This window comes from Leiobunum rupestre, chromosome 5 (assembly GCF_980474605.1).
Source record: "Leiobunum rupestre chromosome 5, qqLeiRupe1.1.hap1, whole genome shotgun sequence".
Classification (NCBI taxonomy): Eukaryota; Metazoa; Arthropoda; class Arachnida; order Opiliones; family Sclerosomatidae; genus Leiobunum; species Leiobunum rupestre.
The window spans coordinates 26396477-26468565 of NC_143388.1; the positions used below are offsets into that span (position 1 = coordinate 26396477).

A 72089-nucleotide genomic window follows, 5' to 3' on the forward strand; every position below is an offset into this window, starting at 1 on the left:
TCACACTTTTGAGCTCTCTGGCGCTCTTTTCACTCATCGTAGGAAAATGGAAAAAAAACAGGCATACTTCTAAACTCAATCTCTACAACTCCTTAAAATATTTGCATAACCTTTGAAAAACCCTGTATACACTTCCATCTGATAAATATGTACATCAGTTTACGAAAAGGTGACGAAAATATAGTATAATTATTTTCAAACATTTATGAAATAAACTAAAATATACCTTATTTTTAAAATTTATTCCCAAAAATATCTTAATTCTAAAATATCGTTAATATCTTGTCCGTGGTTACAACTTAATCCCCAGCTCCTTAAATCTGCCTTTAAACGTCTTTGGTAAAAGCATTTTGGGTTTAAAACAGGCATACTTCTCAACTCACCCTCTACAACTCCTTAAAATATTTGCATAAACTCTTGAAACACCCTGCATAAATCAGGGCAAATCAGATGCAATCATAACAATAACTGGGTCCCAAAACTGAGAATAAATATTTAAGCGAATTAGTAACCATATATTTAACTATAAACGTCATATTTACTTAGATAAAAATATACTAAAATCATAAATATGGGAGGAGATAATCATACTGGCAAAATAAAATAATATTAAACCCTTAGTCATTCTAAATTGTCAGTATTCCTTTAAAAGGCTAAGGAGGAAATAAAATGGTCGTAGCGGAATATGATGTTTAAAAATAAGCAAAGGTGAATATAGTTGATCTTGACTACAACCATAAAAGCTTTATAGCTATAGCTTTTTTTTGGGTTACTTTAATTTATGCAAATTTATAGTTGGGGATCGAGCCTGGCTGAAAACCCAGCAGGTGTACCGAACACGCACTCGTAGCGTGGTTCCGTTCAATACGGATAGCTCCGTTCCTCTCGAGTCCTCACCTGACACCCCGTTTATATCGACTATTTCGGTAGAGTAAGCCGTTTAACACGCTATTACGTAACCTCGGACGCGAAGGGTAGACTTATAATAGCTATTTTATGAAGCCTACGTGTGACTGATTTGTCGAACGGCCTTGTATCCATTTGGTACGGCCATTAAATGAGCCATAAAGCATTGTTACAATTCCCCCTCCCTCCCACTCGTTACAATTCCTTCCTTACCTGACACCGCGGAATACCAAATGAGACTATCGCGTTGCCTTTTACTACCGGTAACTGGTAAGAATGTTTTTTTCCCGGTATAGACATAGTCAGGCTTATTTTATATTTAATATTTGTCGAGGGGGGTTCGCTCGCTATTATTTGGAATTGATTTTCGACGGGTATTTTTGAATATCCTTTTTGCTATTTATGTAGATTTTAGGAATATAAGATAAAACGTGTACGGTAATTGCGGGGAGGTTTTGCGGAATTTCTAGTGGTTTTTTGGTAGGTAGGAAAACGGTCTCGAATTCGTATTTCGTATCGTAAGTTAAATAATTAATGAGGCGGTTTTGCTGCTCTAATTAAAGTGTAGACTGAATTGTATTCTTTCTAAACAAGGAACTTTATACATTAGCTTCAGATAACAGTTATCTGAGCAGAGTTCATATTTACGATAGATCGGATATCAGATTATCCAAGTTTTTTATTCAAATGAGAGTTTAAACCCGAAACTAATCGGAATTATTATAGAGTTGTTAATTTTCCGGAAATTTTCCCCCAATCGGAAAATCAAAAATTTAAACATATATTACTTTTTAAAGGCCTATTTTTTCTTCCGCTCGTCCCCCTTTAAATTTGCTTTCCTTCCAAACAAATTTCAGGAAATATTTCAAAAAAACCCGGCTTGCCTTCTGTGTGGTGCGCCAAATGAAGACCTCCTCCACATTATCCGAGATTGTCCAGAATTAGATCGCGCCAGAGTGGAAGCCCATCGACGGTTAACGCTTAAATCTCTCCTCGCGTTTGATAATGAGCCCGATATCCGGCTGATTGATAATACAAAAACGCTTCTGAAGCTTTGGTGGACCGTCCGCGGTGGAAAAAGAAAGGCTATGACATAGTGTTTACCCCCCCCCCCCTGACCGTGTTATAAGTAATAGTTTACCATTTTGTATATATTTGTATATAGCACTTGTTCATTTAACCGAATTTTTTTTGGTTTTTGTTTTTTTTTAACACCTTTTTTATATTAACTCGAAACCTATTATATCAACGTTTCTTATTGTTGTTTCTGTAATACCATTTTGTACCTGCGAGCCTTTGCTCCTCCCTGATTTAAAAGGGATCTTATGGGTAAATAAAATTCATACATTCATTCATTCATGGTCAGTGGCGGCGCCAGGAATTTTCGCGACGGTAGGCAAACCAAATAAATGGGCCCCCGACCTGGGACCCCCCTTTTCTCAACGAAATACTTCAATAAAATAAAGTAGTGATGTACATGACGAACAAAAAAGTTCTAACAACAGTAAAACGAGTCCAAATATAACAGAACTGGTTTTATTTACTAGGAACCTAAAAAATTTCTAAATACATTATCGACATTTGTTTCTTTGCTATTTATTAATTTTATCTCTTGGGACAATTTTGAGACCCTTTATAGATCTATTTGGGGCCCTTATAGGGTGATTTTGGGGCCCCTCAAAATTTTAAGGTAGGCAGTGGCCTACCTGGCCTACCCCCTAGCGCCGCCACTGTTCATGGTGGTAGGCCAAGAGCAGAACACGTTGGTGTACGTGGGTGTATTTGGAAGGAAAGTAAATTTAAAGGGGGGACAGGCAGAAGAAAACCTAGGCCTTTAAGGGTTTTTATTCCAGACTAGTCTATAGATATAGAGGTTTTACTTTTGGGTTTGATAAAATGAGGCGAAATTTAAATTTGTGAACAATATTAGGATAATCATGGAATTGAAACCTTTTTTTTTTCTTTTTTTCGGCAAAATAAGAAAAATGTTCCGGAGAAAAGGTTTCGGTAATTTTGCAAAGAAAATTTTCCGACTAACAACTATAGAATTAATCGTTTATTGATTTTGCTTATTTTGATTTTCTTTCCACAAGATTGTATATATACCTAACTGAATCTGATGAGATTAATTATGCATATCAGTTAAAATCGGTTATTTTAGATAATTAATCAGGTGCAAATTGAAATCATAATGCTGGTGAGGGTAATATAAAAATTTAACCTGATTGTGATTACATTCATACATCTGAACATTACTAATTGAAGCACTGGATTCAACATAAATTAGATTTAAAGAGAGTATACTGTGTTTGTGCTGGCATTAAACAATTTCGATAGGAGGTTTCCCACAAGTTGTTAAACAGAATCTTCTTTGGGCCCACCTACAGACTTTTCACATTAGAAAACAATCATCAACGCTCCTAGTGGCAAAATTTGGAATTATTTGGTATCCACCATCGAAAGACAATATTTTAACAGGTCTAGCGAGTAAATCTTGAAAAGAGTTCCACAGATTGGTGGCGATGAATTCTGACACCATTACCTTTCAAGTTTCGTCAAAAACTGCTTTCAGGGAGAGTCTATATAAGACATGATTAATGACACTCAACTCTTTATTCTACGATACACACTCTATTCTCCGCCGTGTTCAAAGATACGCCGACAAATCCTGGAAGGAGCGATGCCCCGCGGTGAGCTCTTGTTTTCTCCCGTAAGATTGGACGACGACGGTATTAATCTGGCCCCGGGATTAGGGAATAAAGAAGGGAATCAAAAATCGATATCCGTAGAGAACACGCTTTCTCATTCGCCCGCGGGGGTTACAAACTCTTCATATTTTTTGATCGGATTTGATCGAACCCCGCTCCCCGTTTCTGATTGTAATAATTGATTCGTTTAGTCTTCTCTTTTCATACGCGGCGGTTTCTCTCCGCTCGCGGGGATGGCTAATTGCTTTTTTGCTAATTAAAAGATGGCGCCCCCCCCCCCCCCGCCTTCCAAACGAGATGAAATAGATTAATTAGTATTAAGCGCCACCCTCTCTCGCCCTTTTGGTATGTTTTGAGGAATGACTTGGATTATAATTTCAGCCATGTTGAGCGAGAGGTTTCAGGTTATATTTGGAAGGGTTTCACTTTTAGATAGTTTATTAAGTTTAAATTTACCAGATAATAGGTGATATTTTGGAATGTTTTTAATTGCTCCTAGGATTCACTTTTTGGGCTGTTTTGGAGATAGTTTATTAAGTTTAAATTTACCAGATAATAGGTGATATTTTGGAATGTTTTGATTGCTCTTAGGATTCACTTTTTGGGTTGTTTTGGAGATAGTTTATTAAGCCTAAATTTACCAGATTATAGGTGATATTTTGGAATGTTTTGATTGCTCCTAGGATTCACTTTTTGGGTTGTTTTGGAGATAGTTTATTAAGCCTAAATTTACCAGATTATAGGTGATATTTTGGAATGTTTTGATTGCTCTTAGGATTCACTTTTTGGGTTGTTTTGGAGATAGTTTATTAAGCCTAAATTTACCAGATTATAGGTGATATTTTGGAATGTTTTGATTGCTCTTAGGATTCACTTTTTGGGTTGTTTTGGAGATAGTTTATTAAGTTTAAATTTACCAGATAATAGGTGATATTTTGGAATGTTTTGATTGCTCCTAGGATTCACTTTTTGGGTTGTTTTGGAGATAGTTTATTAAGTTTAAATTTACCAGATAATAGGTGATATTTTGGAATGTTTTGATTGCTCTTAGGATTCACTTTTTGGGTTGTTTTGGAGATAGTTTATTAAGCCTAAATTTACCAGATTATAGGTGATATTTTGGAATGTTTTGATTGCTCCTAGGATTCACTTTTTGGGTTGTTTTTGAGATAGTTTATTAAGCCTAAATTTACCAGATTATAGGTGATATTTTGGAATGTTTTGATTGCTCCTAGGATTCACTTTTTGGGTTGTTTTGGAGATAGTTTATTAAGCCTAAATTTACCATATTATAGGTGATATTTTGGAATGTTTTGATTGCTCATAGGATTCGCTTTTTGGGTTGTTTTGGAGATAGTTTATTAAGCCTAAATTTACCAGATTATAGGTGATATTTTGGAATGTTTTGATTGCTCATAGGATTCGCTTTTTGGGTTGTTTTGGAGATAGTTTATTAAGCCTAAATTTACCAGATTATAGGTGATATTTTGGAATGTTTTGATTGCTCCTAGGATTCACTTTTTGGGTTGTTTTGGAGATAGTTTATTAAGCCTAAATTTACCAGATTATAGGTGATATTTTGGAATGTTTTGATTGCTCTTAGGATTCACTTTTTGGGTTGTTTTGGAGATAGTTTATTAAGCCTAAATTTACCAGATTATACGTGATATTTTGGAATGTTTTGATTGCTCTTAGGATTCACTTTTTGGGTTGTTTTGGAGATAGTTCATTAAGCCTAAATTTACCAGATTATAGGTGTTATTTTGGAATGTTTTTAATTGCTCCTAGGATTCACTTTTTAGGTGGTCTCGGAAATAATTTATTAAGTCTAAATTTACCAGACAATAGACTTTATTTTGGAATGGTTTGGGTTGCTTATTGGCTTCAATTTGGGTTTTCTTGGAGAGGGTTGTTGTAAAAGGATTTATTAACTCTAAAACTACCAGACCATTATGTTTTCTGTTATAAGTAACATAATAGTTTTAAATAAAACACATTTTATTCTTTTAAGACCAATTTTTTTATGGAAAGTTGTCCAATGAACATACATATATAAATAACAACTATAAAATTTTGGTATCTGGGTCAGATTACCTTTAAACGAAATCGTTCAGTGTCATACTTATGCAATTATGTTACTTATGTTGAGCGCTTACGTTCTTTCTTTGATAAAAATGCAGATCTGTATAATAGATTATTCTTTAGATTTAGAAATACATTTTTGTAATTATAAGTTAGCAACTGTAAACCAATAGACCACAATTATGTTTAATACAAAATGAAAACGTTCCTTCAATGTGGTTCAAGTACCACATTCTGTCACTTGTAATTAACAGTCGCTGGGCCTAAGGGGGTGTCTTGGATATTAGCCTTGCTGAATATAATAATAAGCTTCGTTGTGATTTCAGCTTAGAACTTTGTCGTTAAAGGTGTTAAATATATTTTCCATATATAATTATTGAAATATAATTTTTTGTATATAGTGATATCTAAATTGAACAATTTACCCTAAAATTGAATTAATCTTAAAATTCATATCATTTTTCTAATTTTCTCTTTTACAATTTTTACAAATTTAATTTAACAAAAATAACTTAAGCCCTGTATTTCTCTCAAAAGTTTATTAACATTTTTGAAAATAATTGAGTCTTAAAATGTTACAAATAGCCTATATACCTAACCAATATTTTCCAACATTTTTATATACTGATTTCCGGATAAACGAATTAGCCTTTCAATTCACATAGAGCCACGTTGAACTTCTCACGTTGGCCACTACGTGGCTCTATGTCAATTGAAAAGGTTTATTAATAAATAAACAAAGAAATCTTAAATAAAGAAATGAAGAAATCTAGAATTAAATTAAAAATAAATCTAGAATTAAATTAAAAATAAATCTAGAATTAAAGTAAAAAGAAATTTCGAATTAAAAATTTAAATGAAAGAAATAAATAAATCTAGAATAAAAAATCTAGAATAAAGATATAAATAAATCAAGAATCAAGATATAAATAAATCAAGAATCAAGATATAAATCAGGAATAAAGATATAAATCAGGAATAAAGATATAAATAAATCAAGAATAAAGATATAAATCTGAAATAAAGAATTAAAGAAATAACAAAATAAAGAATAAAGATATAAATCTGAAATAAAGAATAAAGATATAAATCTGAAATAAAGAATAAAGATATAAATCTGAAATAAAGAATAAAGATATAAATCTGAAAAAAAGAATAAAGATATAAATCTGAAATAAAGAATAAAGATATAAATCTGAAATAAAGAATTAAAGAAATAACAAAATAAAGAATAAAGATATAAATCTGAAATAAAGAATAAAGATATAAATCTGAAATAAAGAATAAAGATATAAATCTGAAATAAAGAATAAAGATATAAATCTGAAATAAAGAATAAAGATATAAATCTGGAATAAAGAATAAAGATATAAATCTGAAATAAAGAATAAAGATATAAATCTGAAATAAAGAATAAAGATATAAATCTGAAATAAAGATATAAATCTGAAATAAAGATATAAATCTGAAATAAAGAATAAAGATATAAATCTGAAATAAAGATATAAATCTGAAATAAAGATATAAATCTGAAATAAAGATATAAATCTGAAATAAAGATATAAATCTGAAATAAAGAATTAAAGAAATAACAAAATAAAGAATTAAAGAAATAACAAAACAAAGAATTAAAGAAATAACAAAATAAATAATTAAAGAAATCACAAAATAAAGAATTAAAGAAATCTAGAATAAAGAATTAAAGAAATCTGAAATAAAGAATTAAAGAAATGTGGAATAATGAAATAAAGAAATCTAGAATAAAGTTATAAATATATCTGAAATAAATATATAAATATATCTGAAATAAATATATAAATATATCTGAAATAAAGATATAAATATATCTGAAATAAATATATAAATATATCTGAAATAAAGATATAAATATATCTGAAATAAAGATATAAATGTATCTGAAATAAAGATATAAATATATCTGAAATAAAGATATAAATATATCTGAAATAAAGATATAAATATATCTGAAATAAAGATATAAATATATCTGAAATAAAGATATAAATATATCTGAAATAATGAAATAAAGAAATCTAGAATAAAGATATAAATATAGCTGAAATAAAGATATAAATAAATCAAGAATCAAGATATAAATCAAGAATAAAGATATAAATAAATCAAGAATAAAGATATAAATAAATCAAGAATAAAGATATAAATCTGAAATAAAGAATAAAGATATAAATCTGAAATAAAGAATTAAAGAAATAACAAAATAAAGAATAAAGATATAAATCTGAAATAAAGAATAAAGATATAAATCTGAAATAAAGAATAAAGATATAAATCTGAAATAAAGAATAAAGATATAAATCTGAAATAAAGAATAAAGATATAAATCTGAAATAAAGAATTAAAGAAATAACAAAATAAAGAATAAAGATATAAATCTGAAATAAAGAATAAAGATATAAATCTGAAATAAAGAATAAAGATATAAATCTGAAATAAAGAATAAAGATATAAATCTGAAATAAAGAATAAAGATATAAATCTGAAATAAAGATATAAATCTGAAATAAAGATATAAATCTGAAATAAAGATATAAATCTGAAATAAAGATATAAATCTGAAATAAAGATATAAATCTGAAATAAAGATATAAATCTGAAATAAAGATATAAATCTGAAATAAAGATATAAATCTGAAATAAAGATATAAATCTGAAATAAAGATATAAATCTGAAATAAAGATATAAATCTGAAATAAAGATATAAATCTGAAATAAAGAATTAAAGAAATAACAAAATAAAGAATTAAAGAAATAACAAAACAAAGAATTAAAGAAATAACAAAATAAATAATTAAAGAAATCACAAAATAAAGAATTAAAGAAATCTAGAATAAAGAATTAAAGAAATCTGAAATAAAGAATTAAAGAAATGTGGAATAATGAAATAAAGAAATCTAGAATAAAGTTATAAATATATCTGAAATAAATATATAAATATATCTGAAATAAATATATAAATATATCTGAAATAAAGATATAAATATATCTGAAATAAATATATAAATATATCTGAAATAAAGATATAAATATATCTGAAATAAAGATATAAATGTATCTGAAATAAAGATATAAATATATCTGAAATAAAGATATAAATATATCTGAAATAAAGATATAAATATATCTGAAATAAAGATATAAATATATCTGAAATAAAGATATAAATATATCTGAAATAAAGATATAAATATATCTGAAATAATGAAATAAAGAAATCTAGAATAAAGATATAAATATAGCTGAAATAAAGATATAAATAAATCAAGAATCAAGATATAAATCAAGAATAAAGATATAAATAAATCAAGAATAAAGATATAAATCTGAAATAAAGAATAAAGATATAAATCTGAAATAAAGAATTAAAGAAATAACAAAATAAAGAATAAAGATATAAATCTGAAATAAAGAATAAAGATATAAATCTGAAATAAAGAATAAAGATATAAATCTGAAATAAAGAATAAAGATATAAATCTGAAATAAAGAATAAAGATATAAATCTGAAATAAAGAATTAAAGAAATAACAAAATAAAGAATAAAGATATAAATCTGAAATAAAGAATAAAGATATAAATCTGAAATAAAGAATAAAGATATAAATCTGAAATAAAGAATAAAGATATAAATCTGAAATAAAGAATAAAGATATAAATCTGAAATAAAGATATAAATCTGAAATAAAGATATAAATCTGAAATAAAGATATAAATCTGAAATAAAGATATAAATCTGAAATAAAGATATAAATCTGAAATAAAGATATAAATCTGAAATAAAGATATAAATCTGAAATAAAGATATAAATCTGAAATAAAGATATAAATCTGAAATAAAGATATAAATCTGAAATAAAGATATAAATCTGAAATAAAGATATAAATCTGAAATAAAGATATAAATCTGAAATAAAGAATTAAAGAAATAACAAAATAAAGAATTAAAGAAATAACAAAACAAAGAATTAAAGAAATAACAAAATAAATAATTAAAGAAATCACAAAATAAAGAATTAAAGAAATCTGAAATAAAGAATTAAAGAAATGTGGAATAATGAAATAAAGAAATCTAGAATAAAGTTATAAATATATCTGAAATAAATATATAAATATATCTGAAATAAATATATAAATATATCTGAAATAAAGATATAAATATATCTGAAATAAAGATATAAATGTATCTGAAATAAAGATATAAATATATCTGAAATAAAGATATAAATATATCTGAAATAAAGATATAAATATATCTGAAATAAAGATATAAATATATCTGAAATAATGAAATAAAGAAATCTAGAATAAAGATATAAATATAGCTGAAATAAAGATATAAATATATCTGAAATAAACATATAAATAAATCAAGAATAAAGAAATCTAGAATAGGGAAAAAGAAATCTAGAATAGGGAAAAAAGAAATCTAAAATAGAGAAAAAGGAATCAAGAACAGAAAAAAAAGAAATATAAAAAAAGGAATCAAGAATAGATAAAAAATGAATCCAGAATAGGGAAAAAAGAAATCCAGAATAGAAAAAAAAGAAATCCAGAATAGAGAAAAAAAAAGAAATCCAGAATAGAAAAAAAAGAAATCCAGAATAGATAAAAAAAAAAGAAATCCAGAATAGAAAAAAAAGAAATCCAGAATAGATAAAAATAAATCAAGAATAGAGAATTAAACAAAAACGTAATAGAAAAATGAATTAATAATAATCGAACTCTTAAATTTTGGGCAATTTTTAAAACATTTGAACACTGACGAAAAGTCCAAAGCAGCGTCGACCATTCAATAATAGATGAGAGCTTCGTCCTTTCGCTAGTCCTTGAGAACGCCTCTCAATCAACAACGCAATCGTCGATGTACGCCATTTTCATCTGTACAACAGCTCCAACAAATCATTTGCATTTGTTCCTCGTGACGAGATATAATAGGTTGTTCGTACTTAACCATTTATGCCTTGTTTAAAAACTATAAATAATCCACCGCGGCTCTTCGCGGAGTGTGTCTATGAGTGTGTGTTTATGTCAAATTTAGTTATCCGTGTTTTATTCCGTCACACGATGAATATTTGAAGCTTTATTCATACCCTCCGTTAAATAACTAAAATTTAGCGATAGCCCGTCGCCAGATCATTTTTCCAACATTCGAATTTAGTTCCCATTTACCGCGAGCCTCGCAGCCGCCGCTAATCATTAATGTATAGCGACTTTCATATAGTCAAGTCATTTTTCCAATCAAAATTAATACTTAAAAAGGACCGACATATTTCATTTACGATAACTTTGTAGTTCACCGGCCAGCGGTACTTAAAGTCAAAACAATCGTGCAGATTTGCCTAGGAATCTCCGTTTATGTCTAAAAATACAGGGTGTTATCGACAGTGCCGCGTCAAATATGTAAAACTAAAATCCAAAGTAATTTCTAGAGGTTAACGGTAATAGTGAGTGTAGGGAGCTGTCGGCTCGCGTGGCACGAAGGGCTTGCCACCACCCTCCTACGCATCATAACCCGGCCACCTGAATTAATGGCTTTAAAAGTCGCTTAACGTCTTAGGCCTAAGGTGGTGCCTTGGGTATTAGTTTAGCTTATTATTATTTTATCTCCAAATTCTTAATTTGTTATGTTTTTTTAATTTGATTTAATAATTTTTGGAGCGTTTTCTAATCATAATTTAAATTTATATGTTTGTATTGTCTTGGTAACCACTACGTATAGGCTTTGCCTCAGTGGTTGCCAGCTAAGTTGTTTTTTGTAAAATAAATATTATTATTATTATTATTATCATCATTATTATTATTAAATTATATCTATTAAAAATATATCTTACGATAAAAGTACCATCTAACTATTAAAGCAAGTCTCCGCTCGACGTGAAGTAGCTCTTTTTTCCACAGATGTCGCTAGCGTCGAAATCAAAACCAGATAGTTAAGCTACAATTTGACCCAAAAGGCGGGACATAAAAGTACCCCTCGTGTTGATTGGATCTTTGGTAAATTGGTCAATAACTTAAATTATAGTTACTCTAAACAATTATTTTACATGGGATATATAATTTAGGTTAAAGTCCACTAAATTTTGATTTTAGCTTTTTTTTGCCATTAATAGATGGATAGATTCGTGGCCATCTCTAATAACAGGGACCTTTTCATAATACAGGTGGCAATGATAGAGCCGACAGTTGCTTTAACGATGTAAAATGTAATAATTACACTGTATATGTGCTTATCAGGATTCCCACCGAAATTTAAAACAAAAAAGGGAAAATAGGTACTTTTTGCAATAAAAATTGGATAAAATAGGGACCAAATGTATTTGGGCGCACACATTTTTTTCTTCCCAAACAATTTCTTTTTTTGAAAAATGAAAAAGGGCTGAGAAGGTACATTTTTCTAAAGAATAAAATCAGCGATTTTTCATCGGATTTCTGGATTTCTTGCCGGATTTCGAGATTTCGTGTCGGATTTCACAATTTTGCAATTTCTCGATTTATCGTCGGTTTTACGGATTTCCAGGCCTCGACGCGGAAGGAGTGGTTCCGAGTTTTCATTCGATTCCACAAGCTCCTTTTACTGCGAGGCCACTCAGCCACTCCACATGATCTGACTGACTAACTATTTTCCAAAATTTGAAAACTACAATCATAATAACCAGAACAGTTGGAAGCAGTTACAAAAACACCCTGTACCCTTTATCATTTTTGTGAAACTTAGTTTTGTAATAGTTGATAGCAATTTGCATGTAAATAGAAACGCTTATGGGCGTATGATTTATTTATTTTTTTATAATCGCATGGATGAGACACATTTTAATTAACGGCATCGTCGTTAGATTGAAACTATTCGAGGCCCCTGGGAGACAGTTTCTCCGCGAAATCCCGATAATCGTTTTTTGGCGTTTCGCGCACTCCCTTCCTTGAAATAATTATGAAGTTGTCGGAAATTTCTGAAAACAGTATCACACTCTCTGAGTGATAAACAATTGTTAAAATGGATATTGGAATTTACTGGCCGAAAAATATACCTCCCCTACGCGTTCAAATTACTATTTATTTTCGAAGTTTGGATATTTGTAGTTGAGAGGTTCAAACGCGAGTGTTTCTTGACTTTTATAGCGCTTTGTTGACGTTTCGTCAAGATAACTTGACGGTATTGTCCAAGCATTCCCAAGTACCGGTTTAAATTGCAACATTACTCTACTTAATATATCTGTTGTGTTCTAAAAGGCCGCTATAGTATTCTAAAAATAATGACAGTTTCCAGGAATATGGATAATTGACAATTTTTTACGTGTGGCTACGAAATTATTTATTTCAATTATTCTCTTTTATTTCAACAATGCCATTTTTTGGTCGTAGTGCTGTAGAAAATGATTAAAATTTTGCCAAGTTTCGTCGACCATAAACCATGTTGCACCATATAAATTTCGAAATTATCGACATGCACGATAATTGTCGTACGGCTTAAAATAATGGTTGGCTTGAAATTATCGATACGTACGATAATTATCGAACGCTTCAATAATTGGCTCGAAATTATTTACCTGCTCAATCATTAACTTACGGCTCAATGGTAGACTCGAAATTATCGACATGATTGATAATTATCGTACAGCTCAATAATTGACTCGAAATTACATGCACGATAATTATCGTACGGTTCAATAATTGGCTCGAAAATATAGAAATGCATGACAAATATCAAACGGCTCAATAATTGGCTCGAAAATATCGACATGCACAATAATTATCATACGGCACAATGATTGACTAGAAATTATTGATATGCACGATAATTATCGTACGGTTCAATATTTGGCTATAAATTATTCACATGCATGATAATTATCGAACAGCTCAATAATTGGCTCGAAATTATCGAAATGCACGATAATTATTATTAATGCTGATTAAAATTTGGCGATTCTGCTGTTATGTTTAGTCGCTTGAAAGTTCAATAACAACAAGTTGTAACATACTAACAGTCACTATATCGAAACTGGTCCAAACGTAGTGGAGGGCCCGAGACCAAGCTAGAGCGAGGTCAGAGTGGCCTCCAATAATGTGTAAGTTTAGTGCTAAACACGTTGACATAAGTATCATCCCACAGTACCATCGGATAGCGTGAAGTCTTGGTAATTGATTTCCAACAAAAGCTTTACATACCAAAAGTACTAATTCGTGAGTTCAACAGGAGATGTAAAATTATTCAAGCTTTAAAAGCTGTAAATTCAATGGCAAAGTCACTGTTTAAAAAACATTATTTGGTTTACTATTTTACTTAACTGAATATTTATAAAAAATGTGCATAATAAATGAAAAATATATAACTTACGAAAATATTTTTTTTCAGTCGTCTATTGTGTAAATTCGAGTAGAGATATAATTTTAATTGCAGAGTACGCAAGAATGTCTTAACGATTAAGAATTAGAATGCAACATTATTTTAGGGATGTTTTTAGTATAAAGGAATTTAAATATGTTTGTCGGTTACAGACGCTGACAAGCCTATCAAGCCAGCTCTAGACTTTTAATGTGAGAGTTGGTCTTTGTTGGAAGCGGATTGCGTGTATTGTTCAATCACTGTAATTAATCTGGTGGTGTGAAACAACCATTTTGGTTGCATATCGAGATATCGTCTTGGATATTCACGAAAACATTCAGGGTTCACATTAATCTCGTCATTAGAGAGTGGATAATTGAAATCAGTATTTGTAAGAACCTTTCTAATATGATATTCAAGGATTGAAAGAAATACAACTGCATTTAATTTTGTAGGATAACGATAAACTAACTGTAAAATGTTGTGTAATTTTACCGTAAAACCAACATTTGATAGACCGTTAAATATTTATAATAATAATAATAATAATATTAATAATAATATAATAATAATAATCAGCTAAGCTAATACCCAAGGCACCACCTTAGGCCTAAGTCATCAAGCGACTTTTGAAGCCATTAATTCAGGTGGCCGGGTTACAATTTAGTCATTCAGTCATTTTAAATGTGTCCTTGTCATATTTTTTAAAATATAGCTATGAATTTTAATGACCAATTGCGCATTTAATTTTACGGTCAAATTGGACAGTAAAAATTACTGTAATTTCTTAGAGTGTAATAGAAGTGTGTATCAGCACTGGTCGTCCGGAATTTCTAGCGTTACCAGATAAAGTCCTTTTCGAAATGCGCAAGAAGGCCATTTTGGGGGTAGACAAAAGCCCCATTGGCGCTAATGAGAATGTGACCAGACAACGCCATTAAGAGAGAACGACGTCGAAGACATTCTCAACCGGAAACAACGCGCGGGCCAAAGCGCGCCAGTCTTGGAAGAAAAGAGCCAGTATACACTGCGGGCGAATCCCGAGCGAATTGGCCGTCCGTCTTCCGCCAACGCCGGCTCTGCCGCGAAAGCCTCTAGCCGGGGCAGAGCGACCACTCGATGGCGGAGAGGCGTGGCCCGGATCGTAGGGACGCCGGGGCGCGTGCGCCGACATAAATCAAGCGACGTTACGCGCCCATTCGGACTAGCCCCTACCGACCGGCGCTCCTGGCCAGGCGGCTTCCGCGACTAGCTCTTCGCCGTGAAATCGGGCTTGCCCTCTCCGCGGATGAACGCGTTTTTCGCCTAAAAAAACCGGAGTAAACTTACTATAGTATAAAGTTTAGAAGTGGGGCCTTTCGGTAGCAGTTGTAGCGAGGTCCGCGAACAGCGAAGGTTATCCCGGCTTCAATATGACGCCTCTTTAACGCGGACATTATACATTCGATCGGAAGTTCTCCCAGTTAAATACTTCGTCGGTTGGAACGGGCGTAACGGGTGTATAGCAGAGTGTTTAGCGGTTGTCTCGGCGGGCTCGACTCAAGCTGGTCCGCGTGTGTGTCATGAACCCTAAGCCATCCATGACGCCGCTCGCCTCCCCGATCAGTACGGCCACTGGAACCTGCTTCTCCGCGGGCCGATACTCTCCTACTTACCGCAGCTCGGATCCCATGCGGAGACACTGTATGGTCAACCCCACGGTGAGAGCCCATTCCTTCATTTGCTCGCGACCAGTTCTTTGCTATTCTGTTTTACCTTTTGCCTGAATTTCTTACTTTTCTTTTATGCCGATTATTTATGGTAGGTTTTTAATTTTGTATCTTTAAGGAGGATTTATTTTAGCGGTGATAGCAATTTTAATGTTGTCACTAGTTTCGTTATGGAATTTTAAAGATTAACGCGTTGATAAACATGATACGATAGTAATTTGAATTGATAGAGTAAGTAGTGTCGAAGATTTAAAGTAATTTACCGCTATATTTGTCAGTCTTGGGTTGTTATAGATATACAACGGCAAATTCGTCTTACAGCGATTTTGGGAAAATTTCTTGATTCTTAATTAATTATAAAACTATATAAATTTGTCTTACTGCAATTTTGGGAAATAATTGTAAAATTTCTTAATTCTTAATTAATTATAAACCTATAGTGTTATTGTGATTTGCAAATAATACTTTATTATTCATACAAATTTCCCTGTCTTTATGTTCTTGGGTATTTACAGCATGCTATTTTGATTATTTTGTATTCCATTTCCCCTGATCGGATGATGGTATTATATCTGGAATAAGGGTTTTTGTTATTTGGTTTCTGTCCTTGTAGGGAATACCAAGCGATTCGAACAATTCGTGAAACGAAGCTATTCCCTACTTATACGAGACACTCTGCTCTAAAATGCTTACGGACCAAGGCTTAATGGTGAACACAGCATTCATGCCTTTTTACCAACCCCACCTACCTTTCGATTTCTTTTTGAGTATTTTATGTTGGCCCCCATTTAATAGCGCAAAATGCCCATGAGAAAACGACGTGGAAAAAGTTGGCTTTAAACGGCGCGTTAATTAAGCCTAAAGAAAAGATACTATCCTTAGGCTTAAGAAACGGGTTTTTACACGTTTTCCTATACGCGTTTTGCGTTGCTTAAATCTAATATTCCAATTGTTTTCACCTTTTAAACCTATTATTTTATTTATTTTTCGTGATTTCCCGTTTATTCGTTGAAAAATTTATAATTTTCTTTCATATTATGACGAAGTAGAGAAATTTAGGATATAACCCCTGTAGAAGTGTTCCACACGCGATACACCGGTGTTCAGGGAGAAGTTAATTTACAGGTTTGCAATGTTATTGTTTAGGGGGAAAAGTTGGAAATATTTTAATTTAATTTAATAGAGTTTGCGCGAGACTTTTTACTGATATTTGCTTACGAGTGAATACTGGAGATAAGTTTTGATAAATTCGATTTGCAAAATACAATTATCCAGAAATTGGCTTACTTTAATTTTCTTTTCTTAGCGTATTGCAAATTGAATTCTAAATTCAATAGTGGATGTAAATAAAATGATTCTCATAAGTGTAAACATATAAGTTTATTAATGTAGCTGACGGAATTAACTAATTCTTAATCTTAGATCGCGTAGAAAATATTAATATTTCGTTTGAGTCGGGTATTTTACAAATATAATTTTATTAATATTATTAACAACGTGGTTTATTTGGTCGTTTAATAAATTAAAATTGTAAAATGATAATTGAATTTGGTCGTCTCGTATGCGAAATTGGGATCAGCTTCCCAATCGTAACTAATTAATTAAAGAATTTCCTTTTAAAACCTAAAATAAAACAATCGTTCAAAGTATAAAATTAAGACCTTAAAAATTAATTTGTTTTTAATATTTTGTGACTGTTTTAATACAGATTTTGGCACGACTGAATCTATCCCCAGAAAATATTCCCAATTTTAATTATTTTTTATTGTTTAATTTTCGTGTACTTAATAATGATATTAATTTTGCACTATGTTGTTATTTTTTTCTCTTGGTGTATTCTCGTTCGGTGCGTCATTGGCATTGCGTGGTACCTTGATCCGTAGCAGCCGGACGTGTTCAGCTGCGTCAAGAAGGATGGCTCCATCAACTCGCACTCGGGCTTCTCGGCCGGTCGCTTCCAGCCGGGCCGCCAACTGCCTCGCAGCTCGTTCCCTTCGCGCATCGTCGAGATCGGACTTCGCGGGAACGAGTATTGCTCCTTCAAAACTGATTTCCACGGATACTCGCAAACGCAGGTAAGACCAGAAAACACTACACCTATTATAATACATTACATTCACACTTACGTACACTTATCAATGGATACTATTTTCCTTCTGCATTTAACCTTGGTAAATTTACTTTCCTGCCAAACAAATACCCTGGTGGTAGGCCAACAGCGGAACACGTTGGCCTACCACCAGGGTATTTGTTTGGCAGGAAAGTAAATTTAAAGGGTGACAGTCGGAAGAAAACCTAGACCTTTATGTAGTATTCTCAAAACGCGATTTTTCAAGTTAGAATAGGTGAAGTATCTAAAATTTACATCATTTTGATGGGTTATAGATACTGTCTATTACTCTGGCAACAAAACAGTTTGTAATTTTATAATAATTTAACAATATGTCTACCAGGACTGTAAGTAAGAGTATAAGATAATCAACTTATCTACAATTCCTTATAATACGCGTAAAAACTATCAACTATATTCCTACGAAATTGTATTTCCCGAAGAGAAAACGTATTACAATACTTATAAATTATATCAGAAGTATGTTCTACAACAGAAGTATCTATTTAAGTTACGATAATGCAACTTAAAATACACTTATCAATGGGTACAATTTTCCCTCCGCATTTAACCTCGGTAATTTTCCACAAAGAGAGATACCCGGACACACGAAGAAACAAATAATTTTATTTCGACAGCACTCATAATCATACATAACGCCTGTTTTAGTATTGTTCAAACGACATTGTTAATTCTTCGTGTACCCTGGGTTAGCGAAAGGTCTGCAATTTTTTAAAACTCTAACTTTGCAGCCTCTTTAATATTAAGTTGAGGACTCGTTAGCTAGTGTTAGTTTGCTGTAAGAAAAAATTTACTTAGGTAAAGATAAAGTTATATATGAATCGAACGCAGGTTCGACTAAATACATTTATGTAAAAATATTAAAAGTTTCAATAAAAAGTTCATTAAAGATGAATTTAAATTTTTAAATTTAGGAATTCTAAGTGATTTTAATTAAGAATTTAACCTTTAAAAATGTAGTTATATTTTACTCGCCAAATCAATATTATACTAAAGCCTAATTAAAAATAAATAATATACTTATTATTTGTATTAACGTTTACTATTTAAGCATCATAATTAATTAAAGAAACGTTGATTAATAGCGGTAGTAACTTCAAACAAACTTCTCTTTGTTTTATTAAAATAATACTGTTAATTTAATGGAATGTTATAACAGAATTTAATTACAATAAATGTTTATAAATGTTCCCTTATTATTTATCAAGTGTACAAATTCGAATAGCGATCCAACGCTTTCGTAAGAACAAGGCCAATTTTGACGTGTGACTGTGTTTATTACAACAATCCATATTTAAAGAGGGTTAAACGCCTGCCTTATAAAAATCATTAAGCTCGTCGCGTTGAACGTAAACGCGTTCCGTAGATATCGCATTAACTTATATGAAAAAAAAGGATCTTTCACGTTGTTGCTTAATCTCAGTATTATTATTTTTAATTATCCTTTGTTCGTTTATAATAATTATTCCTTTCCCAACGGACCACGACGAACTTATATTATAATAATAGCTATTATAACGCCAGTGTCGAGATGAAATCGCTGTATTGCAAAACAATTTAGGAACAGAACCCCAATAATGAAAGAACTAAATTAGTTCGGATGCTTTAGTTTTATTTTTATTTTTAGTAGAAGGCGTGCCCCAACCAAATCGTCATAGCAGCGCCAGAATGTTAAAAGCTCTAGTTTTATCCGTTACTACTGCTCATGAATTAAATATCATTTTTTTATGCAAAAATAAAAGAATATTCCCCTCTAGTCCGTAGATTAATAATATATGAAGGATAAAAATTCTTCAAGACGCGATATATACCGGCTGTTATGAAGCTTAAAATGCTTGGCTATCATGTTGAGTTCTTTGTATTTTTTTCTATTTAATTTCCGTTGAACTGACGCCATTTTGGTAAATTAAATATTAATTGATGTTTAAGTCATTCTACTTAAATTGAAATAAATAAATATTTTATTATATTTTATACGTTATTTCTTAGAAGCACGGTTGGCATTTTTTTAATTTTTTTTTAATAAAAATCAAATTAATCGATTTTTGGGATTTAAATCGGATTTTTTGAATTTTATAAAATGTATTAATTTTTATACAAATAATGGCTCTTTTCCTGTATAATTAACTGATATTTTACTTCTGTGAGTTAGCTAATCTTGAATTAAATTAAATCTTAATTGAATTTAATTACTATTTAATATTTTAGTTTGGTCAGATTTTCTATGAATTTAAAATATTTTTGTCATTTTTTATTCCTACATTAAAATACATTGTATGATTTCAATCAATGATTTTTTAAATCGGCTGATTTAAATCAAGTTCATTTAAATCAGCCAAACCTGCTTAGAAGGTCTATCTTCAAATAAAGTTTACATTATCCTACTATCATTAACGGAGTTAGTTCACTTGCATAATTATGTGACTATCATTAAAATATTTTATGATAATTCCAAATATTTTATATTTTTATATTAAAATTCCTACTAGTAGTATTTTTCCAAAATGTTATCGTAATTTTTAAGATACCTCTTGTCCATTTTTAGGATATTTTGCGGTCATTTTAGGGATATTTCGAGTCATTTTAGGTATATTTCGAGTCAATGTTTAGGATATTTTGATGGCATTTTTAGGATATTCCAAGCTAAATTTAGAATATTTTTCGTTCATTTTAGGGATATTTAGAGTAAATTTTACGATATTTTGAGGTTATTTTTATGATATTTCAAACTAATTTTACGAGACTTTAAGATAATTTTTAGGAGGTTTTGAGATCATTTTTAGTATATTTTGAGGTTATTTATAAGATTTTTCGAACTAATTTTTGGTTATTTTGAGGTTATTTGTATGATATTTCGAGGTTTATTTAGAATATTTCGAAGTTTATTTAGAATATTTCGAGGTTTATTTAGAATATTTCGAGGTTTATTTAGAATATTTCGAAGTTTATTTAGAATATTTCGAAGTAATTTTTAGGATATATTTCGAGTTAATTTTTAGGATATATTTCGAGTTAATTTTTAGGATATATTTCGAGGTAATTTTTAGGATATATTTCGAGGTAATTTTTAGGATATAGTTTGAGGCAATTTTCGGGAGTTTTTGAAGACTATCAACATCTGCCCATAGTCGGCACCGACGACCTCAGTCTACCTTCAGCGGTGCCACTAAGCCGTGATGCGGAAAGGCTCTGATAATATTTAATAACGACTATTACCATTATTCGAAATTGAATAGAAAAATATTTTTAATTACTAAGTGACGAATGTTACTAAATAAACGTAATTTAATAATAAACTATTTTTGAATAATTTAGTGACGAATGTTCTCTACTGTTATACGTAATTTAATAATAATATAATTTATGTTACTTAATTACGAATCTTAGTATTATTAATAATTTAATAATAATATAATTTCCGATATTTAATTACGAATATTAATATTATTAATAATTTAATAATAATATAATTTCCGTTATTTAATTACGAATATTAATATTATTAGTAATTTAATAATAATATAATTTCCGTTATTTAATTACGAATACTAATATTATTAATAATTTATTGATACTATAATTTCCGTTATTTAATTACGAATATTAATATTATTAATAATTTATTGATACTATAATTTCCGTTATTTAATTACGAATATTAATATTATTAATAATTTATTGATAGTATAATTTCCGTTATTTAATTACGAATATTAATATTATTAATAATTTATTGATAGTATAATTTTCAGTATTTAATTACGAATATTAATATTAATAATTTAATAATAAAGTAATTTGCATTATTTTATTACGCTATTAAATAATTTTCATTCAATTGCAAGCATAATTCTTCATCTTCCAAATAAAACGAGCGCATCTCATTTGTTGATAATTCGGGACGCAAAAAGGCACGTGTGTACGCGTGGATCATAAACCTGAAAACAACGTGGCGTCTCATATAACCTTGAAGGAAAAGAGCCCTTGGCTCCGAGCTCCAACCGAGCAACCCAAGTGGTTGAATGACCGTCGACGCTAGTTAAAATTTAATGTATGGGGATATCCCTCCTAAAAATACGAACCGGCATCTTTTCTTATTCCCAGATGGAGTCGTTTATTTTTTAAATACCAGCACAGGGTTCCCGAGCAAGCGGCCGCGATCTGCCGTCTTCCGCGGCGCCCGGAGAGCGGCCTTCCCGGCGTTGCATCCCGTCTGCCGTCCGAGGGTTTCCTGGAATCGTTAAATTTTAATGTGGGCCTCCTTTTTAGTATTTTCTGATCGAGAGGGGGGAAATAAAATCTGTAGTTATTCCGTCTCTACGCGTGTGTCTCCGGGGAACCTAGACATCAAAGTCAACTTTGTCTACGGTCGGGTAAGATGCACCAACTTGGTTTGCGATATTTACTTTTAGTGTTAGGATACATTGTCAAAAGTATATCATAATAAATAATCAGCTAGGCTAATACCCTTGGCACTAAGTCAGCTAGCGACTTTTAATTAGGGATGCTCCAATATAGGTACAGCCGATATATCGGCTATTCGTGGCCGATAATCTATCATAACAGTAGTGTATATGAAAGTTGCTTGATGACTTAGGCCTAAGGTGGTGCCTTGGGTATTAGCCTAGCTGATTATTATTATTATTATTAACAGTAGTGTATATGAAAAGGTTATCTATCATAACAGTAGTTTATATGAAAAGGTTATCTATCATAACAGTAGTGTATATGAAAAGGTTATCTATCATAACAGTAGTGTATATGAAAAGGTTATCTATCATAACAGTAGTGTATATGAAAAGGTTATCTATCATAACAGTAGTGTATATGAAAAGGTTATCTATCATAACAGTAGTGTATATGAAAAGGTTATCTATCATAACAGTAGTGTATATGAAAAGGTTATCTATCATAACAGTAGTGTATATGAAAAGGTTATCTATCATAACAGTAGTTTATATGAAAAGGTTATCTATCATAACAGTAGTTTATATGAAAAGGTTATCTATCATAACAGTAGTGTATATGAAAAGGTTATCTATCATAACAGTAGTGTATATGAAAAGGTTATCTATCATAACAGTAGTTTATATGAAAAGGTTATCTATCATAACAGTAGTGTATATGAAAAGGTTATCTATCATAACAGTAGTTTATATGATAAAATCATTGTAAAAGACCGTTTAGTACACTGTCATACACTGAGAGAAATCCGTCTAGTTGAAACTACAGGAAATCCTGGCAACTGGAGTAACCAGGATTGTACTGTATATTTGAAGTATTATCCTGTAAAATTGCTTTATCGATTATATCTGATAATTTTTACAGGACAACCTCTTGAAATTTCCAATAAAACAAAATTGTACTTTTAGCACTAAAAGCTGTTTTTTAACAAAATAAAAAGCTGCAAATTCTACAGGACGGTGATATTATATTTCACAGAAAACATCTGGTGGTTTTTATAGGAAAACATCTCATAATTTCCACTAAACTGAAATTGCAATTTTAGCACTAAAAGCAATATAAAGCTGCAAATTCTACGGGACGGTGTTAGTATATTTAACGGCATTACGATTTTTAGAAACCCAACAGATGGCGGTAATATGGGGAAAATAAGAAGCGGGAATTTCAAAAGTTAACATTTTGTTTCACCCTAAGCCTTAAAATATCATGTAATTATGAAAATATAACCAAGTACTTCATCATTTAAAACATTTTTGATTGTGAAAATATCACAAAATACTTTATCAGTTAACATATTTGATTTTGACAATATACAAGTGATTAGAGTGAGTATTATCACAATATATCACAGCGCATGCTTGTACAAAATTTTAACTAGGAAATGCTTACTACAAATACGCTGAGATTCGTCTAAATTCAATATAACTGGTTTATTTGCATTGTCATTAGGAATCTTCTTAAAAATTGTCAGTTCCCATTTCCGTCGAAGTTTTTCATTTTAAGGAAATTTGTGAAACTAACTTTATTTAAAGCAGCGTCAGTTTGCTTTTTAGTCGACAAGCAATTTTTGATCAAACAATAATTAACCATGGGGAACTAAATAAAAGCAGACAATTCTTTCATGGCAATTTCATTACACGCGTAACGTTAACATAGAAAGTAAACAAATAAGCCTTAGCTTGATGAATTAAAACGTTTGAAAAATCACACGCGCCACCGTTTAAATGCAGTTGTTGACTAGCAAGCTAACGTCACGCGGATGGTTTTTTCTCCATATTACCGACATCTGGCGGTTATCAAATGCCAGATTTGAAAAAAAAATAAGGTTCATAATAGTATTACAGACGGCTATGATTTGTGCATGGCCACAGCCAACTTTAAAAGCGTGGATGAATTTGTGCATGGCCTCGGCCAACTTAGATCTGCTCTAGCTGCACGTGCGAGTGCAGCTAGAACAGAAATTAGTTGGCCATGGCATGAAAAAACCTTCAGGATTTCATTACTAATTTCCCATGTAAATTCCTTTTTTCAAGATTTTTTTAATTTTTCGTAAAGTTGTAATTGAGTTGCTGCGCTCCCACTGGAGCCGCCCTGTTTCAAAAAGGTGTATTTTATTCAGCAAAATCATATATAATAAATAAACAGAGGCCCTAATGTATATGGCGAAGTTGACCGCGAGTGCCGACCCACTTTTCGATAAAGTAGGAAGCCATGAGATGAGCAGATTACGTGGCGCCATCGACGCGCGGTGAAATGAAATACATTATGCCTTTTGGAAAATCAACTGTCATTTGATGTAAACAAAGGAAGGATAGATGGCGTTGCAAATTCTGCCCATCTCCGCTTTCATACATACGGTGGGGGGGGGGGTTAATTTTCTCGGTCAAAAACAGGGGTGCCTTAACGCGGTAATCTTCCCTCTATTTCTTTTCTATCTCTATGGGCAAAATAAAATTCCTTTGAACCTTTGATAAGGCGCAGGGCATGAAATAAGCACACTCACTTGTCAGTGACAGGACACTGGACTTTCCCCAATAAATTTCGCAAATGTCCGATATCTTTTCAAAATCTTAAGGGAGTCATTGGACATTTGTACGATAACTTTTCGATAAACTAGGAACCTTTTTTTTCTATAAAACCAAAAATATTAAACAATTATTTACCAAAATAATGAGGAAGTACCGAGTTGATAGTTTTGTCAGTCTATCCTCTCTGTGAGTCTGTGCTTCTGTGCTAAAGAGAAAGGGATGGCGGCCAGAGGAGGCTGTGTTGGAGGGTGGGAATAAAAAAAATAGAGTTTAACAGAACTCCTACTTGACTGGCGACTCCTAACTACATGCCTATAATTGTTAATAATTGTATTTTGTAAAAAAAGGTTCCCAGTTTATCGAAAAGGTTATCAGACAAATGTTCAATGACCCCCTAAGATTTTGAAAAGTTATCAGACTAGTCCAATGCCTTTTGCCCTGTGTTTATTTCAAACCCTGCAGCCAAGTAAGGTCACTAGGTCTGTGTTGCCGACTTAATGCTGGAAACCACGGAATCAGGAGCTAAAATAAGGATTTTTTTGAACTGACTAAAAAATAAAACTGATAACGGGCGAGCTGCTATATAAAATCTACAGTCTGTTGAATCCCGTTGTTTAACTTAGGACCGAAAGGCAATCTGATACTTTTTCTGATATTTTTCGGTATTCTTGACGTCACAAACATAAGTTTATTTAACAATTGCGAATGAAAACTAGGGCTACGCCCTCTTTTAGCGGCAGGCGCAAATAGTAAAAGGTGGCGTTTAAGCAGACGTTACTGACAATACAAGTTTTAAAACCAATGCGGAAATTTATGGAAATATATTTTTTCCCTTTGAAGTTACTTTCTTTAGTATAACATTACATCACAGAACAGTAAAGACTTTCAGAATTTAGTATTTTCGACTCTAGCAGAAGCTTCACACGTAAGAAGTGGCGAAAAAACGAATATTCGTGATACCGACACGTGCTTGTAACACTATAATAACATAGAGTATGAAGTCGCTTTTTAATTCACTATCGAAACGAGTCTAAGTTGTGCAGCGATGCTCAAGTCTTAGCGTCTGCTAAGAGGGTAAACTGTGTATCAATCGTCTGCTTGGACTTTTTCTCTCGTAGCATTAACTGCATTAGCTATTTGTACCCACTCGATGTTTCTGATGACCGTCGAAATGAGGCACAGCGGTAGTTTTTAGGTATAGCGAAAAGAGATACGCAACTCTATGGGGTGGCTGAGTGGCTAGCACTTTCGCCTCGTCGCAAGAGGATGCGGGTTCGATTCCAGCTTGTGGCACTGGGTGAAAATCCGGAACCAAAGTGCACTCCTTCCGCGAAGAGTTTGCCAGTTCTCGTCCAACTGGTTTAAGGGGTTTTCCACCGAGCTCTTCGGTTTCCCCTTCCCATAAAAACTTGCCGAGGTTAACGGTATAATTGTAAGTGTAGGCAGCTGACGGTTAGCTCGCGTGGCTTGAAGGGCCTGTCACCAAAGAGTATAAACACTACGTAACCTAGAGATATAATGACGGTCGAAAGCAGTAAAGGAAGTTGTAGCAACCGGGGGGGAAGGCACTCAGTGACTTTGCACTTCAAATTTCGGTACCACAGCGCCACTACGGCAGTTTTTAGTACAATAAATAATAATACCGGAGAAAAATGGCAGTTACGGTGTTGCGGAGGTGCTAAATTTGGCATTTTGGATATTTAATTGTCTAATATCTGTCAATTCAAAAAAGTGACAGTAATTGGTTACTGTTTCGTGATTTTTTTAGTTAGAATTTGTGGATTCGTTGTTTCGGTGTTTATTTTCAAAAAGTGAAGAATAAGGCGTTTGTTCTCTAACGTTGCCAAGTCCTAAAGGTAGCCAAGTCCTTAAGGAATTTTCAAGAATGTTGAACTAAATCAAAATGATTGCCACTTAAAACTGCCGTAGTGGCGCTGCGGTACCGAAATTTGAAGTGCAAATTCACTGAGTGCCTTCCCCCCCGGTTGCTACAACTTCCTTTACTGCTTTCGGCCGTCATTATATCTCTAGGTTACGTAGTTTTTATACTCTTTGCTGTCACCACCCTTCCACTGGTCAAAAGGCCTTATAAGTCGCTAGATGACTTAGGCTTGTAGTGGTGCCTATAGGGTATTAGCTTAGCTGATTATTAACTCCTTCAAAACAGGGTTGGCAAGTTTTAAACAAAAGGTTTAAAACAAGTGTTTAAAACACGTTTAAAACAATTATTTTAAACAAACACCAATTTGTTTTAAACGTTTTAAACTATCTGTTTTAAACATGTTTTTTATAAGGTAAATTTTCATTGTTTTTTGTAAGATTTTCGTTATTCAATATGAGGGAAAACGTAGAAAAAACCAGTCCAAGGCTCTAAGAAAGGTAAATTGTATTTATAACGGGTAGTTTGATTTAAAGATTCTCTGAAAAGAGCGACTGAAAAGGCTCGATATGATTTCATAAATTTCATACCAGTGCAAAAATCCTACGAGCGCATTGAATTTTGTCTTTTTGTTTAAATAGAATTTATATAGCTGCCAATATACATCTATTTGGGACACTAACTATGCACGAGATAAAAGTAGGGTTGCTGTTTAGTCGGGTTGTGCCGGGTTTTAAGTAACAAGAAACACGGCCGGTCTGGACAGATCGGGCTAAAACCGACTAGGCGGCACTCCAAGATAAAAATCAAGGGATTTCGGTCCCCTTTCTCGATTTTTTAGAAATTTTATGACGTGATGGAAGTTTTAAGATTATAGAGGTACCTAAAATCTTATTTTATGTAACATTGTTTATTTGTGATGATTTATGACTGCAGACGTGCACATTTCAATAAACCAAAACTAAAAACAATGTGTGGATATTTTCCCTTTTCTTAGTTCTGTGCGACCAAAAATTTCAGGATGATAACTATATTAAAAACCCTACTACGGGTTAGGTAGTATTTGCATGGGGCATCGAAAACCCTAAGGCCGTCAATGGTTGGTCAACAACGCTTAGCGAAATTCTTGGCTCGTTTAAATAAGCGTGTACTCATTGGTTCTTCTCCCTGTGAGTTTATTTATAATACCATAAGTGGCATAATTACCCTAAGTGTGCCAATAGGAGCCTTTCCCACAGAAAATCTTCAATTTGAGCTTGTTCTAAACAGACCAAAGAACCGTAGGACTCGCGAATTCCGTTCAAGTACTCTATATGGTATTTTTAATGCTCGCGCCGCAGACGCCGCTTCGCAAACACATTACGTAAATTTCGTCACTGGAAAAATGACGTCATTTACGTCAATTTCGTTAAACAGGTATCATGGAAAAATTCATCTTATTGACACACTTAGGGTAATTATGCCACTTATGATAATACGTATAATGATACGTAATATTTCTTTAAATGAGTTTACTCGTGATTCATAAGTATAATGATTAGTTTAAAACGTGTTTTAAACAGTGTTTTTTATTGTTCGCTTTAAAAACAGTTTAAAACAATGAATCTTGTTTAAAACAATAAAAAACATTGTTTTTGTTCTTTTAAAAAAAAACAAGGATTTTGCCAACCCTGCTTCAAAACCCGTGCTACGATTACCAAGAGTCCAAGCTATATCGCCACTGCACTTAATAAATTAATGCTTGATTTTTAGTCTTCCAACCTGTAAAACTGAATTAATGTAATTTACTGGAATATATGTACAATCGAGAGCAGTGTTTTTGGGAAATGCACACTCTTGTAATTGTTTCAGGTTCTAAGATACAATAAAAACCGGTATTAATTACAGTTTCACAACCTGTAAAATAATATTACTGGAATTCACAGCAATATTTACTGAAGCTTCCGGTGTTTTGAATAAACGGGCGGACCTGTGATTGTTACAGGTTCCATATACAAACCTAAACCCCGTAATAAATACAGTTTGACAACCTGTAAAGCAATCTTACTGGAATATCCTGCAATATGAACAGAAGAAACCAGTGTTTCGTAAAAACATGTAACTCCTGCTATTCTTTCATGTTAACACTACAGAAAAACTGTACATTTTACAGCACTTTCCTGAATAAATAGTTTACAAGACGTTTCTGTATTATTTTCCAGTTAAATCTACGAATTTTTCTCTCAGTGTACCATTTTATTCTAATTTTTCATAAAAAAAGTTTGCCCGAGCATATCCGAATATGTTTCTTTTCATTTTACATGGTACATATTTTGTATTACAAATCGAATATCGTTGATTTTATTTGTTTACACTCGTAACCCCCTGTCTAAAAAAAGTATGATCTAGCTTATGAAGTCTGTCGTACGTGGCGCGGCCAATCAAATCAAATATATTCATTAGTTAGTTAATCGATCATTTTCTTATTTTTAAAGGTTTTTCTGAAAATATTTTTCTAATACCGGAATCGGCCAATATCGACTTCGCTTAAGCCGATATTGGCCAATACTTGTATTAGAAAAATAGGCCGATATATCGGTTCATCCCTAAGTACTACGCCTTTAATTCAGGTGGCCGGGTTACAATGCATAGGAGGGTGGCGACAAGCCCTTGTTTCCACGCGAGCCAACAGCTCCCTACACTTACTATTACCGTTAATCTCAGCAAGTTTTTATGGAAAAACAATGGGGGAAAAACCTTAAACCAGTGTGGAGATAATTTTCAAACTCAACGTACAAAAGCAAAACATGAATTGTATATAAATAAACTACTCTTACATCGGTAGTTTGAAGAATTACCAAGGCGAAATGCAGAAAGAAAATTGAATCCATTGACAAGTATTTCAAGTTGCGAAGATACAAGTTTCATTATCATAACTTAAATAGATACTTATGTTATAGAACATTCTTCTGATATAATTTATAAGTATTGTAATACGTTTTCTCTTCTTGAAATACAATTTCGTAGGAATATAGTTGATAGTTTTTACGTGTATTAGGAATTGTAGATAAGTTGACTATCTTATACTCTGGCTTACTTTAGTCATGGTAGACATATTGATAAATTCTTATAAAATTATGAACTGTTTTGTTGCCAGAGTATAATAGACAGTATCTATAACTCATCAAAATGATGTAAACGCGAACTTATTAATTAGATAATTCACCTATTCTAACTTGAAAATTTCTACTTAAAGGCCTAGGTTTTGTTCTGCCTGTCACCCTTTAAATTTACTTTCCTTCCAAACAAAAACCCTGGTGGTAGGCCAACGTGTTCCGCTGTTAGCCTACCACCAGGGTTTTTGTTTATCTTATCAATGGATACTATTTTCCTTCTGCATTGAACCTTGGTAAATTTACTTTCCTGCCAAACAAATACCCTGTAGGTAGGCCAATCGATTCAAGAAGTTTCGAAGGAGTTGTGTTGACTAGGCTAAATCATTTTAAACCGATTCAAGCCGTTTTCTACTGCTTCCGTGTGAACGTATAGCTTAAAGGGATGGTACTGACTTATTATCCAAAATACTGACTAGGCTTAACCCCACCAAGGGCAGGGGTCAAGCAGGGGCCCACGGTTCACAAGGGGGACTAGCTGGTCGAGGGGCCCAAAAAATATCTTAGCCTTGGTGCCCACCCTTCATAAGGGCGCTTTAAAAGTCACTCGATGACTTAGGTCTAAGGTTGTGCCTTGGGTATTAGCCTAGCTGATAAGCTTGTCGAGGGGCCCTGCCATGGGTAAATACGCCGCAGAAGCCAATCAAAGTGGTTCCGGACGAGATAGTAAATAATTTCTTCATATTCATTAGCTGGAGTATTCTCGAATTTGATCCGTGTTCCAAGCTTATCACTTTAACGGAGTCATTCGTTCGATTTGAAAGTGAAAATCTATAGTTTGTTCGTCTGAAGAGTAAACTAAGTTCCCCGGCTTGTTTACGCGCCGGCGCTCATTTCCCCAGACAGGTAACTGGATTCTACCTGCAGGAGCGCGTTGTCGGGCTAGCAGCGTCAACTCGAGCGGTATTTATATTGAACCAATCAAGCGGTCCAAATCAAATCTACTCTTGACAAGCGGCGAGTGTTCGATCCCCGGTATCGTTGTTGACCCGCGACAGCGCGTTTTACGAACTTTAAATTAAGACGTCCCGCTTGTGATTAAAAGTCGCGACTGTTTGCCCTTTGGGACATCGGCTGACTCGAGTTCGCAGTTACCGCTATTGTCGCGTATTTTATTACCTCGGAACCCTGTACATATAGTTTTAGAACAAAGCGTCGCCTATAGAAAGTACGGGTGAGTTCCCTCCGGGTAGCTATATTTGTGATTAACTTCTTTTGGCGTTTCGTTATTTTTGATTACTGTACCATGTTAATTCGTTGTAAATGCAGATCGTATTGCCTTTTCTCGTTCTCGAATAATTGACGCGATTCACGCGCACGCTTTTTATACTACTGCTCGAGATAAGCGTTTGCTTAATTTGGAAATGCTTCTGTAAAATCTACAGTAACGTTCGAGAAAAACTACAGCTTACGAAGATCGAACGGTTTTAAATGTTTTAATTAACCTATTTTCAAAGGAATAGTGTACAGAAAAAGTTATATTACGTCGTTTTTACGCATATCGTACGTGTACAATTTATTCGCTTATTTTAGCAATACATTTTGTATCGAAACTATTTTCCAAATATTTATACCGTTCGTGATTAAGAGTAGAATCGTATTAGAAATTAGATTAATTGCTTAAGATAATTATAAAACGTAGCTAAAAGTTGTTAATTAATTGTTTGTCCGTTTTATAAAATATGAGATTAAAATTGTTAAAACGTTACTAATTGTTTTTAGAATTGTTAATTGGGTTAAGCATCACTCTTATCTTAAACATAACTAATTCTTCTTAAAATTGCTAATTGGGTTAAACAACACGCTTATCTTAAAAGTAACTAATTGTTGTTAGTATTGTTAATTGGGATAAGCAACACGCTTATCTTAAACGTAACTAATTGTTGTTAGTATTGCCAATTGGATTAAGCAACAATGCGCGGGGTGACGGAGTTGTTACCACATTCAGAAAGATGAGCCAGGTTCGATCCCAGCTTGTAACAGAGGTTGAAAACTTGGATCAACTCCTTCCGCGTTGAGTTTGCAAGTTCTCTCCCCACTGGTTTAAGGGGTTTTTCCCCAATCTCTTCGGTTTCCCCTTCCATAAAAACGTGTTGAGGTTAACGGTTATAGTTAGTGTAGGGAGCTGTTGGCTCGCGTGGCATGAAGGGCTTGCCACCACCATCCTACGCGTTGTAACCCGGCCGCCTGAACTTAATGGCTTTAAAAGTCACTCGATGACTTAGGCCTAAGGTGGTGTCTTGGGTATTAACCTTGCTGATTATTATTATCTTAAACGTCACTAATTTTTGTTAGAATTGCTAATTGGGTTAAGCTAAACGCGTATCTTAAACGTAACTAATTGTGGTTTATTGTTTGTCCGTTTTCAGAGTAACCTATTCGCTGGCCTGGACGATGGGCTGATGGGTCGCGCGGAGGCGCTGGCGGCGGTGGACATCAGCAAGCACTCTCCGCCGGTGGGCAGTTCTCTGCCCATGAAGCACGACATGATGTACGCCCACCATCCGGGCATGACGACGGGTAGCCACGGAGGTCCGACGGGGCGTCCGCACCCCAGCCAAATGGGGCACCACGGGATGGAGACGATGGAGCTCCTGGAGCCCATGTGTCCGTCGTCGCTACCGCCGCTGTCCATGAGCGGAGACTCCGGCTCGACCAACGTGGCGGTCAGCTCGCACTCGCACGGGCAGCTGCACGGGCCCATCTACTCGCACGGGATGAACTCGATGATGGCGTCCCACCACCCCGTCCTGTCGAGCCACCACGCCATGGCGGCCATGCACGACGCCGAGACCGACCCGCGAGAGCTGGAGGCCTTCGCCGAACGCTTCAAGCAAAGGCGGATCAAACTGGGAGTGACGCAGGCGGACGTCGGGAAAGCGCTCGCCAATCTCAAACTTCCCGGAGTCGGATCTCTGTCGCAAAGCACGATATGTCGATTCGAGTCCCTCACTCTCTCGCACAACAACATGGTGGCGCTCAAACCCATTTTACAGGTAATTGTACCCTCTTACTATATATCATATATTACGTATTATATATTGTCATAATTGTATAATATTGTTACATAAATTCACCAATTCTCTAATATCCATATATATAAAATCAAGAATGTATTGAAGTTACTAAGAATATTTTAGCATAGCATTAACCCCTGGTACCATCCTCGCAGCTTTTGTGGAGAAAGTTCGTCTGCATTTAAGGCGCATTCAAGGTCATACCATATACCAAACTTGAATGGGAAAGCAGACGAATTTAACCTACAAAGGCTGCGAAGATGGTACCAGGGGTTAGTGCTATGCTCAAATATTCTTAGTAACTTCAATACATTCTTGATAAAATATACTAGTTTAGCGACACTTGGCCTGGTCAACTATGAATATTCAATGGTTCAAAAATCATTTCTGATAGAGACATTTTTAAATTATATTCCTAATTTCCATTTTGACACGCAGTAAAAGCTAAAGATTCTGACCAAAAATGGTTTAAAAGGTAAATGAGTCGTAATAAACATTTATTTCACTGGTCAAGGACATGTCCCTAACTAGTTTTGTAAGTCAGAATATACCGGAAAATGACCGAGGCCTTTATTCCGGAAAACTTTCCGTGTTTTTCCCAAAAAATAAATGTTTTCATTCCATGATTAGTCTAATATTGTTTGCCAATTTAAATAAAGCAGCATTTTCGCCTCATTTTTTCGAATCTAAAAGTAAAACTAAACCTCTAGACTAGCTTTAAACTGATTCACAATGTAACACTATTAATGTTTTGTAGTATGTTTACTGTTATTAGACATTTTATATCGATAAAAAGTAAAAAATAAAATAAAAACCCCTAAAAAAGTAATTTATGTTTAAATTTTTCATTTTTTCCGATTTGCGGAAAATTTTATTTTTTCCGGAAAACTAACAACACTAAAATATACCAATTTTCCAAACCATTTTTAAATATTATGAGAACTGAATTTCATTATGATTCAAATTACTATAAGTGTAAACTATTGTTACATAAGTGTGACACTTCACATGCAAAAGTTTTACTGAGAGCTATTCACAATTAAGACAGACTGCATTACGGGCTTCGTCGTCGTTTTGCGTCCACTTAATAACGCGTCACACGTATCCTTTGACAGCGCGTCGCTAGGGGGACATTTTCTTCTTGTGATGACGTCACTTCGTTACTAGCTCTCACAAGGAGAGTACCCGAGTTGTTTATTGCCGATTTTGTCCTAAGTCGGGCGTAATGTAGACCTATATGAGAAATGAAATTTCCAAACGGAGACGTTGCACTACCCATTAGATATGACAGCCGAAAATGTTTTTGACCACTTAAAACAAAAATAAGATTTTTTCCTTATTTTACCCAAACATCGTTACAATTTTATCCCAAAAATGTTTCAAATTACCCAAACTTGATGAAATTTACCTAAATGTTGTCCAAATTACCCATTTCGTGATTTTTTAAACATTTTCGTGAAACCGAGAAAATCGATGATTTTTTAAATGGAGATTTTCAAAATTTTCGTGAAACCGAGAAAATCCCACTCTTTTTTAAATGGAGATTTTTTTGGTTTTAAGTGGTCAAAAACATTTTCGGCTGTCATATCTAATGGGAAGTGCAACGTCTCCGTTTGGAAATTTCATTTCTCATATAGGTCTACATTACGCCCGACTTTGAACAAAATCGGCAATAAACACCTCGGCAGTGGCGGCGTTAGGGGGTAGGCCAGGTAGGCCACTGCCTACCTTAAAATTTTGAAGGGCCCCAAAATCACCCTATAAGGGGCCCCAAATTGATCTAGAAAGGGTCTCAAAATTGTCCCAAGAGATAAAATTATTTATATATAACAATGACACAATGGTCGATAATGTATTTAGAAATTTTTGAGGTATCTCCTAGTAAATAAAACAAGTTCTGTTATATTGGGACTCGTTTTACTGTTGTTAGAACTTTTTTGTTCGTCATGTACATTTATTTGGTTTGCCTACCCTCGCGAAAATTCTTGGCGCCGCCACTGCACCTCGGGTACTCTCCTTGTCAGTAAAATAGTCCCCTAAGTGACCAACATATATATATATATATATATACATATATTTTGTAATATTATTTTCTAGTTTCAAAAATAGACGTTGAGGGGAAATGGTAAATTTCATTAAGGGGGAAGAATACAGTAAATGCCTCTTTTTCATTCAAGCTGAACGTTTCTGTTTTAACAATTGCATAATTGAATTATATTTTTCTTATTAGGCTGAACCTTCCTCTAGTGCTTAAAATAATTTTGATAATTCTAATATTAATAGTTAACGAGATATAAGGTCCTAACTAAAGGGTAGTTTGGGCGCTAGCTCCGGGGGTCCGAATTAAAACGTAATAACTTAATTATTTTTAAATTAAAATTGTCAAAATTATTTTAAGCACCAAACAAGAGGCTGTTCTACACTTAAATATTAATTTTATAAGTTAAAATACAAAATTAAAAGAGTTCAGCTTGAAATAGCGTGAAATTAGACAATGGCCACTGTAGTCTTCCCCCTTAAAAGGTGTAAGCAACGAAATCCGTCGCTTTTAGATAGTATGAAAAATGCATGAAAAGTCTGTAGCCAATCGAGTTTCATATTGCTTGATAAGCGGCTCGAGAAGGGCATTTGGCCCCTGCAACCTTCGCTTTCCAGCAGAGAATACATAATGCATCTCGGCTATAGCTTTCTTCGCGCTCGGTTGCGCCTCCTCCTCGGTCACGTATCGAGCGTCCTCTGCCTGAATAATTAATTCTTTCTAATAAGGCGGAGAATACACGCGCCACCTATTAAAAACCGTCATAACTTGACATTGTCGACGATTTGCTACTTTTTCTCTCTCCCTCCTTATCGTGGACGATATCATAAGGAAAGTAATAATAAGTTGGACACTTGGATCATTTTTGTTTCTAAATAATAAATAATCAGCTAGGCTAATCTTGTCACCACCCTAGGCCCAAGTCAGCTAGCTACTTTTAATGCTTTTAATTTAGGTGCCCTTCATGCCACCTTGGATTAATAATAGTAGTTCCTATCTGGATATATCACTTGGAAAAAAACCGGACAAGCAAATGGCTTTTGCGACACCAGCGTCGCTTCAGTGAAGTTAACGGAGAATTTCCGAAACTCCCGTAACACGTAGCCTTCTACAAGGCAGAACCCGTAACAAACACTTAGGAAATGCACTTGAAAACAGAGGCGTAGCGAGGGGGACAGGGGGTTTTGCCCTGGGCACCAAAAATCCTCGCTACGCCACTTCCTTAAGATACTGTTAAATAAAAGAGTAACTAGTTCTAGCCTTACGCGATTCAATTTTTTTAAAAATGAGATGAAACACGGAATTATTGCGTAAGTATAAGTAATAATTTCATGTTTCTTCTCAATTTTTTCCTTAATCTCAAAATATGCCTAAAAACGTGCTCTAAATTCTCAAAATAGATTTCTGATTTCGGAAATCTTTTTGAAATTCAAAATCCAGTACTAAAATTTGAAAATGTCGAACCCCGATAATTAAAGGCAATAAAAGTGGCTAGATGACTTGGGTGGTGCCTTGGGTATTAGCCTATCTGATTATTATTAGTTCCAAAATCTCAAAACCAGCCAAAAACACCAAGAATTAAAATCTCAAAATCAGTTTCTGATTTCTGAAAACACTTTGAGATGCACAATTTGCAAATTTCGGACCCCTTGATCAACCAAAATTTTCCGAAATATTAGACAGGCCTCTTCACGTTTTCGAGTGGTGGCTTTAACTGAATAATATCGGATTGAGGAAGTTGAATTTTGGCTGTAAAATCGGAACAAAGAAGGATACAGACCACTAAACTTCGGGAATACGAATTTACAGTGGTGATCAAAGGTTGACTGTCCCAATATAAGCACTGTCAGATTTATATTCAATAAGTCATCGTTAATTTCTACAAAGTAATCTTTGTTTTTTTTAAAAAGCGTTTTATTTTGCAATGAGCCTTGGCAGCTCCCTAAAAATGCTGAAAACGGAAATTTTTCGAACATCGTCACGTGACAAAGTCTAGTAAACATTTACGGAAAGTTGTCAGTCCTTAACCTCATAATGATTATATAGTCATTGGTGAAATTAGTAGTTAATAATATCAGAATAATCAGAATATTTTTATTGATAAAGCTACATTTTCTCCCAAACCTTTTTTTGAAAAACCAACCAAATCCTGCTAACCACTTCCTTAAACTCTGTACACCGATTACCGCGAGTACAGCCTTTGGTAGTGCTAAATCTGTAATCGATTACGTAATCACTTTAGTACAGTCAAAGCTACGGGCTTGTACACCGATTACGGATAGTGGTCAGCCCCTCGGCGTAGGTAGAAGTTTCAAGCGAAGGGCAAGGCGATGGGCCCCAAATCGTACCGGGACCCCGAAAATCTTTGTTCATGGGCCCTTTTCCGCCGGGCCCCGGGAATTGTACGCCTCTGCTCGTCTCAGGGTGTCGCGAAATCGGTGAAATCAAATTCGTATGCAAAGAAAAACAAGTGTCATACTTAAGGTAGTATATTATTAACTTATGGTCGTACTAATATCAATTACGTTATGTACGGTTAGTTATATAAATTTCTGAATAATGTATTTTCTACGTCCACGATTTTATTTGACTAACGGGACGTTGTTGTTTGATGTATGCGGAAACCCTTACTGATGTGTCGGAATATCATGATAATAAGTCGGGTGGGGGTTTGATCGATGGATAGTAGCAGTGTGTATTGTCTGCAGTCATCCATTAAGCGGGAAATCGCGCGACAACGACACTAAGAAAGAAATTCAATTTATTTCCGACATTGACTCGCAAATTGACATCATGCATTCAACCGCTCCGAAGAAAAGCGGCCGCGATTATATTGACTTAACCTAAATAAATGATCCCTTCTACAGAGGGCGGTTTTTCTTTCTCGTCTGGCTATACTCTTAATCCTTTCGCCACCGCGTTGCCAGGTCCTTAAAATTATCGTTCCATGGATTAAAAATTATCGATTAAATGTCACAAATTTATCAAAAAATTAATCGGATAATACAGAAATATAAATTACTTGATCAAAACGTTTTACGAATAATTTTGAGAGCTTTATCTATTGAATAAAAGTTAACCATCCCCGACCTCTAGAAAATTTGTTGTAAATTTTAATTTTGTGGAAATATTGTCGTTAAGTTACTCAAAGACAATAATTAACGTTAAACTTACTCAAAGTTAGGGTTATGATAAATATTTTTTTTAATTAAGCTCTTACCAATTGAAAAACTGTTGACTAATATTAAAAAGTTGTAGCTTTAACCGGTTTCCTGCCAAATTTCATAATTATCGTATTTTATCAAACTGAATTATCGGAAAGAGCGTACGATGTTAAAATTATCGTGCGCTTTAAAAATTAGTTCGGAATTATCGACATGTACGATAATTATCGTACGTCTGGCAACGCTAATTCGCCAGTAAGAAACAAGAGCGTTTGACCTTTCACCCTTTGGGTAATTATTTCTGAAATCATCAGACTTTGAAGAAGAATAATTTATGAAAGTTAAAATATGCGATGAAACGTTGCATCCACGACCCGACTTCTTGCCTGGCCAACACGTTGCCACAATTTTGGACCGTAAGTTATATTTCTGAGTTGTTAGAGAAACAAATGAAGAATGCAGAGAATCAGTTATTAGTTTACTCACCCGCACGGAATATTGAGCTCTTACAACTGGCCAAATAGAAAAGATGAACACTGGATTTCGGAATTTGAAATTCTTTTGTGTAGTTAAAAGTCCCACATCACCAAGGTGAAGACATTACTACTTTGCGAACGAATGTTTGAAAAAGACCAAAGCACGGTTCTTAAAAATGGAATAAATTGCATAGAAATTGTTTAGTATAACCATTAGTGGTTTTTTTATATTCCTTCAAAAGAATTGAAATAAATAATTGGTCAAAAATTAGAAAAATTTTATATTATTTTTATATAGAAATAATGCTTAGACCAAAACTATATTTTACAAGAACGTTTCTGTGTATAAGATGATGCACTGAAAAAAGTCTTCTTGATATTGGAGGTGTGCCGCCTAGTGAGTAAAATATTAAGTGTCACCCCACGTTTTGGCTCGTATATCAAAATTTATAGCAGATACAATAAAATAGATTTCAAATTCTGTTTCAGCGTACAGTTTTATCTTAGGATACCCTTTTTTATGTTTTCCCAACCTTTAGCGAACGCGATATTAAAATTAATGTCAATAACATACACCCAAATTAAACCAAAAAACTCAAAATTCAAAAAATCATAACTTTTAAAATTTTTGAAATATTTCCGGTAAACTTCGGAAATCTTCATTGTTCGGTTAAAATCTGTTACTATCATGCAGCAAAGTCTGATGATTTCAGAAATAATTACCCCTTTCTCTTTCAAATTATTTTTTCTTTAATGACTAATTTGGTTTTAATCAGCTTAATCCTGGGGTTAATATAATAACAAGATTGTAATTATTTCCGACATTGGAACATTTTTTGCGTACGGGATTTTGGATTGCAAAGTGATTTCAGAAATCATCAACTAATTTTGAGATTCCAGAGCACAATTTTCGTGTTGATTTCTAGTTTTTTAGGCTGATTTCTAAATATTTAAAATAATTTTCGCCGAGATCTTGGGATTTTAAAGTTGATTTGAAGATTTCTAAAATCATTTTTCATTACGTATGTTGGACGCCTCGAATTTGATCATGATCGCCTCAAAGTAGTCATTCTCTCGAAATAGAAATAAATCTGAAGGATTTCATTTTCCTATACGTTAATGGCTTGAAACATGAACATGGATATGCATTTAGGCTTACAGAGTACCCTCAGACCTCACATTGTTTGGACCATTTCTAATTTAAATGGCTTTACGGAGTGGTTTGGGTAGTGCTTCCAACGACTAAGGCTAGGCGCCCACTGGCTCTCCGTTTCGTATACGTCCTGCCTTCCACAAGGCATTATCTCCGCTACGAAGGCTTGTGGATGCTAGGACGGAGATGTTACGAAGAGCAGTGGGTGCCTGGCCTAACCGATCGTGTTATACAGGTTGTCATTCTCAGGTATCTCAAAATAATCAGTTAATCTTTTATATTTCCCTGACTAAGCAGTCTGATCACAAATTGTACAAGATTCATTGTTACAAGAAACCTGATCTCAAATTGTATCAGATTCATTGTTACAAGAAACCTGATCTCAAATTGTATCAGATTCATTGTTACAAGAAACTTGATCTCAAATTGTATCAGATTCATTGTTACAAGAAACCTGATCTCAAATTGTATCAAATTCATTGTTACAAGAAACCTGATCTCAAATTGTATCAGATTCATTGTTACAAGAAACCTGATCTCAAATTGTATCAGATTCATTGTTACAAGAAACCTGATCTCAAATTGTATCAGATTCATTGTTACAAGAAACCTGATCTCAAATTGTATCAAATTCATTGTTACAAGAAACCTGATCTCAAATTGTATCAGATTCATTGTTACAAGAAACCTGATCTCAAATTGTATCAGATTCATTGTTACAAGAAACCTGATCTCAAATTGTATCAGATTCATTGTTACAAGTAACCTGATCTCAAATTGTACCATATATATTATTGCAAGAAACATGATCTCAAATTATGTTAGATTCATTATTTCAGGAAACCTGTTCTCAAATTGCATCAGATTCATTATTGCAAGAAACCTGTTCTCAAATTGTATCGGATTCACTATCCCTAGTAACCGATATGAACTGATCTGCTATAATTCTTCTGAACCATGATCTGAATTATACGTTCAATATATATTTATATATATATAATCTTGTAGAAATAAAATTTCAATAAACAGGAATCAAAATTTCTAAATAAAAAAGTCGTGCGATATGTCAGATCGATAATTGAAAGACATCTGAAATCGTTACAATGAATTCAGATCAGTTTTGGGTTAAATTATTTGGTTTGCATTCTGACCCGTATCAACTGATGTGAAAATATCTGCATATAAAAGGATATCTGATTTATCATATTTATTTGTTCAGGTCAGATAACCGCACAAGTATCTGAGAATGGTTTGGAAGCGCTAGATCTGTGGGCACTACCAGAGTAATAAACGGATATTTTATACTGGTTAAATGCTATATTATTTAATTTCGTGGTATTAGATTATACGTACTTTATAAGGCCCGTTTCGCAAATGTATTACAAATTCGTATTAAGAATATTTTTGAAATTTTTGAGTTATAATCCCTCCTGCTTTTTTAACTTCTCACCTCGATTGAAAATCCCGGCCCGTTACGCGGGTCTAATTCGCCCAAGTGTAAAATCGTCAATGGGTACTCTGAAGAGCGGGCCCGGGCCCCGGTAAAATAGTAATTCCGTGCCCCAAGAGAGCCGTTACTGCTGGAAATAGCGATACTTTTTCGAAGAGAAACTCGGGCCCCTAGACTGCACGGGCCACAGGGCCGCGTTTCTGCCTACGCAATATAGGCAATTGCCAAGGGCCCATACTTTTGAAGTGTCCGTATTCTAAAGATTTTAGTTACAGTTATTCCAGGAAAAAAATAAAACGCTACATTTGGGCCCGCTTAGAAAACTTTACCTAGGGCCCGGAAAACTGCTAACGCGACCCTGACGGGCCCCGGTAATTTTGTAGGGCCTGTAGATATTTTCAATAAGGTCTTAACATCTCGATGTTCTAAGGGTTTGTTCGAGGTTTCAATAGACAAGGCTTAAGTCATAATATTACCGGAAGTGAAGAGAGCCTCAAATACCCGATAAGATTAATCGTCAAGTTTCAATTCCTCTTCTACATTTTCTATGACTTAACCACTTAATCCGGCTCCGGAATTTGGCAACGCTGCCAGTGCTTCCACGTGTAGGGAATTTCTACATTTGTAGGGAATTTTCGCATTTCGAAATTAAAAAAAGGTATCACAGACCTGTAGTATTTTAGTAGTCCGTGGTTTCAATGAAATCAACATATTTTTCATCGATATTCATAATCAAATAAATATTGTAGTTCTTTGCTAAGGATACAGCTGCACTATAGGCGAAGTGGTATTTGCCGGAATATAACAGATTTTTAAGCGTAATATGTTAAGATTTAACAATGGAAAATTTTAACATTTAAGAGGGGGGAAAAGATTACTTTCTATGTTACCTAGTACAGGAAAAAAGTATTGGAAAATTTCCAATTCGGAAAATATTTGTAAGAAAATACTAATTTTTTGACAATCCCTTTCAAGCTCTTACTTCATGTTGGTGGCAAACCATAAATTTCACCTAACTCTAATCTAATAATATTTCACATAAATCACTTTATTTAGTGGACTCACAAGGAGAGTACCCGAGGTGTTTATTGTCGATTTGGTTCAAAGTCGGGCGTTATGTAGACCCTATATGAGATATGAAGTTTACCAAAAGGAGACGTTGCACTATACCCATTCGATTTGCCATGGCAATCGAAAATATTTTTGACCACTTAAAACAAAAATAAGATTATTTTACTCAAAAATTGTTACAATTGTACCCCAAAAGTGTACCAATTTACCCAAACTAGAGGAAATTTACCTAAATGTGGTCTAAATTACACATTTCGTGAAACCGAGAAAATCCCATGCTTTTTTAAATGGAGATTTTTGGTTTTAAGTGGTCAAAAACATTTTCGGTTGCCATGGCAAATCCAATGGGTAGTGCAACGTCTCCTTTTGGGAAATTTCATATCTCATATAGGTCTACATTACGCCCGACTTTGAACCAAATCGGCAATAAACACCTCGGGTACTCTCCTTGTTAGTGCTTCCAATTGGAAATTTTCCAATACTTTTTTCCTGTATACTAGGTAACCTAAAAAATAATATTTTTGCCCCCTTAAATGTTAAAAATTTCCATTGTTAAATCTTAACATATTACGCTTAAAAACCGGTTATAGTCAGGCAATTACCAATTCGATTATAGCGCAGCTGTGTCCGTGTCCGTGGCAAAGAAATATTTATTTGATAATGAATAACAATGAAAAATACGTTGATTTCATTGAAACCACAGATTAATTTTTAAAATATATATTGGAACGTATCTGAGGCGATACCGAAAGTGGGTTGCTAAGGGAGGCTTTTAGGGTTTTGAATAATGTAACAGCGTTCATGGCTCTTGTATGATTGTACGTCTCTCTCTGGCGTTTAGGCGTGGCTGGAAGCGGCGGAGGCTCAAGCGAAGAGCAAACGGCGTGACCCGGAGAGTCCGAGCGTCCTGCCGTCCGGCGAGAAGAAGCGCAAGCGGACTTCGATCGCCGCGCCCGAGAAGCGCTCCTTAGAGGCGTACTTCGCCGTCCAGCCCAGGCCGTCCGGAGAAAAAATCGCCGCCATCGCCGAGAAGCTCGACCTCAAGAAGAACGTCGTGCGCGTGTGGTTCTGCAACCAGCGACAGAAGCAGAAGAGGATGAAATACTCGGCCGTTCAACATTGAAATTTACTTTCCCCGGATGGATCGCGACCCACGCCGCCACCGCGAGAGACAACTACCACTACCGCTACTACTACCACTACGGACTATTTGGGTATGTACTCTCTCTTCTGTTAGAATTGCCCTCGAGGAATCAATCAAAAATTCCGGAAGACAATCTCGACTTTCGCCTCTCCGACCACTGGTCAAGAGTCGGTGGCTAGCTCGATCCGCTCCTTCGGGTTTAAGACTCTTTGTTCCTCCGGCACGCGTTCCTCGTTTCGTCCGGAGGAAGGACCGGTTCCGAATTATTGAAAACGCGCGCGCGCCACGGAAATTATCATTGAAACAAATCAACCTTCCTTCTCTAAACGATCAAAGTATTTTTAAACGTATACCTCTCAATCGAAACAAAACATATTCTACTTCTTATACGTATGAAATCTTTAACAAAAACAACTCAAACCAAAGCCCGCGTCTTTTGATCTCTATATATTACATTAATTGGACAATTGAAACGAAGTATTTCAAGGCAGGAAACGATTGCGAGCCATAAAGAAACATTCACCAAATTCTTTCTAGTATTGATTAATTTATTAAGGTTGTAATTTTTCGAGTATCTATCTGCCTTCAAGGTTACCCAAGGTCAAACGTCACGTTGTAATTGTTAATTCGTAATAATGTTTTCGAGTATAAGTTATTTTCGCCAAATTTCCTGCGGTGAAATAAGTTATTTTTAACAAATCTTATACGTTAAAATTACGCTCATTCATCAACGCTGCTGCGAAAATAAGTTATTTATTTTCACCAAGCTGGTGCAAATAACGTTATTTTCTTCAACTCAGTTGCGAAATTCGAGTAACGATATAATTTTCAAAAAAATACTACTACGAAAACTACGTTATTTTCACGAATTATCATTTGAAAATGACGTAATTTTCACGAATTATCATTTGAAAATGACGTAATTTTCACGAATTATCGTTTGAAAATGACGTAATTTTCACGAATTATCATTTGAAAATGACGTAATTTTCACGAATTATCGTTTGAAAATGACGTAATTTTCACGAATTATCATTTGAAAATGACGTAATTTTCACGAATTATCATTTGAAAATGACGTAATTTTCACGAATTATCATTTGAAAATGACGTAATTTTAACGAATTATCATTTGAAAATTAGGTAATTTTCACGAATTATTATTTGAAAATGACGTAATGTTCACGAATTATCATTTGAAAATGACGTAATTTTCACGAATTATCATTTGAAAATGACGTAATTTTCACCAACAGTGCTAACCAAACTACGTTAGTTTCACGAATTATCTTCTGAAAATGACAATATTTTCACTCAGCTGTAGCAAATGACGTTATTCTAACCAACAGTGCTACGAAAATAACTTAATTTAACCGACAGTGCTACGAAAATAACGTTATTTTCACCAAATCTCTTCTGAAAAATAAGGTTATTTTCTACAACTCAGCTGCGAAATGCGATTAACGTTATTTTCATAAACACTGCTCCGAAAATGACGTGATTTTCGCCAAGACGCCTGCAAATAACGTTATTTTCACCAATTCCGTGGCCAAATGCGAGTAACGTTATTTTAATAAAGACAGCTACAAAACTGTAACGTTGCTTTTTACCAACGCCTCTAAAAATACCGTTATTTTCATCAAATCGGGATCTAAGAGAATGAAATAGCTTCTTCATTCGTAAATAACTTATAACCTACATCATTATAGCGCCAAGGCGTAATATACTCAATTAAGCGTCACCTCCCCGCGTGACTCCACCCCCCGCTATATTGTCTTCGCTGCGGGCACGCCCAGCCCGCCAAACCATGACGAGGGCACTTTTTCTCTTCGCGGACATTCTATATTTGGCCAAGCAATCGTTTCCACCGAAGTAATACTTCCGCTTGAATGGTCAATGTTTTCCATTACCAGCCAGCGCTCTTGGACAAATTTCGATTGACGTATATACCGAGTACAATACCACTGATGTACATTTTTTCAACCCCCTCTCCGCCCCCCGCTACCACCTGCTTCGATCGTTCGATAGGTAAATACTACGTATATTGTCAGACGGTCGAAACGGAACATGTTCCTATCAATATGCGTAACAAACAAGAACACTATCTTCTTAATACTGTCTCGTGATTCTCTGGGAGGTATTTTTCTCATCTCGACGTCACCCCTGCCACCCTCTTCGCTGGCTCGCTGCAGAAATATGTTAAATAAGTCACGCGATGCCAACTTTGACAAATGAAAAGACAAAATAAACCAAGTGGCAGGTTTGAAATGCTCAAATACCTAATCGTCATCAAAACAATACACTATCTGTTTATCTTTAGCAGCCTGTTTTTTTATTCATTTTAATATCATTGGATGGACTTGGTTTATAAAGGGTAAGGATTATTTATTTTTTTAGGTGTCGTAGAACTCACGATTTTATTGTTTGACAGATATTGGATAGTAAAAATGTTTTCTTTGGAAATTTAAAAATTTTTAAGTATAAAATGTTACCTAAGAAATATTTTAATTTATGATCATGTTTATTAGTAAGATTTCTTAGAGGAATTACTAAATTTATCTTTCGTGAGTTCCACTACACCCAAAAATATCAGTATTATTACGAAAGCTATTGGGTGTAAATGTTTTATCCCCGTCTTGCGAAGACCAACTTACTCAACGTCATAGTTATAAAGTACAATATTTAGGGAGAACAAATTTACACCCACTGACTTTCGAAAGCAAATGGAAAATGTATGTTTCGAGTGTTATTGGCTTTTTGTCGCCACATTTACTCGCGTATTATTTATTAAATTACTTTAAATACGTAAAATAAACATATTTAAAATTTTATCTTTAAATTATAAAAATTATTAAATTTAAAACAGGTAAATTTTAATTATTTATTGTAATTATATTAAATAATATTTTTGCATATTTTACTTTATTCCCAAACAGTCCTTACCAATGAGTTCACTTATAAAAAATGTCATTAATTTAAACAATAAACACTTTAAAAAAAATCAAACCAACCTCTCAAATAAAATTTAAAAAGCCAGTCATGACGTCACCCCTCAAAATTCTCAAACAAAATGCTAAAGCGAATCTTAAAAATTTATCTGTATAAATTTTAACACAAAAATGTTCGATGTAATATAAAAAAAATATGATATATATAAATATATATATAAACTTTAAAAAAAAAAACCTCCCAAATGTTAAATTTCGTACACGAGTCACGTGACAAATTTGGACCCTCGCTATTGGTGCGATTCAGATTTCGCCGTTTGTGATTGGTTCGCGGGAACATCCGCGAAACTGTCGGGTGTCGTCGAACACATGTGCGTGTCCATATCTCGAACAAATCGTACGTGGCGTTGCTCAAGATATTATTATAGAACTCTAAAACAGAACTGCATTTGCCTTTCTAAGAAAAATTAATATAAAAAAGGTATTACTTAAAAATGATGTCCTTGTAAATAATAAATCGTACTCTGAAATAAATCCTACCACCTCAAAGTGAATTGGCAAGTTACATTCATGTACTTAATTACATATTCTATATCATATCATAAGTTTAGAATATACTAGCTCCCTATAAGTTTAGAATATACTAGCTCCCTATAAGTTCAGAATATACTAGCTCCCTAAAGGTTTAGAATATACTGGCTCCCTATAAGTTTAGAATATACTAGCTCCCTATAAGTTTAGAATATACTAGCTCCATATAAGTTTAGAATATACTAGCTCCCTAAAAGTTTAGAATATACTAGCTCCCTATAAGTTTAGAATATACTAGCTCCCTATAAGTTTAGAATATACTAGCTCCCTATAAGTTTAGAATATACTAGCTCCATATAAGTTTAGAATATACTAGCTCCCTAAAAGTTTAGAATATACTAGCTCCCTATAAGTTTAGAATATACTAGCTCCCTATAAGTTTAGAATATACGAGCTCCCTCTAAGTTTAGAATATACTAGCTCCATATAAGTTTAGAATATACTAGCTCCCTAAAAGTTTAGAATATACTAGCTCCCTATAAGTTTAGAATATACTAGCTCCCTATAAGTTTAGAATATACTAGCTCCCTATAAGTTTAGAATATACTAGCTCCATATAAGTTTAGAATATACTAGCTCCCTATAAGTTTAGAATATACTAGCTCCATATAAGTTTAGAATATACTAGCTCCCTAAAAGTTTAGAATATACTAGCTCCCTATAAGTTTAGAATATACTAGCTCCCTATAAGTTTAGAATATACTAGCTCCCTATAAGTTTAGAATATACTAGCTCCCTATAAGTTTAGAATATACTAGCTCCCTATAAGTTTAGAATATACTAGCTCCATATAAGTTTAGAATATACTTGCTCCATATAAGTTTAGAATATACTAGCTCCCTAAAAGTTTAGAATATACTAGCTCCCTATAAGTTTAGAATATACTAGCTCCCTATAAGTTTAGAATATACGAGCTCCCTCTAAGTTTAGAATATACTAGCTCCATATAAGTTTAGAATATACTAGCTCCCTAAAAGTTTAGAATATACTAGCTCCCTATAAGTTTAGAATATACTAGCTCCCTATAAGTTTAGAATATACTAGCTCCCTATAAGTTTAGAATATACTAGCTCCATATAAGTTTAGAATATACTAGCTCCCTATAAGTTTAGAATATACTAGCTCCATATAAGTTTAGAATATACTAGCTCCCTATAAGTTTAGAATATACTAGCTCCCTATAAGTTTAGAATATACTAGCTCCCTATAAGTTTAGAATATACTAGCTCCCTATAAGTTTAGAATATACTAGCTCCATATAAGTTTAGAATATACTAGCTCCATATAAGTTTAGAATATACTAGCTCCCTAAAAGTTTAGAATATACTAGCTCCCTATAAGTTTAAAATATACTAGCCCCCTATAAGTTTAGAGTCGTACGTAGAGCTAGGCTGTGCGTTAACTGCGATTTCTCCCAAGAAGTCAAAGTCGCGGTGTGTCGCCATCTGATGGCGAAAAATCGAAATACGAGCTTGCCTGCGAAATCCGGTTTCATTTCAACGACGGGATCAAAGCTCGTTAAGCCTAATTAAACGCGAGTGATCGCCAAGAGATAAGCTTTAAACTATGAATATTTTACGACAATTCATTTTCATATTGAAATGGATAAAATATTATATCCAAAATGTTGTTTCGTTCGGAAGTTGAAGAAGATAAAAAGATAGGGCAAAATGTCACCACAAGGAGTCAGGTATACCGGTTCTGATTTTTATTGGGATAAATCACTGTTAACGTTAGATCTATGGCGGATTCTAACTTATAGGGAGCTAGTATATTATAAACTTATGATAATATACATATAATTAGGCCTAAAGACTAAGTCTAAAATCGACCAAATATTTGACCCACTTACGCCAAATATAACCATAACTTAGGGTAGTACTTGAAGCGCGCAAATTGTTTGTCCTATACCGCGGTCTATAAATACCGAAAATCCAGAAAAGCATCCTTCAAACTGGTGTCAAAGTGTGTCTCCGTTTCGTAAGTTGTCCTTTTTACGGGCACCCGTAACAATGGTCCCCTCCTGATCATCCTTGTATGACAAAATAGAGTGCCCCCAATGTATTCGTTGTCGGGGGTCTCCAAGTTGATCCCATTGTAACCCGATAGTTATCCATTGTACTTGACCCCGGCACCAATAACGCGTCGCGTAAATCCGGACTATTGTCGTCGTAAGCCCTCAGCACCCCCTGGCGGGCACCCTAGCCCCCCCCCCGTGGAGATTATATGTCGATCAGGGGTGAAATGTATTCATGGCGAAATTGATAGCTCTTTAAGTCCCCGAGGGCTACTAGCCTTTGTGCTCGTGTGTGTGTGTGTGTGTAAATAAGGGTTCATAGTCACGCCTATTTAGGTACCCGTGCTTCGGTTGCTCACTTCCCGGGACGTCCTATACCTAACTATCTATGGTAGATAACATGTTAAAAGCTACGTTTCTGGGATTTTTATTTAAATATTTACTTTGAAAGCGTTCAATTGTGAATTTATAATTATTATAATAATACTAATCAGCTAGGCTAATACCCAAGGCATCACCTTAGGCCCAAGTTATCGAGCGACATTGAATGCCTTTAAAACAAGTGGCTGGGTTAAATTGCGTAGGAGGGTGGTGACAAGCCCTTCATGCCACGCGAGCCAACAGCTCTATACGTAACCTCACCGCAATCCTACATAAACAAACTTACCGCCATCCTACATAACCTTACTGCCATTCTACATAAACTTACCGCAATCCTACATAATCTTACCGCCATCCTACATAACCTTACCGCATTTCTACATAATCTTACCGCCATCCTACATAACCTTGCCGCATTTCTACATAATCTTACCGCCATCCAACATAACCTTACCGCATTTCTACATAATCTTACCGCCATCCTACATAATCTTACCGCAATCCTACATAACCTTACCATAATCCTACATAACCTTACCGCAATCCTACATAACCTTACCATAATCCTACATAACCTTACCACCAACCTACATAAACTTACCTCCAGCATATATAACCTTACCGCCAGCATACATAACCTTACCGCAATACTACATAACCTTACCCTCATCATGCATAACCTTTCCGCAATCCTACGTAACCTTACTATAATCCTACATATTCTTACCGCAATCCTACATAACCTTACTATAATCCTACATAATCTTACCGCAATCCTACATAACATTACCATATTCCTACATAACCTTACCGCAATCCTACATAACCTTACTATAATCCTACATAATCTTACCGCAATCCTACATAACCTTACCGCAATGAGGTACTTTTCAGTTGTTGAGCGATTAGGTTGATTCCTAGTTATATCTCAACTAACCTACGTATTTGAAGAATATTCCAAATTCAATCGATATTGTAAGTGTAATATTTACTCTGTCCTTCAGATTTTATTTTTTTTAATTGCTAATCTGAGGTTTATTTTAAAACAATTTCAGTTAAAAATGAGAAATAAGCGCAAGAATAAAAATTACAGATTATCATCATTACATTTGTATGGAGCGACTAGGTTCAAATAAAATATTCTAATTAGAAACTAACTACCATGATACAGTATCTATGGTTTTATAGAATTAGTATATTTTACCTCGCATTATTTTATTCCTCCTAAAAACATTTTGAAAAATCAACCGTACTAAGTACACGTTTGAAGGGAGTAACATTATCGGATACCTCTTGCAAGAAATATATTATAATATTAATATAGTATCAAATGATTAGGTAGAGTCAATTGAATATGTGTAAATTCTTATATACTTATTCCGTAGGATATATTTAAAACTTTTGGTTATATTTAAAATTGTATAGAATTGTTCCCAAATTTCAACGTATCTCAAACATTCTTCTACCGAAAGTTTTTTTAATTTAGACTGAACTGATTTTCAAGTATAATTTTCTGGTAATTTATTTTTATAATTATAACACTTATAATTATTTCTGGTATTTAAGCAAATTGTTCGACTTTGAGATAAGATTCGGTTTGAGTCTATTTGATCGATTCCCAAATGATCGAACGGGTCCCATTTGATCGAATTTCCATTTGATCGATTTGCATTTGATCGAATGGCATTTGATCGAATGGCATTTGATCGAACGAAATTTGATCGAACGAAATTTGATCGAACTGTAGGGTTAAACTACTAGTTTTTGGGAGTAAATCGAAAGGGCAACATCTAGTCAGAATGAGATACAGTAGACTCTATGAATAATAATTATTGTACTGTACTAAAGAAAAATAACCATAGTACTTCTCCATAATAAGAAACTAAAACAAACAACATAAATATGCATATTCAAATTTAATAAATTAATTAATTTGTTTACAATTTAATTTTTAGCAATAGAAGGGCCGTGAACGTGGTCAGACCCCTCGTATACAACGGTGCTAAAGCAATGAATTATTCCATCATTATTCCTTCTGCACTTAAGCAATGAATTATTCCATCATTATTCCTTCTGCACTTCATATTGACATTCGGTAAAATAAAAACATACCAACTGGTACTATAAATTCGATCAAATGGGATTTCGATCAATTGCAACGTATAATGATCGACTGTCGATCACAAATATTTCGATCAAATGGACCAACACCTAAGATTCTACATAGTTTTCTTTTACGTGTTTATTTTTAAAATTTCAGTCTATAAAAATATTAGGTTTTTTAAACGTATTTAAACACTCTAAAATCAGTATTTTTTCTATTTGAGCAAAGGCAAACCTATAGGATGAAAACCCTAGCTCGAAACTAAAACGTAACATTGTCAAGTTAACTTAGTTTCCCGTTGATAGTATTGTTATAAAATGGTAAGAGTAGGGAGCAACTTTATATCTCGAGGGAGCCGGCAGCTTTTTAAGGGGAGTTTGTATCGGTAGTAGAGGAGTTGTTAGAGGGACCTCATTGGGTTAAAGGGAAAAGGCTTGTCTTAGTCGGCGGAAGATTATCGGGGCGCCCTTTGAATGTCCTCCTATAAGTTCGTTTTCGGCGGAGGGATTGTGTCTAAATTTACCGACGGGGAACTCGCGAAAGCGAGGCTCGCCAGCTTTTCGGAGCAAATTAAAAATCGATTTCTCGCAGTTCCCTTTTATCCGATATATTTTACGTCGTCGTGTTCTTTGCTCTATACCGGCAGTTCAACACGGGTCTTTTCAAAAAGGTTTCCTGCTCTTCTCCTTCTGTTTACGACGCCCACTTTGCCCCCATACACGCTTGCGATCAGGGACAACTCCACACCGAAACTCTTCTTCCTTATTGTCTAACAATTATGGTATGGTAGGTTATTCTTTAATATTATATATTATTCGATATTCGATGTTCGATATTCGATATTCGATATTCGATATTTAATATTCGATATTCGATGATTATCTGATATTCTATGTTATATATTATCTCGATATTCGATATTATATATTATCAGATATTGGATATTATACATCAGATATTCGATGATATATATTATCTGATATTCTATGTTATATATTATCAGATATTCGATATTATATTATCAGATATTGGATATTATACATCAGATATTCGATGTTAGATATTATCAGATATTCGATGTTGTATATTATCAGATATTCGATGATATATATTATCAGATATTCGATGATATATATTATCAGATATTCGATGATATATATTATCAGATATTCGATGTTAGATATTATCAGATATTCGATGATATATTTTATCAGATATTCGATGTTAGATATTATCAGATATTCGATGATATATATTATCAGATATTCGATGTTGTATATTATCAGATATTCGATGATATATTTTATGAGATATTCGATGATATATTTTATCAGATATTCGATGATATATATTATCAGATATTCGATGTTGTATATTATCAGATATTCGATGATATATATTATCAGATATTCGATGTTGTATATTATCAGATATTCGATGATATATTTTATGAGATATTCGATGATATATTTTATCAGATATTCGATGTTGTATATTATCAGATATTCGATGTTGTATATTATCAGATATTCGATGATATATTTTATCAGATATTCGATGATATATTTTATCAGATATTCGATGATATATTTTATCAGATATTCGATGATATATATTATCAGATATTCGATGTTGTATATTATCAGATATTCGATGATATATATTATCAGATATTCGATGATATATACTATCAGATATTCGATGTTATGTATTATCAAGAATGTATATTTTAGTGAGAAGGAGCTTACTCTTCGAGCGTGATTGCGAGCAAAGGAAAAAATCGTAACAACATAAAGTCATCATCAATTTAGAATCATATTATATTACATTACAATACATTTAATTACATTACATCAATTTTTTACAATTATTTGCATTGCATTTCAATAATGTTTTACATTTATTTGCATTGCATTTCATTACATTATTTTTTACATTTATTTGCATTTCATTTCATTAATTTTTTACATTTATTTGCATCATATTTTATTAATTTTTACATTTATTTGTATTACATTTATTTTTTTACATTTATTTGTATTACATTTAATTTTTTACATTTATTTGTATTACCAAGAATGTATTTATTTATACCTAGGGAGAATGTCTATGTCGAGACGGTTTTTAGCCTTTCTCTCAATCTACCCGTTGGTCCCCCCAGTACGCTCCTCCGCTTAAAATAAAACGAATAGTCCCGGTATTTCATTGGCTGCTTAAAATTTACGTCACCTCACGCGATGGAAATCAAACGCCGGTGACGTTTTGTCTTTCCCCCCGCGCGAGACGGGGGAAAGGCGTTCAACGTGCCCGGCGATTGTCGCAACATAATCATTCTTCCTAAATATAAATAAATACATTCTTGGTATTACATTTAATTTTTTACATTTATTTGTATTACATTTAATTTTTTACATTTATTTGTATTACATTTAATTTTTTACATTTATTTGTATTACATTTAATTTTTTACATTTATTTGTATTACATTTAATTTTTTACATTTATTTGTATTACATTTAATTTTTTACATTTATTTGTATTACATTTAATTTTTTACATTTATTTGTATTACATTTAATTTTTTACATTTATTTGTATTACATTTAATTTTTTACATTTATTTGTATTACATTTAATTTTTTACATTTATTTGTATTACTTTTTTTTACATTCTTTACATTATATTATAATACATTACATTACACTGCATTACATTCTATTAAATATTTTTTTACATAATATTATAATACATTACATTACACTGCACTACATTAGATTTAATATTTTTGTACATTTTTTTACATTATATTATAATACATTACATTACACTGCATTACATTAGATTAAATATGTTTTTACACTTCTTAAAAATATATTATATTATATTACATTACACTGCATTACATTAGATTTAATATTTTTGTACATTTCTTTACATTATATTATAATACATTACATTACATTACACTGCATTACATTAGGGGGAAAATTACATATATAACATTAGATATTTATAATATTTATATTTACACATTTATTATTTCATATAAAAAAAACCTTTTTTGTAATTCTTATATCAGTAGCTTTTATTTGATAAAATTTAACATAAAAATGACGAACGAGTTTGTCATATTATCATCCGATAGATATCGCTATAGAATAGACGTTTAACGTAAAGGCTTCCGCGGTTGATCCTTCCGCAAAACCAGATTTATCAAACCAACCGAGGCTTATTGGTTCGAGGGGTGTCAATTACAAGCGCGCTAGCCATCCGCGGCACGGCGATAACCAACGTGGACCCGTCAAGCGAGAGAGCTGGTCAGTGCGTAGCGACACCGAAGCAAGATGGGATCCCGCTGGACATCGTTGAGCGAAGGACTGACCCCCGTGAAGACGCTTGATTGGTTTGGACGCGTTGTCATGATCCTGGAGGTCCGCCAAGGATTCATCAGTCTCCAGCTGCGCGCGAGGTGAGCCAAACATTTCCGTGTTTTTCCGCTTGTTGGTGTCCGCTGCCACTCAGATTGCGGTTTAATAATTAATCGCATTTGGTTCACGTTCTCTGCCGGCTAATGATAATGGTCCGTGAGCGATTTGAATGCTAATGCGTTGCTCAGGACGTGCTTCTCTCGAAACGTACCATTTTTCACTTATTGTCAGCTCACGTACCGTTATTTCGTTTTAAATATGTATGTCTCGAGTATTTGTTTATTTGCAAAGTGGTTCACTGTCTGCGCATTACAAGCACATTGTTTATTTATTGTTGCAAGTTTTGTCTGTCGATGATTTTAGTGTGAAAACATTGATCTTTGAAGTGGTTAAAGCTGTTTATTTTTAAGTGAGTTATGAATTAAAGATTAGACAGTTGATTAAGTTATTGTAGATGTCAAACTGCTTCTATGTTATCTGGTTTTTAGTCTTTAACTTTTCCAAATTTTACCTCTCCGAGGGTACTATGTAACCTAGGAGGGGTTTTACAATCACCTTGTATGTGTGGGTGTGTCTGTCTGTGTATCTGTCCTGCGAACGCGTTCGCATTTTCGGATCAAAGTGTAATCGCTGCGTACGTAGTTTCTTAGCGCCCCCTTTTTGTTGTCATTGGGTGTAGTATAAATATTGTTCAATTTGCGTTAGTATCGGGCGGGATCCGAACCCGAGCCCTCCTGCACGACAGGTGAGCGTTCTACCACAAAACCACGGATACATGTTTACACTTTACTGAAAATTAGAAACTCTTCCGAGGAGAGGTATATTTTGGCTTGCCAACTTGTTGAATTTTGAATATCTGTGTAGAATTTTAATAAATTAGATAATAAACAGGCTAAGCGTTTTGGAGATTATATTGTACTATATAAAGAAACTTCTACACGTATACTCAGTTGCAGGCTACATGGGCAAACCTCTGGAGGGCTTGGAGGGCTCCATTGATATTCACGTTATGCCCTCCAGCCCCCAGGTTAAGAAAGGGAAAATATCTAGTTCATTAGGCGGAAAGATAAATGTCTGGTAAATCGGCGGCGGGAATTTCGAATTTGTCCTGTTTACGGTTGCATTTCTAAGTATACCCGCGCGCATTATATAATTTTGGAAAATACCGTCTATTGCTTTATATTTTAAAGTGATAATTAATTAATTAACATAGGTAAGATTTAAAAACAGTTTTAATAATCTATTTCTAGTACTACAAGTGCGGCATACCTAAAAAATACCGTTTGTCGATTCCACGGTAAGTATAGAACGGGTAATGCCAAAATTATCCATTTGACGTACATAAAAATGCTATTTCATGATTGTTTAGAAGCGTTATACTATAGAGAAGCTTAAAAATAATAACCTACATTAAATATTTAATGAACACTTTGAAATTTACGTAATAGATATTTCTTAATAGATTAATATAACACGCGTAGGAACCTTTAGGAATTCAACAGAAAATAGGCGAAATTCGAAATTTCCGCCGCCGATTTACCGGAAATTCGTGCTTGTATCTTTCCGCCAAATGTACTAGATATTTGGCCTTTCTTAACCTGCAACTGAGTATAGTGTACTACAATTTTGACCTACATGGTTTAAAGAGGGTGGTTTTACCTGCGTATTTAAAACAGGTAACTACTGTGTCGGTTAGAAACACTAAAATTATCGCTTGCATGTTTTCGCGTAATTTTAAACGTTCTTACAGGAATGGTACATTCAATATGGTACTGTTGAACCACGGTTCATATATTTACACAGGTTAGACGACTTGTACCTTCATACGTGCTAGGGTTTTGACAGGCAACCCTGTTTTCTACTATGCAACTGGTACGTCCTCTAATGTATATAAACACAACTAATTAATTTATTATAAATTAAATTTTTATATATTTTAATTATAAATACACTAATGAGCTACCGTATTTATAATTTGATAATATGTATTTTAAAATTTATTAATTATCTACGATACATTTAAATTTAAAATATAGGTGGCGCTCCATTTTTAAATATCAATATTATTTTAACAATAGTTGATTATAGTTCAGAAACTTTACACAAGCCGGCGCGAAGTAGAAAATTCTCTAAACGCGGGAGTAGCTCATAAGCGTCCATCTCTGAGCCGAAGTAGTCTAACCTGTGTAAATATATAAACCGTGGTTGAACAATGGTTTTAAGCAATGTTGCCAGTTTTTACAGCTAAAAATGTTGAAATCAAAATGCAGTCGACACCATAAACGCGTAACTTTATCACATTTATTTCCGTGTATCAGTAAACTTTGAACTTCTGGCGTTGACGATTTCAAACGCCAGGATACGATTGGAACCCGAGAACCCCCCCTTTAAGGTTGCGTAATTCACGCTTCTTTCCTATTGGTTGCTTGCTCGTAGCGTCGTGGACATACGTCATAACTAAGCCAAGCCTTGAAACGGCCGCCATGGCATTATTTAACCGGACAGATCACGAGGCAAAACTTCACACGATCCTACGAAATAATCACGTGACCACCATAGGCGTCTTAATGTCATGGCTGACCAACCGGCGTTACTATGGCATTGAACACGAGCAATCTACGAATTTGGAAAATTACAAATAATGGAAAATATGGCAAAAAATTCTAAAAAATAATGGTTTAAAAAGATAAATTTAACGTATAAGAAAAGTTAAAAATAACTAATTTTATTTTATATTATTAAGTTGTATATTTTAGAGACATAACATCATACTTCAATAAGCATTTATCAAGAATGCAACAAAACTAGTCGCTAAATCGGATTATTTTTTAGGGGTTTTTTCAGGGAACAATATTTGACCATGATTTATCACATTGGCAGAACGTAAATTTGCATTATTTTCTACTTTGCTGTTTTTGGGTAAAGCAATTTCGTATAGTCCAGGCATAGGGCTTTCAAAGAAATATTTATACAACGTGAAAATAAAGACCAGATTAATCCTTTCACGGCGACAGTACGGTGCGCGGGTATTGGAAAGGCTGATACTTGAAATCCAATTATCCAATCCACGTACCGTTGTAAGGGTCGGTGTGAAAGTTATCCTGGAAAAGCTCGTAGCACTATGTAGCATTATTTTTAATTTTATAAGCGGCTATATCATACTCAAGCTCTTAAATAAAGATATATTAAAAGTCAGGCCCGAAACTATCAGAGGAAAGGGGGTGAACATTATCTGGGCCCGCGTAGGAAGCGGCCCCGGTTTGGACAAGCGAGGTACCCCCTGTCGAAAATGTACAGTTATCTCCAGAAATAACAAACTCTCGCGGGGCCCGGAATTATTGTTTCCCAGGGGCCCGGGCCCGATCTCAGCGGCCCTGGTAAAAGCTTAAATCTAGTCCTTCAAAGCCAGAATTTTGTAATTTTTAGGATATTTGAAAGGAAAACTGAAGCAAATATCTATATCTATAACAATTATAATCGAATAATTGAAATATACTAAAAAGAAGGTTCAAACATACGTTTAAAATGAAGTAAAGAGTCAGTCCATTGTAAAAATACTTCTTGATTCTTTATTAATTTGTTTTTGGAAAGTCACGTATCTCGACTTGCTTATCATGTAGCGAAATATTTATATATTTTCACGATTATATATTTTAATAATCTAAACTATTTGCTTAAGAAACCTTCTTAGAATGTATTTGTTTTTGGTTTATGTTACCTTTTGTAACATAATCAAACCAAAAGCGACATAAGACCCAAAAGTGTGTCAGTACGGTATAATGTTTAATGAGAGATTGTCGCGAAGTAAAAAGAGGGAGTGGAAGAGGGGGTTGAAAATACGTCATCAAAATTTGAAATTTCCTCCACTTCAGCGCCGCCGAGTGAGGCGTTTTAGAACGTATGTCTACGGGAGAATAAATCGAAGAGATGAAATCGCGCCAGACCATAGACTAAATATACCGTTGCTAGTACTATTCCATCTAGTAGGTTATATAGTCTATTGTGAGACTAGCTCTCAGTAAATATTTTAACGGGCGCGAAGGTAGAGTTGACACACTTTTGGGTCTTATGTCACTTTTGATCAAACTTAAGTATGCCTCTGTATAACATTTCCATTGGAAAATTTACAATGAGACCTGGTTTCAGGCGTAACTTTATGTATACTGTTAAAGAACTATAAATATATAATTCTTATAATACTTTCGCTATTGAAATGGTTACCATGGAAACTAAATCTCGAGATCGCGAGACACGAGCTAAAATATAAATTATCGAAGCCAGAAACGCGCGCGGAATTCAGCGCTTTTTAAAATCCACTCCTATAAAGTTGATGACGCGTTTATCGTCACGGAATTGAAAGTGACGTAATTGACTAGGTTTCATTAAAGAAAATGCTTTTATCGCATAATTATGAGGCATTATCTTACATATTATGAATAAATTAAACATCGTTGTCACAAAATTTTGAGACTCAAATTCCCTGAATATTCCCTGTTTTCCTTGACGATTTTAAGAGATTTTCCCTGACTTTTTTAAGACCAAAATTATGATTTTATATTTTACTTTTATTAGAAGTTAATAAATTTAAATTTACTTTCAGTAAAAAGGTTATTGCAATGTTGACAAACTTTGTCAAACTTTCAAGGAAATAAATGATAATCATAAAATTTGTCATAGACATAGTGTAAAATTACTTTCAAAAAGGGTCAAAAGAAAATGGAATTCCTTGACTTTTCCCTGACTTTTTACAAATTCTTAAAATTCCCTGACTTTTTAGGCTCATTTTTAAATTCCCTGACATTTCCCTGTTTTCTCTGACGTGTGGCAACCCGTTTTACAAATTCTTAAAATTCCCTGACTTTTTAGGCTCATTTTTAAATTCCCTGACATTTCCCTGACGGGTGGCAACCCTGTTCAAGCTCAGGGAAAAAATATCGAATTTATTCATTTACTTAAAAATTATTTCCAATACTACAGGAAAAAAGAGGTATGAAACAGCATTTAAAAGTTAATTGCTCTCTCAATTTTCCCGCCAGGGGTCGTCTGCAACGGAAGCGGTATCGTATTTAAAGACGGCCGCGGACCTTCTCGCTCATCGCGTATCTTTTAAAAAGGTCATTTAAATTTTAAGCAAGGCGGCCATTCTAAATCTTAAATCACCGTTTAAAACCAAACAGTGTATGGCGGGGAAGCTCGCCCGTGTCCCCTCCTGGCGACTGCACTCCCCAGTTCCTTACCCAAATAGCGTATTTTAATCTAAATAATACAGTCTTAAGCAGTTAACGTACATGGGTAATGGCCAGCCCACGGATAATATCCGCGCCGAGAAAAGCTGCTCTGCATAATAGATGTCTCAGAAATGCAGTCGTTGGGACTCATTATTCTAATTAACTTAGGCCCCGGTTGCAAACCCCCCCACTTTCCTTTTCGGTAGCGGCTCCATCTAGCGAGCGTCTTAAGCGAATGTTATTCCCCGCGTAATGTAATCAGAGATAATGCGGACGCGGGGGTTATTCGTATGGCCGAAGGTTAGCGTGACGTCTCTTACCCTAAACCGGGACGCGGAGAGAAACAAGAACGGCGTAATTACCCGTTAACTGTCAGGTTATGGCGAACAAAATCAGCCGCGGGGGTTTCTACCATAGTCGATCTCTCCTGGTCTTGGAGAGATTTTGAAGAGGAAAGGGGTTTGGGAGTGTCCTGACCGGGGCCTAAAGGGGAGAGGGCTACGCGGGCTGCCTGACGTGGGAGATTACACGCCGAATTTACTTCCCCCCTCCACTTTTGACTTCGAGAAAGACGAGCCTCCTATTTTAATATTAAATGTTATTCAGCGATTAGCAAATCCTCCGCACTGGCGTATTTCGAGATTATATTATTGCGAATCTTTATACGGGAGCTAACGATTCTGGGAGCCCGAGGAAGGGATTTGCGCGATGGCAGCGGGAATTTTACAGCGTACGTAAGAGATTTGGGATTGAATTTATGGGAGGATGTACCAGTCGCCATTTATATATATGGAATAGAATAGCGGAGATATTGTTAAGGTTTTATCGCGTATTCCCCGAACGGATTTCTCGTGCTTTCCTAAGCCTCGGTCTACGTATTTATTTATACGCTCCCTTATCCAACTCGGTTTGATATTTCTCGGATGGTAAATTTAGAGTCGAACCGTTTACCCCTTTCCAAGTTTCCGACGGGGGAATTTAGAGGTATATTATTAAAAGTTCAAACGCCCTTCTGTCTAATAGAGTTTTGGTAACCGTAATTTTATTTATTCTAGTTTATCATTCAAAATGCTTCTACCCCAACACGTGTTTCGAGAGATTACGAATAGCCCGTATAGATGGCGATAGTAGGAGCGAACCCTGTATATTAACTTTTCCCTGTACACCGATGTATCGCGTGTGGAACACTTTTACAGGCGCGCGATATTTAAATGGATTCCTTCCTGTAAATTTATTCATTCGTAATATCAGAAGTTTATAAGATACCTCGTTCGAGAGAAGTATTCATATAATCATAGAAATTTAATAGTTACCTCCGAAGTCTCGCGGAGGTTTTCAATGGGCGTGATTTTTCCGTCAAACCACTAATTTGTACATAGAACTTACTGACTGTATTACTACGCCTAGTGACGTATAATGTAAAATTTTCACTGCGTAGGGATACTGACTTATTTTTACACCATATATTTCTTGGAGACTATTTTTTCTTAAAAAGTCCGTTGAAAAATCAAAATGTTTCAAGCGAATAACATTAGCATTTTACTTCTGATTATATTTATTTTCTACCCATACAAAGTGGAGTTTGGTTGAACATGACTTGATATCAAAATCGATCTAATCATAGGAATGTATTTCCTTAAATATAATTAGTTTTAAATCAACTCTTAAAATTTATCCAAGATACTAAGCCCGATTTTTATAAATTCTACCGAGTATCCTAGATACACGAGTTCAAACATATTAGGACTGTATCTACTTGAATGAAGTTTGTAACTCAACCAATGTGACGTCAGCAGGGCCACCAAAAGCGGGCCCGAGTCTGGTAAACAATAATGTTAGGCTCCATGAGCTTAGTTATTACGCGGGCCCAGGTAATTATTAACGCATTTTTTTGGGTGGTTGGCAAGTTTTCGAATCTTAGCTGGTATTGGGTAATCATTTATTTTGTTGATGCAAAAAGAAACTACACTTTGATCTTAGCCAAACGAAAAAAAATATTATATATATATATATATATATATATATATATATATATATATATATATATATAAAATAAGGTAAACATAGATTAAAATAAAAACAAAAATAAGCGTTCTTCAGAAAATCCATAAACATTGAAGCTTATAAATAAATTTAAAATTTAAATATATTTTCCACAAAGTAATCCATTTTGTACAAAATAAAATATTTTAGAGTTTGCCTACTTACAAATTAGTGTTGGGCCCAAGTCACCGATATCGCGATTTTCCCGGTTCGCGTCTAAAATACCGATTTCACCCGATTATAAAAAAAAACTTCCGATACCGATTTTACCAGATTTTTTCCCGATTATTTAAAACCGATTTTGAAATTGAAAGTATAATTTCAATTTTAAATGTACCTAAGTGAGGTAAATAACTAAATATTAAAAATTTAAAATTTAAAAATTTAAATTATTTTGATTTTTTTCTAAATTCGATCAGCTATTCTCAAAATACAACCCACCCTTCATTTTATTTAGACCATTGGCAATGGGTTTTACAATTCATTAGTCATTACTAATGAGCCATTAGTAATGAGTCATTAGTAATGACTAATGAATTGTACAATCGGCAAAAAGAAATCGGTAAAAAATCGGTATCGGTGAAAATCGGTAAAAAATCGGGAAAATCAGTATCGGTGGCGATTTGTCATATCGGTAAAAAAAATCGGTATCGGTATCGGAATCGGTTAAATTACGATATCGGCCAACCCTATTACAAATAAATTATTTATTTTTAAGTTTTTCAAAAAGTAAGTTACGAAAATAGCTATACAGCAAAGGAAGGTATATAACTGACAATTTGACCCTTTTGGAGAAATCTATCGATAGATATCTTTTCAGTACAAAATACGCAAACACAGAATAAATGATTTCGAGTTCACCAGTAGTAACCCTCGTTCGGACAACAAGACTTTTGATAAAAAGGCTCCTTCGTAAAAAAAAATAATCCCACATGTCCGAATTTCCGAAGAAAATATAAAAAAATATATCGACGAACGAGAACGGTATGACTTAGTTGCCCCCCTTTTGCCCCCCACGTGAAAACTGTATAAAAAGAAGCATCTGTTTTGCCAACCAACTCCGCCCGATATGACGTGTTAGACAATGCCATACCTCTTCTCCCTTCCTCTATCTTCCCAATGTACATGTATGAATTGAGTACAATCGCTATAGCCGCTCTATATTTAGAGTTCAGGTACTTCCGTAGCGCAAACTCAACCCCGTCGACGCCTTCCATTCAACTCTAGTTCGGTTCCAATAGCTAATCTCAATCGTATCGGCGAGTTAAATGGGAAATAGAGCGTAGTCTGTTATAAGAAATGCGAGAGCTGTGTTTTATGGGCGCTTGATTGGGGGCCTGGCCGCGATAGAACACGCCGGCGAAAAAGCGCTCGAATTCCTGTATTCGTTTCCGTATCGATTTAGCGTACCTTTTCAATCGTTCTCTCTTCGGTATAATTTAGGGGCTCTCGCGTCTATACTTTGCCGTGTTTGGTCTGGCTTTGTGTCGTACGTATAGATCGTAACGTTCAGCCGAGATAATAGAGTTATTTGGTAGTATAATGCGGACGGTGTTGCTGGTAATTACGTGGTTTATACTTTGTTGATTTTTATGATCTGTTAAGTACTCTACACGTGAATGGGTTTTATTATTTTTTGGAAATATTACGTGCACGTTTTAGGTAGTTTAATTGATAGATTTTAACATATTCTTTAATGGAAAACGGAATATTTAAATTTTCACAAAAGTTCTATATTTTTTGCAATAAATTTGAAAACTAGTACTAGATAAATACGTTATTTGTAGAAATGCATATGTTTTCTGGGTCCAAAATAATTAAATTAAATTAATTAGAAATAAATAATATTGAAATTCTAATTTATAAATTTAATATTTTTTGGAGTATGGGGAATATTGGATTTTTCACATCGCATTGTCATTACCAAAAAATATTATAGAATAATCACGTCATTGTTATAAATTGGCCTATTTTTACTGGCCCAAAAACAAGTGAAATAGTGGTTTAAAATATAAATAAAAAAAATCAGACCAGTGAAATAAATTTGTATTATACCTTTTATTGTAATTTTAAACCATTTTTGGTCAGAATCTTTAGCTTTTTCTGCGTATCAAAATTGAGATTAGAAATATATTTTAAAAATGTCTCTATCAGAAATATTGAATATTCATAGTTGACCAGGCCAAGTGTCCACAAATACGGCAGCCCCAAGAAAGGTAAGAATTATTATTTTTTAGAATTATCCCAAAATTGCGGAAAAAAAGTTAAATTTCGTGAAACCAACATTTTAAAGAAAATGCGAGCAAACGTAAACACTAGATGGCGTTAAGTCATATAGATGAGTGTATCTTGGCCAAAATATTCAGTTCTTCAATTTGCAAATGCGCTTTAGTTTTTAACCCCTCAGATCTCACTCTCTCTCTATCTCTCTCTCTCTCTCTCTCGAAAGTAAACTATAGGCAAGGATGAAAAAACAACTTATTTTCCACGGGATATATGCGAAATCCAACTTTTCAAAGTTTGGGTAGTTTTAGTAAATTGCTGTTCTGGGAGAAATATACGCAACCCCAATCCTATCACGATGGATATTTTATGCATTACACAGTTTGAGGGGGGGGGGGACCAGGTAGCTTCCAAAGCAAAAAGTCCCGAAAAGTTTGCTTAGGGTAAACAGGTGAAGTTCTACCAGGCCGTCGATAGCTTCGAGATTGAGGAATCTACTTAACCGATTGGCTATGTATATGCAAAAATTCTTATTTTTTTTCCCCAAGTTTCTCCCTCTTTACGCGTGCATTGGCGTAGAAATAGTTCTTTTTTCTACCGTTTGGGGTGCTGCGCGGGATTGGAAAGCAAATTTCCGCGACTATTCTCTCCCCTCCTCCAAATCTTCGGATGCGCGATGATTTTCTTCAGCTTCACCTGGTTTCCAGAAAAGAGGCTTAACGTTCGACCTCCCAGCTTCGTACGCGTTACCAGGTAACCTCTCTCTCTTCTTACTCTTAAATCTGATCTCTATAGAAATAACGGCGCGGCTTCGTACGCGGATATATGACTACGAGAGGGAGGAAAAAATTGCTTCCTTGGTCGCCATGACGACGGGTTGCGGGGAGATTTCAAATTGGAGGAGATTGGGGGATCGGGATTGGCCCCAAATTCAATCCGTAACCATGACAACAGACGTTTTACTCCAGCGGCGTAACGCGCCGGGGAGAATCTCGATGCGCGTTCCAGCCAAGATTATTCTGGGCTGTTTCGATTGTTCGCCTGAAGTTCATCCGCTTCCACGCTTATCCTTGCCGTTTTTCTTATTGGCTCTACGTTGGGTGGATTTTTGTTTATCTGTCCACCATAATCTGGCCTGGATATAATTGAATTTTCTTGAGAATAAGTATGGGGAGGTAAACTGAACAAATACTTCGACCAAGTCCAACGAACAGTCCAACGAACGGAAGAATCAGCTAGGGATATATTTTGGGAATCATCTAAAACTTAATGGTTTCGCCTATTTCTATAAATTTTTATTTCACCGTAATTTAAGGTGATAATTGAGACAATTTAGTTAATTTCAAGTATATTTTAATTGATACAATTCAAATCTAAACAATGTTGTGTGATCTAAATCAAATTGATAATAATAATAATCAGGTTGACTAATACCCTTGGCACCACCTTAGGCCCAAGTCATCTAGCGACTTATAATGCCTTTAAACCGGTGGCCGGGTTACAATGCGTAGGAGGGTGGTGGCAAGACCTTCACGCCAACAACTCCCTACACTCACTATTACCAATAACCTCTACAAGTTTTTATTTAAAATTTGGATTTAAATCAAGTGATTTTTTTAAAAATCATTGATTAAAATCACGTATTATACTTCAAATATTTATAAAAATGTACGAAAGTAGGTTCTTTAGAAATTTCAACTCAGAGAAAATTAAATATAATAATTAATTAATAATTCAATTTAATAAAGATTGCGTTATCGCTGCAGTCAAATTATTTATCAATTTGTCAAGAAAAACCGGCATAAAACCTTAAAAAAAATCAATAAAATCAACAATCCTTAATATAAAACGTTGCGAGAATTATCAAATTTCTTTATCTGTGATAAAATTTCAGTATTAAAGTCAATTTAAAGTTTTGAGTTGACCAAAATGTTGGAAGAGGAAACTACGCTATTAACAGTTTTAAATTCATATAATATTGTTCCATAAGTTTGTCACTTTGGGGAGTATTTTACTAGCGACGCGCTGTCAAAAGCTACGTGTGACACGTTAGCAAGCGGACGAATCCCGTAATGCAGTCTGTCTCGCGAATAGCTCTCACCTTGTCAGTAAATGTTTGTGATGAATAGGGAGTTTCACACTTATGTAACAATATTATACACTTATGGTGATTTGAATCAAAATGAATTTCAGTTATAATAATATTTAAAAATTGTTTGGAAAATTGGTATATTTTAGTGTTGTTAATTTTCCGGAAAAAATTAAATTTTCCGCAAATCGGAAAAAATAAAAAATTGAAACAAATTACTTTTTTAGGGGTTTTTATTTTTTTTAATTTTTATCGATATAAAATGTCTAATATCAGCAAACATACTACAAAACATTAATAGTGTTACATTGTTAATCAGTTTAAAGCTATTCTAGTGGTTTAGTTTTACTTTTAGATTCGAAAAAATGAGGCGAAAATGCTGCTTTATTTAAATTGGCAAACAATATTTTAGACTAATCATGGAATTAAATTTTTTTTAATTTTTTTGGGAAAATACGGAACGTTTTCCGGAATAAAGGCCTCGGTCATTTTCCGGTATATTCTGACTTACAACACTAGTTAGGGACATGTCCTTGACCAGAGAAATAAATTTTCATTACGACTCATTTACCTTTTAAACCATTTTTGGTCAGAGTGGGTATATTTTATAAACATGGATATTAGAGAATTGTCAAATTTGATCGTAACCAGATGAATTCATTTACATCGCGCGCGAGGAGGAGATTCGAAATGGAGCGATGCAAAGCAAATATTAGCCGTTCCGCAAATCATGGTATTCGCTTTTATTCTCTGTCTCTCTTCTCGTACCTCCATTAAGTTTATGTAAATGATCGGTTCGAATGTTGAATAATGAATGTGTTTAATCAAATTCTGGGCTTCGTTTAAGGCACCTCAATCGCTCGCTTCCTAAAGAGCTTTCCAGCGTGCATCCCACCTCTTCTTTCTCTCCGCCTACAGCCTAGTCGCGACATCTAGCGGGACTATATCATTCCTATTTCCTTTCGACTATAGTTTCAATATGTATTCTATAAAAGCCCGATAAACTATGGCCGCCATTTGTGGTTGGAATAACTCCAGAGAAACTCCTTCCGCGTGGAGATACTTAGTTCTCTGTCCGCTGTTTAAAGGGGTTTCCCTCGCTCTCTACGGTTTCCTCTTTCCATATAAACTTGTAGAGGTAATAAATAAATAAATAAATAATAATCAGCTAGGCTAATACCACCTTAGGCTCAATTCATCGAGCGACTTTTAATGCCCTTAAACAGGTGGCCGGGTTACAATCCATAGGAAGGTGATGGCAAGCCCTTCATGCCACGCGAACCATTACCGTTAATCTCAACAAGTAACGGTAATAGTTAGTGTAGGGAGCTGATAGCATGAAGAGCTTGCCACCACCCTGCTACGCATTGTAGCCCGGTCACCTGAATTAATGGCTTTAAATGTCGCTAGATGACTTGGGCCTAGGGTGGTGCCAAGGGTATTCGGCTGTCCCATGGCAAAACCTTATAACCAACAAATTTTTGAAAAATTAGATTTTTACGCATCAGTTTTACTAAGGCATGTACAAAAGTACTGTAAAGGTTTCAGGTAAAAGTCATATATATTTAACTATTTATGAATTAAAAAATGGTTTTGGATTTCATAATTTTCGCATTAAAAACCACGTTAAAATTTTATAACTTAGGTTTTGAAAAAGTCAAATATCTCAAAATTACGATCGTGTTGGTTAAAAGGTTTTGCCATGGGACAGCCGTATTAGCCTAGCTGATTATTATTATTATTAGTATTATTTATTTTTTCACAGTGCTTCTACATGACTTTGATCATTTTAGCTAGCTTAGTTCCAAGCTAAAATTATAATAATAATATATATAAAAAAAAATTATAGTTGATAAAATTTTAAATTTAATAAAATAACATTACTCGGTCCTTTTTAAGACTGGTAAAAAAATATAACTTTAAAACCATATTTGCACTATTTTAATTATTTTTATTAAATAATTTTTAAATATTTCAACTTTCATTTAAAATAAAATAAATAGTTTAAATTAAAAAAAACACGGATAATTAAATTTAATTGTAAAACGTTTTTCATCTGTTGAAAACGAAACTTTCAACGGAAGCTAATGAATGATTCTGATAATTTATAATTTAAGTTTTAGAATTTAAATTTAATCATCCGTAATTATTTCTTCTATTTTTTAAATTAAAACTATTTATTTTTATTTTAAATGAAAGTTGAAATAATCTTTTGAAAATCACAAAAAATGAATAAGCTGTAATAATTTAGCCATCGACCATAAATATTTAACATTTGTAATATTTAAGAAATTTTTTATATAAGGGGGAAGAATACAGTAAAAGCCTCTTTTTCGTTCAAGCTGAACGTTTCTGTTTTAACAATTACATAATTGAATTATATTTTCTTATTAGGCTGAACCTTCCTCTAGTGCTTAAAATAATTTTGATAATTATAATATTAGTAGTTAACGAGATATAAGGTCCTAACTAAAGGGTAGTTTTGGTGCTTGCCCAACTTGTTTAGCTCCTTGGGTCCGAATTAAAACGTAATAACTTATTTACTTTAAAATTTAAAATTGTAAAAATTATTTTAGTCATTAAACAAGAGGCTGTTCTATACTTAAATATTAATTTTATAAATTAAAATACAAAATTAAAAGAGTTCAGCTTGAAATAGTGCGAAAGTAGGCAATGACCACTGTAGTCTTCCCCCTTAATAAAAAATAATATGATTTTCTTACCAGTTTTAAAAAAAATCAAGTAATGCTATTTTCTAAATTTAATATTTTTTATAAAGTATAATTTACTTGGTTTTAAAACTTCAAGGTAGTGATTTACCTTCACGTACAACTCGTATTTCCTCAATTAATATAATCCAATTGCAGTAAAAAAATTCGGTGCTAACGTTTCATTTTCGACAAATCACGGTTCCTAAGTCACCCTTGATCTGTAAAAAATTCTGATTTAAAAGCCTGCAGACTATCCCCGCTAGTAATTATTATTAGGGTGTTTTTTTTCCCCTCATTTTGAAATCTCAGTCATCAACGCGTTAATTAGCGAGCGACGTAGGCTATCCTCGAATGACGCGAAAAACGGGAGGAGATAAAAAAAAAGGCTGAAAAGCGACATCTGGCGTCGAAAATCAGCCGAGCGTAAATTCATTTGCATCTGAGGAGAGAGAGCGTTATTAATTAAGAACGTCGGCCCTAAAAACATTACCAATTTAAAGCCATTTACCACGAACGAGCTGACGAGCCTTATCTCGCATTTAGAATTGACAATAAATCATAAAAAGAGGACCCCCCCCGCGAGCGAGTAACCCCAAACTCGGTCCGGGGCCTCACCTAACCCCCCCCCCCCCCCGTTCGAATACACCCTCCACCGCCATATCGAGAGACACATCATCAAAGACACTATTACCGTTCATTTTTCACTAGGCCTCTTCGCTAAGCCTTGGCCAAGTTTCCACGCTATCGTCTCGCGCGCGACCAAATAATCTGTTTTTCGGCCTATTTCTATACACGCTATTGACCCTTACTCGATGACGTACGCGAGACTATTAACTAGGTACGGTTTGCGGTGTCTAGTTACGGTTGGAATGAGACGGTTAAAACCTCGCTTTCGTAATATAGATAGTAGTATCGATTGAACAAAAAAAATTGCACCTGTGCCGGGTTATGTCGGCTCCGAGTATAATAATAGTGGCCTTATTGTTATAGTTATTTCTTTAGCAATCTGACTATAACGCGTATACCCCATCGGCTGAGGGTGGGGTGCGCGTGGGTGTGTGATGAAGGTTGTCTACGCCAGGGTGGGGGGAGGGGGATAAACGTCTCGAATTTGATCGGGACCCCAATCGCATTCGTAATTAATTTTAGTTCGCTTTTTTATGTGATGTTTTATTTGTATTTTAATAGTATTTTTATGGTATATTTTGTTGGGAACTATATTAATACGATTCCGCTGTTTAGATCAAGTCCGACAAGATGTGGGTACGAATTACCATGGCCCCGGTGGCGTAAATACGCCAATGCAGCCAAGGCGGTGCAATGGGGCCCATAAACCTTTACTTGGGGCCAATCCCATAGCCAGAAAAATTTCGTTAAGGGGGAAGTGGCTTTTTGTGAGGCGGCACATTTTTTTCGTTTACCTAATTTCTAAAATTAACGTAAGTGGCGCCGTGAAATTTTTTTGGTGTTCAACAAAAAAAAACTTGCTTTCTGAAACAGACCATTCTACAACTTGTATTTTATAAAGAAATAGTTACCTATAAATAACGATCTAAACCTTCGACAAAGACAAGTGGTCCAGAAGGAAAATTTTAACGAACAGAAGTTTAAAAAACTAATAAAGATGAAGGGGCAGAGAAAATTCTTTGAGGGGGAATGGATTAAATTGAGGGGGCAGGTGGGGGCAAATAAAAATTATTTTGAGGGATCATTGCTCCCGAATTCCCACCCGTGGCTACGGGCCTGCTTGGGGCCCATCTCAGTAATGGGGCCCATAAACTGTTGCTTAGTCGACTGTCCGATCGGCTGTCTCACGAAAGAACGCCAAATACATATATATTTTTGTAGAGAGTATTTACCGTGATGTCATTATCACGATTTTGGAAGCGAGTGACGTAAATAATCCATCGCACCCAATCGCGTACATTGGAACCACAAAAATTGACATGTCACAGGGGCCCATTTTCTTATCTTGCATTGGGGTCCAATTTTCCTAGCTACGCCACTGAGAGGTACGTACAGCCATGGGGCCCTGGTTTGATCAAACGAGGTACACTTCTCTAGGGCAGCGGTTCCCAATACGTGTACCGTAGAAGGGTCACTGGGTATTTGAAGCGCGGCCATCTTGGTTTGTGTCAAGAGTCTTTTACGATAAGTAAAAAAAATGGGTTGGGGTTCCTGCAGAGTTAGATGGATAATTTAGGGTGCCATAGCAAAAACCAATTGGGAACCGCTGCTCTCAGAGAAAGTGCAGCTCTCTCCAGTAGTTACGGCTATCTTGAGGCCCGGAATTATCATTTTATCCGGGGCCCCGGGCCCGCTCTGGGTGGTACTGCTATAGATTGTTAAAAATATACTGGATATTGAACTTTTTGTAACTTTTTGTTATAGCAGAAGAAATTTATTAATTACACTACAGTCATCTTTAGATTTGCTGGTGAACCAACATTTAGCAGAATCCCGAAAGCTTACAAGTCACTAATTTAGCAATGAATTTCAAATGCTATTCGCCATAATAGCTTATAGAGTTGTTTTATATAGGATCGGGACTAGTTTTGGCCAACTAGCGCCTGTAGAAGTGTTCAAGCCGCAATACTCCAATGTTCGGAGTGAAGCACTCTACCAGGATAATCCACCTATATTTTATAACCATAGACTAAGAAAGGTTTAACCTTTCTTAGTCTATGTTATAACTATGATTTATGCGCGTTCTTAAGCTGAAACCTTGCAAATGTTTAATCTTGGCGCTTGTCAATAGATGGTGTTTATTTAAAGCAATATGTATATCTTAAACAATTTTCCCAAATTGGCCATCGTGAAATTGACAAATGAAGTATTTTGGAATTGATGAAAGGGATTAATTTAAAAAATATCTCATCTATTATTTTTA

The 72089-nt window shown here is 34.1% G+C and overlaps 1 protein-coding gene across 1 annotated transcript; it reads left to right on the forward strand.

The window, feature by feature from the left end:
* Nucleotides 1-15621: 15621 nt before the first annotated feature.
* On the forward strand, nucleotides 15622-43414 carry acj6 (abnormal chemosensory protein 6). The gene is made up of 3 exons (XM_090176265.1): nucleotides 15622-15792; nucleotides 32292-32918; nucleotides 43133-43414. Exons 1-3 carry the CDS (start codon nucleotides 15622-15624, stop codon nucleotides 43412-43414), a joined length of 1080 nt encoding a protein of 359 aa, XP_090032391.1.
* Nucleotides 43415-72089: the final 28675 nt, after the last annotated feature.

Excerpts from the sequence above, each read along its gene's own strand:
- acj6 (XM_090176265.1), top strand. The coding sequence starts at position 15,622 with ATGAACCCTAAGCCATCCATGACGCCGCTCGCCTCCCCGATCAGTACG. Across the intron at positions 15,793-32,291 it reads CCTTCATTTGCTCGCGACCA|AGTAACCTATTCGCTGGCCT; the intron begins GTTCTTTGCTAT and ends GTCCGTTTTCAG. Across the intron at positions 32,919-43,132 it reads CGCTCAAACCCATTTTACAG|GCGTGGCTGGAAGCGGCGGA; the intron begins GTAATTGTACCC and ends TCTGGCGTTTAG.